The sequence below is a fragment of the Aquarana catesbeiana genome, linkage group LG10 (genome assembly GCF_042186555.1).
Source record: "Aquarana catesbeiana isolate 2022-GZ linkage group LG10, ASM4218655v1, whole genome shotgun sequence".
Taxonomy (NCBI): Eukaryota; Metazoa; Chordata; class Amphibia; order Anura; family Ranidae; genus Aquarana; species Aquarana catesbeiana.
The window spans coordinates 116,214,373-116,286,461 of NC_133333.1; the positions used below are offsets into that span (position 1 = coordinate 116,214,373).

The window sequence follows — 72,089 nt, forward strand, 5'->3', positions numbered from 1 at the left end:
AGGGCAGTAATTTTAGCAGTAGACCTCCTCTGTAAATCCAAAATGGTAACCTGTAAAGGCTTTTAAAAATGCATGTAGTTTGTCGCCGCTGCACGTTTCTGCACAATTTTAAAGCATGTTGTGTTTGGTATCCATGTACTCGGTTTAAGATCATCTTTATTTCATCAAACATTTGGGCAGTATAGTGTGTTTTAGTGCATTAAAATTTTGCGTTTGAAAAATCGCTGCGCAAATACTGGGTGAAAAAAAGAAAATGCAACACCCACCCTTTTAATCTGTAGGGCCTTTGCTTTAAAAAAAATATATAACGTTTGGGGTTCAAAGTAATTTTCTTGCAAAAAAATATTTTTTCATGTAAACAAAAAGTGTCAGAAAGGGCTTTGTCGTCAAGTGGTTTGAAGAGTGGGACATAAGCATCTAAATGTTGTGCATAAAATTCCAGGACAATTCAACCCCCCCCCCCAATTCACCTCCCTTTTTGGAAAGTAGACGTTATTTGCTGATAGGCATGTTGAGTCCATGGAATATTTTAGATTTTGACATAAGTTTCGGGAAAATTACAATTTTTTTTTTTTAACACAAAGTTGTCACTAAATTATATATTGTTCAAACATGGCATGGTTATATGTGGAATTACACCCCAAAATACATTCTGCTGCTTCTCCTGTGTACGGTGATACCACATGTGTGATACTTTTTGGGAGCCTAGCCGTGTACAGGACCACAAAAACCAATCACCGCCTTCAGGATTTCTAAAGGCGTACGCCTCACTACCTATCACAGTTACGGAGGCCCCCGAAATGTCCAGATAGCACAACCCCCCCCAAATGACCCCATGGTATTTGCTAAGAGACATGGTGAGCATTTTGCAGATCTCATTTATTTTTGAAAATGAAGAAAAGAAAAGAAAAATTATTTTTTTTCTTTTTTCAAAACTGTGACAAAAGGTGAGATCTGCAAAATACTCAACATGCCTCTCAGCAAATAGCTTGGGGTGTCTACTTTCCAAAATGGGGTGATTGGGGGGGGGGGGGTTGTGCTATCTGGGCATTTAATGGCCCCTGAAACTGTGATAGGCAGTGAGGAGTGAAATAAAAATGTACGCCCTTAGAAAGCCCGAAGGCAGCGGTTGGTTTTCGGGGTCCTGTACACGGTTAGAATGCCAAAAAGTCCCACATATGTGGTATCCCCATACTCAGGAGAAGCAGCAGAATGTATTTTGGGGTGCAATTCCACATATAACCATGCTGAGTTTGAACAATATATAATTTAGTGACAACGTTGTGTAAAGAAAAAAAAAAATGTTAATATTCCCGAAACTTGTGGCAAAATATAAAAAATATTCCATGGACACAACATGCCTCTCAGCAAATAGCTTGAAGTGTCTTCTGTCCAAAATGGGGTCATTTGGGGGGTTTTGTGCTATCTTGTCATTTCATGGCCTCCAAAACTATGATAGGTAGCGAGGAGTGAAATAAAAAATGTACACCCTTAGAAATCCTGAAGGCGGTGCTTGGTTTTCGGGGTCCTGTACTAGGCTAGGCTCCCAAAAATTCTCACACATGAGGTATCCCCATACTCGGGAGACGCAGCAGAATGTATTTTGTGTGAATAAAATATTCAATGGGCTCAACATGCCTCTCAGCAATTTCCTTGGGATGTCTACTTTCCAAAATGGGGTCATTTGGGGGGGGGGGGGTTGTACTGTCCTGCCATTTTAGCACCTCAAGAAATGAGATAGGTAGTCATAAACTAAAAGCTGCGTAAATTCCAGAAAATGTACCCTAGTTTGTAGACGCTACAACTTTTGCGCACACCGATAAATATACACTTATTGACTTTTTTTTTTACCAAAGACATGTGGCTGAATACATTTTGGCCTAAATGTATGACTAAAATTAAGTTTAATAATTTTTTTCTTTATAACAAAAAAGTAGAAAATATAATTTATCAAAATTTTCAGTCTTTTTCCGTTTATATTGCAAAAAAAAAAAAAAAAAAAAAATTGCAGGGGCAATCAAATACCATCAAAAGAAAGCTCTATTTGTGGGGAAAAAAAAAGACACAAATTTTGTTTGGGTACAACATTGCATGCGCAATTACCAGTTAAAGCAGGGCAGTGCCAAATTGTAAAAAGTGCTCCGGTCATTGAGCAGCCAAATCATCCGGGGCTGAAGTGGTTAAAGATTATTTCTGGTGAGTGGGGACCCAGGAGGGCACCACGGAGTGGCACTTATCCTCACAATCAGAAGTGGACATGTTACTTTGCACCATAGGACTTTATTCTATTTTTGATTGCACTTGATATGCTTTCACAGGCACTTTAAATATTATTGTTCACTAATTTACTTGCACATTTAAGAGCAGCACTGAGTTTAATCTTTTTGTAAAAAATTTATAAATTTATATATATATATATATATATATATATATATATATATATATATATATATATATATATATATATATATATATATATATATATATATATATACACATATATACATATATATACACACACACACACACACACACTAGATATATATACATACATACACACACAAATGTTTTGCCTTTATTTCTATTTTAAAACAGAATGGGTTATTTTACAAGGTGATAGTTTACAATCACTTTAAAGTGGAGTTCCACCCACTTTTACAACTCTTCAGCATCCCTCACTAAACTGTGCACTGCAAACGAATTGGATATTATTTTTTTTCTCAGCACCTACTGTATATTTGCTGTATTCATTTTTCACTTCCTCCTCCCTAGCCGTGGCTCATCGCATCATTTCCTGTTTGCAATGCCTTCTGGGAAGGGGCGGCAACTTCCTCTGACACTGCTGTTGCTATGGAAACCTGACCTGAAACCTATTACACTGCTTGTGCTGCACTTAGCATGTGCAAGATCTGCAAGGATGAGATCCAGGAAGAAATACAGTCTGGCTTCAGATGCCCACACTTAAGATGGCCACGGCCTGCTGTAAGTTTATAAAATAACAAACTGCTGCTATAAACAAACAAAACAGACCTTAGTTTACAGACTAACTTTACTAGAATACATTAAGCTTGTGTATTATATGGGTATTTTTATTTAAAAAGTATAATTTTGGCCGGACCACCACTTTAAGCTTCAAGAGAACAGGGAATAGAAGGGATGGGTGGGTATATTTTGGCACTCCCTCTCTCATACATGGTCTTGATAATTAGAAAGTTTATGAATGGAGGTGCAAAGAAGTGGGTATAGAACTCTCATATTCCACAAGAAATAGAGAACTGATAATATCAAAGAAAGAAAAAACACTGACTAGAAATGGATTTCTCCTCATTTAGGTAAATATGGCAACACAACACAAGAAGCATCGGTGTTCAAATTTTACAAGTTCAAATTGATATTTTATTGATAGCAAAAAACAAAACAAAAACCCTTTGTTAAACATGTAAAACTTGTTAAACATGTCCCAATTTTCCCCATTACTGCTATATCATATCATCAACCCTTCCAACTGCTCATACAATAGCATTTCTGATGACAAAGCACAGGGACAATATTCACTGCTGAGATACTACTACAACTGCAAAATTAGCTCTGAAGATTTCTTCCATCGCCTATGTGGTTTCTTTCATTCTTCTTGAAAATGTTCTCTCTGTAAAACTGCAGTTCCTTGATGCTCTCTATGATATCATCCAGAGCTCTGAAAAGTAAAAAAACAAAAAACAAAATCATTCAATGTAGAGCAAGGACAGGCAACCATTGAGAGGTGGAGATCTACCTAAACCACATAAAAAAAAAAAAAAAAAAATCACCAGGGTGTGTGCCATCATACCCCTTTTTTAAAATTTTTTTATTTAAAGAAATAAGGCAGAAGGAATACCTAAATAAATTTTTAAAATTGTTTCCTCCCTAACCTGTATAAAAACTGTACATTTACCTATTTTTTTTATCCGCTCCAGTCACCTGTTCTGTGCAAGGCTAGGTTCACACACATGCGGGTTGGAGGGGGAATATGTGCTAATCGCATGCTGCCCCCTATCTGCAGGCAGAAAACATTACTCTTTTGCAGACGGGTGGGGTAGCCATTAATTTTTAATGCCACTCACACATTGGTGAAGGACGCACGGTTGAGTGTTTGAAGATGTGGGAAAAAGATGTCAAATTTGTTTGGGTACAACATCACACGACTGCACAAATGTCAGTTAAAGCGACGCAGTGCCGTATCGCAAAATGACCTGGTCATTGAGCAGACAAATCTTTTGGTGCTGAAAAAAAAAAAAAAATAGAAAAAAAAAAAAAATAGAAAAAAAAAAAATAGGATTTTTAAAACAGCTTACCTGTAAAATCCTTTTCTTGGAGTACATCATAGGACACAGAGCCTCAAGTAATTACTTGATGGGTTATGGGCCTACCTTCAGGTGTTGACACTGGTATAACCAATACAGGATGTTGACTGACCTATATAACCCCCTCCTCCTTCCAGGAGTCCTCAGTTTTTGTAGCCAAGCAATATAAGTAATATACTTTCACCCCATAAAACAGTGGGGCGGGAGCTCTGTGTCCTATGATGTACTCCAAGAAAAGGATTTTACAGGTAAGCCGTTTTAAAAATCCTATTTTCTTTATCGTACATCATAGGACACAGGGCCTCAAGTAATTACTTGGTGGGATGTCCCGTAGCAATGCTACTTGAGGGGAGGGAGACACAACTCGTAGGGCACCCCCAAGACCTTGAGGAATTATACTGCTGCCTGCAGCACACTGCGCCCAAAGGCGATATCCTCATTCCATCTTACATCTACTTGATAAAACTTTGTAAATGTATGTACTGAAGACCAAAGTTGCGGCCTTGCAGATCTGAGACATGGAGGCCTGGTGACGCACTGCCCAAGAAGCACCAACCGCTCTGGTAGAGTGTGCCTTAACTTGAAAAGGGGGAATGTTTCCCCTTAAATCATAAGTTTGAATTATAACTTGCCGAATCCACTTAGCCACAGTGGATTTTGACGCTGCCTGTCCTTTCTTAGGACCCTCTGGCAGAATAAATAAGACATCAGTCTTACGAATCTGAGCAGTTTTCTTTAAATAGATCTTCACTGCTCTCACCACATCAAGACAATGTAGTGACTTTTCTTCCTTGGAAGATGGTTTTGGAAAAAACTATGGCAGGACAATATCTTCATTCAGATGAAAGCCTGAAACTAAATTCAAGCTCCAAGGGCTTAAGGGTGATTTAACTGGCGGATTAATCCGCATCACTCCTTGCATGAAATCCCGGACTAAAGAATGCGTAGCAAGTGGTCTTTGAAATAAAATTGATAAGGCTGAGACTTGGCCCTTAATAGTACTCAGGGCCAACTTCATCTCTACGCCTACTCGTAGAAAGGCAAGAATTCTGCCTTTAATATATCTCAGAGGGTGCCGAGCCTTGGATTCACACCCGGAAACATAAGCTTTCCAAACTCTATAATATATATAGCTCTAGAAGCTGGCTTCCTAGCATTAAAGTAGAAATAACTACCCTGGAAAGCTCACGTCTTTTCAGAATGTGGGTCTCAATAGCCAGGCCGTTAAATTTAACATTCGTAAAGTAGGATGGAATATCTGGCCTTAGTGGAAGGGACCACAGATCCTCCACTGCCATCTTTACGATCTCTGCATACCATGACCTTCTGGGCCATGCTGGTTCTGCCAGAATTACCGGTTTTCTTTCCAGCTTGATCCTGCAAAGAAGGCGAGGCAGTAACTGAATAGGGGGAAATGCATAGATCAGTGAAAGCTGATCCCACAGTATCACCAACGCATCTGTTCTGCATGCGAATATCACCAACGCATCTGTTCTGCATGCGAATGGATCCTTTGTTGTGGACACAAAGTTGACTAACTTTATGTTGCACTGGATGTTAGAAGATCTACATCCGGAGTCCCCCTTCCCGGAATGAAGACTGCCGATGGGCACGGAATATTTCTTTCTGCCCAAGTTAGAATATGGTTCACTTCTCTCTGCACTGAGAGATTCTTGGTGCCCCTTTTGGTGATTGATAAAGGCCACAGCCGTGGCATTGACGGATTGGATCCTGTCGGGACAATCCCTTAACCTGGAAGTCCAGGCTTTTAGAGCCAGACGCACTGCCCAAATCTCTAGGATGTTGATGGGCAAGGCTCTTTCGGTTCTTGAACATTGTCCTTGGACAGTTGTCTTCTCTGTCATTACCACTTTCCAGATAAGTGGTCTGAAGGATTTACCCTTTAGGACATTCTTTAGTAACCACCAATTGAGGCTTTGGGACACCCTTGGTGACAGCCGCATTGGCAAGTCCAAAGCTTGGATCGTTTTGTTCCAAGCAAATAGAATACTGTTTTGCAACAGTCTCGAATGGAACTGGGCAAAGGGAACTGCTTCGAATGAAGCCACCATCCTAACAACCTCATGCAAAAGGCGAATGGAGGGACCTCCTTTTGACCTGACCATCCGCACCAACTCTTATGGAGTTGTGGGGTTTTTTTTGGGCAAGAAGACCCTTTTTCTGGGCTGTATCTATGATCAGACCCAAATACTGCAGCCCTTTTTTAGCAATTTTAATGGAGACTTGACTAGGTTGAGAACGCAACCCAGACCTTTCCAGGTAACTGGTTGTAATGCGTACACCTTACTCCGAACAGCAATTGGTCTATTAGCAAATAGATCGTCTAGGTATGCAAAGACTGTTTAAACCCTGTGCCCTTGACCTGGCTACAGGTGGGGCTAGCACTTTTGTGAACACTTGAGGTGCTGTAGCTAGCCCGAAGAGCAAGGCTATAAACTGAAATGCTGCTGTTCTTCTTTGAACCGCAGAAACCTTTGGTGAGCGGGAAATATATGGCCATGCAGATATGCATCCCTGATGCCGATAGGCGCCAGAAGTCTTCCTCCTTGCAGGATAGAAACTACTGACTTGATCGACTCTATAGAAAGGAGCGGATCTTCAGGAACTCATTTAGATTCTTTTAGATCTAGAATGGATCTGTTGAATTTCTACGTGGCTCTGTACATGTACAGGAAACGCATGAAAAAGGCAGTGAAGGTTCCAAGGAACCTAAGAAAAAACAGAACTATCAGCTGACTCTACTAGAGGTAGCTTGAAAGAGGCACAAATCAGCTCTGTAAGAGGTTTGTACCAGCAATTTCTCAGATTGCGAAGCTGAAAAAAAGTTCAACTCTAGTTGTCTCCTCTGCAGAGGAGTACTCGGTTTGCCTTTCTTCCCGATTACCTAAGGGTAATCCCTTATCCTCTACCCACTGTTCCCTTGATAAAGGATCTCAGGTGGGGAAGGGGGATCTAACATGCTTCCCATCCTTGGATAGCGGATGCGATTAAAATCTCTAATTTTCCTTCTAGGCCCTGCAGGGTGGAGGAAAAACGCATTTTCAATCATGTATACAGGGGCTGAATATTTTCTCCTCTTAGGCTCAGTTCCACTATTGCAACCCCAAAGTTGCGTGATTTTACTGTGATCTTCTGCCGCTGAGAATATGTCGGGGCGCGATTTTGATGCGACAGGAAACAATGCCTGTGTATTCTAGAGGTCTATGGACCTCAAGTCGCATCAAAGTGGTACCAAAGTAGTGCAGAGACTACCTTGAAGTCGCACAGATCTGAACAGTACTCCTTGGAAATCATGTCCTAGAGTCTGATGGTGGAGGCCGTCACTGCTGCCTAGAGGCAGCTGCCCCTGCGCAGGGGAAGGAATCCGTTTAAGTGACTTGTCCAAGGTCACAAGGAGCCAACGTGAGGACGAGGTCCCGCGTCTTTCAGGAAGCCTCCCATGGCTACGCTGGCCATCAGAGTAGTTAACCTGTGAGGAGTGGCTCCTTCACTAGTGAACGCCGACATGTGGATCTGAACCCATGTCTGTCAGGAAGTCTCCCATGGCTGCACTGGCCCTCAGAGTACTTAACCTGTGAGCTTTTGTGGCTTCACTTTAAATAAAAGGACATTTATACCTTCTTTTGGACAAAAGAGCTTTACTGCTAAAAATAATTTGGATGTATTTCACCAAACCTTCCCAAATGAAAAGAGAAACTAGTCAGACACCCTTTTTTGCAAGATGCTTCGGCTGACCAACCCTTTTAACCACAGGGTCCTAAGCATGTGTTTTAGCACAAGCGCAAGGCGAGACGCCTGGTGGATAGGGTCTTTTATGGCATCTATGGCAAAACATAGCGCCATTGGTAGGAGGATTTTAACCAAAAAAAATGCAGACTCCTTATTTGTTGGATGGTTAAGCAATTCTGCATCTTTATTGATGCTGGAAATCGCAGCGTCTACTGCTGGTACTTTCCAACCTTTGTGAATTTTTCCTCCATGATAGAGAACTGGGAAACTCTTTGGAGGGAAAAAATGCTTATCCAGATGATCCCATTCAGCATAAATAAGTGCTGTAAAAGGGTTTTTTTTTTTTTTTTAAACCAAAGAAGGGACCTGGACTTTCAGCTTACTCTGTTAGGAGTAGTATAAAAAGTGGAATGAACCATCTCTGTAAGAGTTTGTACCATCAATCTGTCAGACTGTGGTTGCATAAGGTTCATCAACTGTTTCCTCCACAGAGGAAAATTTTGGCTTGTTTTTCCCCGTGATCACCTGAGGATAACACCTCATCCTGTGCCCACTCTCTTGGAAAAAGGGGGTTTGAGGTGGGGAAGGGGATCTAGCATGCTTCCTATCCTCTTGGATAGAGAATGCGATTAAAGCCGTTAATCTTCCTTCTAAGCCCAACAGGGCAGAGGAGAATGCATCTTCAGTCACATACACAGGGGCTGAAGTGTGAGAAGCAGTTGCACCACCAATTGCTTCCAATGACTCACCCTGGCTTGCCATGTCAGGTCTCTCAGGAGAGGATGATAGTGTGGAGGCATGACTGGAGTTCCCAGCACCTGGGGGTGGAATCCTTGGTACCTTTGTGGTACACTGGAAATCAAATGTGCTAAGCACAACAGCAGAGGCACTTTAACAAATTATGGTATTTGCTGAAAAATAGTTTTAGCAAAAGAAAACAATGTCACCATAAGGATCAGCCTTTGATGCTGAGTACCATAAAATTTCCTGTGCTGGAAATGCCTGTTTACACACCTTTACATGCCCAGCGCTCCGGTGTCTTAGTGTGACAGACTTCTGTCTTCAGCATATGAACTGAGAGCGTCTGTGTTAAACCTCAGGTGAGAAGCCGATTACACAAGTGTCAGCTGTTACCGCACCTCTCCAGGAGTAGAGGGGAGAGGGAGGGGAATTTTTATCAGCAGTGTTTGTTAGGCTCCTAGTTTTAAAGGAAGACTTCACTTTATACAAAAAAAATGCAAATGGCTGGTTTTGTATGTTCATAAACTACTGCTGTAACCCCTTTAGAGCCCTCAGAAGAGGAACACCATCGGTTCAATTAAGAACTCCCCTCTGGCTGCAGGGACCACACCTGCTGCTATAGCCAGACACAGAGCTGCTGAAAAAGGCATCGTACTAGGCAAGTGTAATATACTCCCTCAAGGGGAGACATTTTAAGGCATACAGTTATACATTTTATATATGTATTTTTTGGAGAAAAGGGCATAGGTGGACTTTTTACAGTTCCTAGGCTTCTCCCCTTACCTTATCCTCGCTGCAGGATACTGCTGATTTAACAGACAGATCCAACTTTCACCCATCATGGCGGGCAGCGTAGTTAAACCTTCAAAGACTGGGGCCCTTTTTAATAGGGGTTCCGCTCCTTTGGACCTGTATAGCACCCCTCAGGACCAACTTTAGGTAATATGAAAAACCAAAGAGAGTCCTGGTTCCTAGGGTCCAGCTCTCAAAGAGAAGCTTACAGGCAAAACCTCGTTCTTCAATGCGAGGCCCAGGTACCATCCTATGGCCTCAGTGGCGAGGATAGATCCGGTTGTGGAGGTTTTTTAAATCCAACCAACACCTTAGACACTGGCGAAAAAACTGAGGACACCTGGAAGGAGGAGGGGTTATATAGGGGAGTCAACTTCCTGTATTGGTTATACCAGTGTCAACACCTGAAGGTAGGCCCATAACCCACCAAGCAATTACTTGAGGCTCTGTGTCCTATGATGTACGATAAAGATAAAGGTAATTTCAGAAAAAAAAAAAAATTAAAAATTGGCATGCACTTCATTCACAACTTTTTTTTTTTTTTTTAATGTCTGGAGCGTAATTGGTCACCCCCACAAATCGAATGCAGTCAGGGTTCATCATGAAGTGAGAACAACTGGTACTACACACTGACTTGCTTGATTAGCTGCCTGCCCAGAGTTTAGGCCCAACTGGCTGGGTTAAGTTCTGGACAGTGGAAGTAAATATGTAGGGCAGCGTACAGGGGTCATTAGTACCTAGGGCAGCGTACAGGGGTCATTAGTACCTAGTTAGTAGTATGTAGAGCAGATTATAGGAGTCAGTAGAGATTTTTCTCCCATATGCAGAGCAGAGCTCTTCTTGTGTGCTTATCCCGCCTGCCTTCCTCACTCACCTGCCCCAGATGAGGTCAAATACAAGTGGCTGGAATGGGTGGGAGGAAGGCTGGCGGAAGCTGCGCAATACACTTAGGTATGTCGCTCCCTTGTGCCACTCTGCAAGTGGGGGAGGAGCACTCCAGGAGGGCAAGGCAAAGATGCAATTCTACCCATCACCTTCCAGCAATCAATGGGTTGCCGTACTAAACCTATGGAAAATAGATCATGCAAACAAGTACAAATCAAGACTAAGTTACTCTAGCACTTTTTGGTAGTGTTGAAGCTGGTCTGTCCCTTCCCACACTGACCACCACAGCAATGGCACAAAGATCAAAAAATATAGTCTGTGTTTAAGATTTTATTTATAAAAGTTCAAAACTCTACTTCTACCACAATTGCATGTACTTTGTGGTAAACTAAATACAGTCTTTAGATATATTCAAAGGTGGTTTGTCATCCTGCAGCTCAGCTTACCAATATCAGTATTTCCAAACCCTTTTCCAGGTCTGTTCACTCATCTGCATTCCATTTAATGTTAGTGAAATGTTATTTGCACCAGCATATCATTAGATAGACTAATTCCAAGTAAAGGCTTCTGCAATTCAACTGTGTAACACTCCTGTAAGGCATTGTGTTACATGGGTTTAATGCATTAACTCTTAAGGACCCCTTTACCTGTTCACTTCTGCTTTGAAGTACATGCAAGCATATCTCCCAACCCTGTAGACCTCAGATCAGTTTAAAAATGGGTCAGCTGGCTTGTGCTTTCTTTTAATACCAGTCTTATGGGAACATGGTACCATTATGCTGCAAATAACCTGGGACCAATCCTATTTAATTTATTCATAAATGATCTGGAGGATGGGATAAACGGATCAATCTCCATATTTGCGGACGATACTAAGCTAAGCAGTGCAATAACTTCTATGCAGGATGTGGAAACCTTGCAAGAAGATATAAACAAATTAATGGGGTGGGCAACTACATAGCAAACGAGGCTTAATGCTGAAAATCTTAAAATAATGCATTTGGGTGCTAAAAATATGAAAGCAATCTACTCACTAGGGGGAGAACCTCTAGGATGGAAAAGGACCTGGGGGTCCTAGTAGATGATAGGCTCAGCAATAGCATGCAATGCCAGGCTGCTGCTAACAAAGCAAACAGAATATTGGCATGCACTGACCACTTAAGGACCGGAAGGATTTGATCCCTTAATGACCAGGCCATTTTTTGCAATATGGCACTGCGTTGCTTTAACCGACAATTGCGCGGTCGTGCAACATTGCACCCAAACAAAATTGAGGTCCCTTTTTTCCCCACAAATAGAGCTTTCTTTTGGTAGTATTGATCACCTCTGCGTTTTTTTTTTGCACTATAAACAGAGCGTCAATTTGAAAAAAAAAAAAAAAAAAAAAGCAATATATTTACTTTTTGCTGTAATATCCCCCCAAAAAATATATATATATATATAAAAAAAAAAAAAAAAAAAAAAAAAATTCTTACTCAGTTTAGGCCGATATACATTTTATTTTCCCCAAAAATACCGAAATAAGCGTATATTGATTGGTTTGTGCAAAAGTTATAAGGTCTACAAAATAGGGAATAGATTTATGGCATTTTTATTATAATTTAAAAAATTTTTTTTACTGGTAATGGTGGTGATCTGCGATTTTTTAGCAGCACTGCGACAGACAGATCAGACACTTAACACTTTTTTTGGGATCATGGATCTTTATACAGCGATCAGAGCTAAAAATAGCCACAGATTATTGTATAAATGTCACCGGCAAGGAAGAGGTTAACACTAGGGGGTGATAAAGGGGTTAACGGTTACCTAGGGAGTGTTTCTAGCTGGAGGGGGGGGATGGGACTGCCTGTGGGAGGAGACCGATCTCTGTTCCTAAACAGTAGGAACAGGAGATCTGTATCCTCCCCTGACAGAATGGAGATCTGTCAGGGGAGGCCACGGGCATCACGGCCGCCGGCCACGTGCACTGGCATTGCAGTCGCGTGCCCCCTACAGCTCTTAAAGCAGCTGACGTACAGCTACGGCGATTAGCCCAGGGGAGCCAATCTGCCGCAGTACAACTGCGATGGCTGGTCCTTAACAGGTTAAAAAGGGGATTAACTTCAGAGATAAACGAGAATTCTCCCACTCTACAAGACTCTGGTCCGACTGCACCTGGAGTATGCCGTCCAGTTCTGAGCACCAGTCCTCAGGAAGGATGTGCTGGATCTGGAAAGGGTTGAGAGAAGGGCTACAAAGTTAATAAGGGACTGGAGGACCTCAGCTATGGAGAAAGACTGCAAGCATTGAACTTATTCTCTCTGGAGAAGAGACGCTTGAGAGGGGATATGATTTCAATGTATAAATACCATACTGGTGACCCAACAATAAGGATAAAATTTTCGCACAAGTGAATTTAATAAAACACGCGGCCATTCACTAAAAGTAGAAGAGAAGCGGTTTAACCTTAAACTGCATAGAGGGTTCTTTACTGTAAGAGCAGTAAGGATGTGGAATTCTCTTCCACAAGCAGTGGTTTCAGCGGGGAGCGTCGATAGTTTTTTTGAAGTTAAACGACCACAACATACAGGGATATATAATGTAATTTTTACATTAAAGCACACACACAGGTTGGATTTGATGGACCTGTGTCTTTTTTCAACCTCAACAACTATGTAACCTTTATTGGAGTTTACATAAATCCTAAGGGTACTTCAATTATGTTGTATTATTGCTTTAAATAGAGTAATATAGAGTCTAAGGGCCCCCTTTTTAAGTTTACTCCACTTTATGCTAAATCTATACAATCTTTACATGACAAATAATTCCCGAAACAATACTAAAGCACAGCAGCAGCCTGCCTATGGCTGGCTTTGTCTGACTGGACAGGAATCATCCCTTGTCAGATGACTCAAACACACACATATATATTTATATATTTCCTGGCCCATCCTCCCATCAGCACACAATGGGTTAACATCTCCTCTGGAGCCCCACAGTACCACCTGTATAGCTGAATAAAAGGCAGCTCCTCCCCAACTAAGACAGTTGTTCTTTTTTGGTCTGCTCCAGGCCACCTGTTGATTGCAGTTGGTAAGTAAGTTTTTTCTGAGAGAGGCTGTGAATGGTGTCACAGGGTGCAGGGACACAGGTAAAGGACTTACCTCAGATTCTGACTCTCCTGTCTGTCTCTGGATGTGCTGTCCTTGCTCCCTTGCTGTGCTGTGTACTACTGCGGGCTTGATAATCTGACTGTTTTTTTGTCTCAGACTTTAGGACCCCATACACACTATGTAACTTCATGTAGTGCAAGGGCCTGACTAACTGCATACAAATCGAGACTCTTGGGTTTGGCCTCTTGTTGTGTGGTTTTGGTGAATCTGAGGGAAGAAATCCAGAGAAGATAGTAAAGCATGTGTCCAGCTTAACTGTGTCTGATGTCTGCCTTTGGAAATGCTGCCTGAAGCTCACTTGATGCTTCTAAGATGAGTGGATGAAGGCAGAGGGTGCCATATTTTTTAGTGAGAGGTAATATGTTTTTCTCCATATATTTTGAGCAAATATGAGCTTTTCACACCTGTTAGTGGCACAGAAGATTAGCAAAGGTAGAAGGGGGTGACGTGGGACGACGTGGGACATGGTTCTTAAAAGAGTGCCTAAGGAGATTATGCAAATTAGGGGTTTTGCATTATTTTAGAATCAGAAACCCTGAACGCAAAATGCTCAAAAAAAACCCCAAAAAAAACATAAAACCTGCCAACAATCATCTTGTCCTGACCAGGACAATGACACCTAACAGGTTGTCACATTCATTAAAGTGGATGTAAACCCTCCATACACCCAGTGAAGTGAATGGCCTCAAATGATACACAGAGATGAACCAAATCTCCCTACATAAGTTTCTACATGTATATCTGCTGCTTCACATTTTTATACTGTTTAGAAAGTTCAGATCGTGTTAGGAAATGTTCTCTTCCTGTTTAACACAGAGTGTGGTGTTTGGGCTTACAGCCAACACAGCGTAAATCGCTGATTGGAGGAAAGGCGCACACACCCCCTCTCATCACGTTTTGTACAGGGCCAGCTCCCTGCTAATCTATTTATAGCAGCCTCCCTAGACAGAAATGTCAGGCGGCTTTTTTCTGATGTGTCCAGGAATTTGTCAGGAGTTATCAGGCTGATAACAGAAGAATGGGTCAGGAGAGAGCTACAGGACACTGAAGATTTATGTGCCAAGCTCAAATTTCATGTATTAGGCTATGTTTCCACTATTGCGTCCCCAAAGTCGCGCGAGAAGCAATGCTTATGTATTCTTGAGGTCTATGGACCTTACGTTGCATCAAAGTGGGACCAAAGTAGTGCAGGGACCACTTTGAGGTCGCTGCGTCTTGAAGTCGCACAGATATGAACGGTACTCATGAGAAACAGACTGAGGTGAAAAAATGTAGCGCTAAAACAAAACAAAAACCAAAATATGTGTATAGAAATAAAACTTCAGTGACCAGTGGATGGTATCCACTGCAACATGAAAAGAGCAAAACTCAAAGTAAAAGTCAGTCAAGTTCAATGACTCGTGAACATTGTCCACTGTGACATGGGTATGGGCGATATGAGTGATAAAGTCCCACAGTGCGGTAAAATATAAAATCCAATATGAGTGGAAAATCTTCTAATATGTGATTGATCAACATGGAAATCTTGAGGTAGAAATAGGTGAAATACTCTTACCAGAACGGGTGAATTCGAATGTCGGAGACACCGAATCAAACAGGCTTAGAGATCCAGTTGGATGGCTGTCCTGGAGGGAGATGAAAGTCCCGGATCTCAAAGGACCACTTCTTTTCAGCCATCCAACTGGATCTCTAAGCCTGTTTGATTCGGTGTCTCCGACATTCGAATTCACCCGTTCTGGTAAGAGTATTTCACCTATTTCTACCTCAAGATTTCCATGTTGATCAATCACATATTAGAAGATTTTCCACTCATATTGGATTTTATATTTTACCGCACTGTGGGACTTTATCACTCATATCGCCCATACCCATGTCACAGTGGACAATGTTCACGAGTCATTGAACTTGAGTTTTGCTCTTTTCATGACAGTGGATACCATCCACTGGTCACTGAAGTTTATTTATATACACACACACACATTTTGGTTTTTGTTTGTTTTAGCGCTACATTTTTTCTCCTCAGTCTGTTTTGAATATTTGTCACATTTGTGTGCAGCAGCTTTAATTTTTTCATACTGGGTTAGAGCAGTGTTACCACTGTTTCCACTTGGTACTCATTGGAAATCATGGGGTACGACTTGTCATGCGACTTTAAAGTCCCAAATCGCATGAAAAGTCGCACTAGTAGAAACCTAGCCTTAGGTTCACATCCACTTAAGCATGTGGTCTATACACTATGAAGGAGTTGTTTCCACTTACCCTGTGAAGGGTCAGGATCCAGGAAACTGGCATTTATGTCAGCATGATAGAGAATGCCTCACCTAGCTCACAATGCATTTTGGGCCTGCATGCAGTCTGCAGTGGCAGAGAAATGAAACTGCACAGGTTCCCTAACAAGGATGTGGTTGTGAAAAAATCTAAGCCCTATTAAGGCAGCTATTGTGGAAAGGATGCTACAGATATCCACACCACAAGCAACACCCATAATGATAGAGCGTAAAGTGCTCATTGATGAAGGATGACAGATACCTTGTTAGAAGACCAATTTACAGTAACAGGTTCTCTAAATTTTATCCATATATGATGGCTGCTGTATGTTTGTGCACTGCGCTTCCAGGGGTGGATGCTGCCCTCTAGTGTCTGGTGAAGCAAGTGTCTTTGCCTTTTTATAACTTGGTTGCCTTCAGAGATCCTATGGATGAGAAAGTGGACTTGTTCACACCAAATGCAGTCCAGTGCCTCTTTATTCTGCATCAAGAACGCATGGACAGTGTTTAACTTTGATTCCAGGTTACATAGTTCACACCAGTACAGCGCATTCTAGTACAGTCAACAAAAGTAGAATGTTGCATTGTTTCTGTATGGAACACATCTAGAAGCGGCAAGATGCATTCCTAATGCATCAAAACACTCATGCAGGAACACATCTGGAACACAAATTGTGGTGATCTGGCCATCAGGCTTTCACAGAATCTATACAGCGACAGATTTTGCCTGCCAATCAGCAAGATGTTAACCTTGATATATATTAACTTTAGATAAGGCATTACATTCAACACTGGAAGCTACAAGATTTGGCACAGTTTCTGGAAAGATTGGAACCTGGCAACTGACTTTTGGTTCATGCTTTTGATAGACCTAGTACAAGCACTGGCGCACCCAGTCGCTGCTATGAGAGCATTTTGGTTACACCACTGGAAGGCAGGTGGAACGTCTACACAAGCCTTTAACATCTCCTATAATGGGGGGGGGGGGTTATTGTTTGGCCAAACACCGAACAACGCAATTAAGCGAATGACAGGAGGAAAAAAGTCTGGCCACGGACTAGTAAGAGGATCTCGCCATCCTTCACTCAAGCCTACTAAACTTCAGAGGGTGCAGGAGGCCAAATCTTATAGGACAGGCTATAGATTTACAGTTTTAAGTCACCTCACAGTGGAGGTGTCTTAAAATTAATTTTAACATGTAATCAAGTCCAGAGTAAGCTACTAAGATGGCTGGAAGGTTTTTTTTGAAGGTGGGTCCAACCAGTCTCTTCCAGTTGGCCAGGGGGCCTGAATGAATGTTGACGATTGTAGCCTCCTTCCGGAGGGTTTGGACGACAGTGATCAAAGACCAGTGGGTCCAGAAGGCAGGTGGGCGTACAATGGAAAATTCCAAAGCTGACCACTGAATCCATTTAATCTATGTCCAACAGATCTCAGAAGAGAAGCTGTTGACAAGATTTTTATACTTTCTACAGGGCCATCATGCCAGTAATGCCGAAAACATGGAATCATCTGGGGGCCTTTCTCCCCAGTTTTTCTAGTACCTAAGGCAGGAGCCTTCTGGCCTGTTTTAGTTTGAAGAAATCAAATGTGTTTATATACGCCAATTGGTCGAGATGGTTCATGCAGACAGTCACAGGGACAGTTCAGCTGGAGGACCAGTTGGTATCAATCGATCGGCCGACTCATATTTCCATGTACTGATCAATGTCGAGCACCAGAGGCATGTGAGATTTTTCAGTGGCCAGATGTCAATTCCAGTTTAGGTGATTTTTACAGAATTGGCACAGTCCAAGGAATCTTTTTGAAAGATCTTGTTGGCAGTGGTGGTACCTTGGGCGAGGTGGCACAGGAGGGCGTTTCAATTTTGCTTTCTTTAGCCTATGAGCTGGGCTATATAGATCAGAAAATCTTTGTACCTAAACAAATTCAACAAGAACTGGAATTTTGGACATTGCCACTGTGCTTTTTTGGAGGCATGCCTCTCAACCCAGGAGATAGGATGATCCTGAAGCCAGATGTCAGTCTCTGGGGCTGGGGAATCTAAGATCTGAAGAAACAAGTGCAAGACCATTGGAGAGCGGTGAAGCGCAGACTCCCCAAATATCTTGAATGGAAAAAGAAGCCTTTTTTTAGCATTGCAAGCTTTTCAGGATCTTTGAGGGGGCCTGAGTAAGGTTGACAACAAGACAGTAGTAACCTACATTGCCTGACAAGGGGACATCAAGTCTCTTCTTGTTACATCTTGCAAATAAACCTTTTGTGGGGCAGAGAACCACTTAGTCAGGTAAAATTGGTCTTCTTGCCAAGGAAGCAAAATCAATTATTGATTCGGTTATGTCAATATTGGCCCTATGGGGCACTCCAGCAGTAGTTCTCAGGGAGACTTCACTGAACATGCAGCTTCTGATATTTGCAACAGGATACCAATGCAAAGACTCCGTCATACAAGGTGCAGGGTGCCATGGAATTTTCTGTCTGATTTTTGTCTCTGATCAAATTAATTCTTCTATGGCAAGGTCAGTAACAGCACCCCAATCCAATTGGACTACTTTTAATAGCCTTGCTATGGAATAGGCTACACCAGAGGTGCAGGGATTCTCATCTGATGTTGTTCAGATCCTGGTGACCAGAAGATCATCCATGAACGCTACATAGGAGGGGATATGAGAGAAGTTTGTTTTGTTTGCTCAGCAAAGCTTTCTCTCCTGTGTTCCTTGCTCTAGCCAATATCCTTGACATTTTACAGTCAGCAATAGGGGTTAGTCTGGCATACAACGCCATTTAAGGGATCTCTACTTTATTTTTTCACAGGCTGCAGATAGGTGCAAAGCAGTGACCTGATGCTTCTTCCAGATAACAATCTATATATGACCTTGAGGGAAATCCTTGTTCCTTCTGTGGGACTTAGGCTTGGATATGAGAGCACCCTTTGCTCCAACAGGTTTCATTTCCATTGAAGTACTGCATGGTAAAACTAGTTCTCCTGACAACTACTACTTCTGACAGAAGGATGTGGAAGATTGCAACACTTTCCAGCAAGGGCGCTTTGGTGACTTTTTCTTTTTTACCAGGGATAGGGATACCACGTCTATCCCCAAAGTTCAATTTTAAAAGTGGTATCCAGTTTCCAGGAAGACTGGGAAGTAGGGAAACTTGGTCAAAGGAGGGAAGTTTAAAAAAAAATCCTTTTAGCCATCAGGCCCTTAGGAGTCATCCACTCTTGGGTTACCAGGATGATTAAACTGGCATGCAGAAGTACGCTTTTCTGTGCTGAAATAATTGCAAGCCTATTTGACTAGAGGGGTGGCAGCCTTTGAGGCGGTTATGCCAGGATTGCTTGGAGGATATAGGTAAGGGCTAGATTGAAGGTCTGTTGCGGCCTTTCATTCAACCTTACAAATAAAATATGTGACCAGAGAGATCAATTCCTTCTGGTTTTAGCATCTTTTCTTTGGATGTTAGTGTCTCTCTTAATTGTTCTCTCCCACCCTAATATTAAGCTTTGGTATATCCCATTGTGTGCTGACGGGAGGATGGGCCGGGAAAACGGAAAATTGTTATCAAATACTTACCGTAATTTTCCTTTTCCTGACCCATCCTCACGCCAGCACAGGACTCCCTCCTTAGTGGCCCGTCGCAGGCTAAGTTATCGAACTGTCTTAGTTGGGGAGGAGCTGCCTTTTATTCAGCTATACGGGTGGTAATGTGGGGCTCCAGAGGAGATGTTAACCCATTGTGTGCTGACATATACATACATATATACACATCCATTATAGATTTGTCAGTACTACTTTTTTCCTATGGATTTATGCATCAAGGACAAGTGGATATCAGTTACACATTGAGCAAAAGGAGATTTTACATTTATTTATATGTATGGAAAGAATAACTAAATACATTGCTCTAAAAACGTTTTTTATTTATTTTTTAATACTTACCTATGTGAAGATGCTTTCTTGAATGCATGTTCATACTCCACAGGATACCAGCGTCTAAAAAAGTAAAAATAGATAAAATGAATTATATAGAACTTTTTTCTTTGAACATGGAAAAATGAATTAGAACTTCTGCCATTTTATTTTTGCCATCTGTGATAACACTGGGCGATTTCCTTGTTTTTTATTCCCAAGACACCAGGACAAGAAAGATGGCAAGGCTCCCTGGGACAAAAAAAGTTTCTACGCTTATTCCATTTTCAGGGCTGTCATTATCGCTACTCGTTACAAGTAGGTGCATTTTAACTGTCAGGAAACCTGGACATACTCTGGCTTTTTTTTTTTTTTTTTAAAGGAGCCATTTACATTACACAGTGTTTTAGTGATGCATTACGTTTGAATGCGTCCAAATGCAGGGGGGGGACCCAATATCCTAGCATTCCTGGAGGCAAGTACAGCAGGGAGCAGGGACTGAGGGGGTTGGGGAGATTGTACAGCGTTAGTTCACCTTTACAGGAGAAAAATGAAAGGGTGAACACTAAGCTTCTTCTGAGGCTGCATCACAATGAAGAGGCAAGCAAGAAATTATGGTAGGGAGAAAGGGAAAAAAACATTTTATTAATGTTATCTATTTTAGCAGAAGGGGTTCCTGGTGGTTTTAGAAAGGCTGGGATTTTGTTGTATTGTGAGCCCAGAGAACCGCTATAACTACTAAATCAAAGAAGGAATCCTCTAGATTTTACCTGCATAGTTCCTTTACAGTGCTCACATCGACGATCCTGTAATGCAAATGTCTCATAAACTGAGGCATATATTTGTTCAGAAATACTTTATCCACGTGCACTGAATTCCCTGAAGAGAGATTAAAAAATAAACAATTTAAATAACTGGGTAGATGAAGAGAGCCTTTTAGGTGACATAATACTGTTTACTCAAATATTAAGGTCAATTAACAAAGCTTTAACACAAGGTTAAATATCTTAAATTTGTAATTTTTAAATACCATGAGACTCAACATAAAATAACTGCCACTTTTTTGAAAATAAGTGTATTTATTGTGTGTGTGTCCCTGTGAAAATAAAGATGTGGACAAATCTAAGGAACGTTACGGTATATGACCATGGTCATTCCATTTTGAATGATAAAATGGCAGTGGGCTTTTGAACCTTCTTGGTAGCCGTAGCCTCTCACCACAAGGTACTTGGACCTATATTTATATTCACATATGTGAACATTTAGTGTCCTTTCTCTTTAATCTTGTTTTACTGTACTGCCCCAGTTCAAATGTTTTTGTCATGTTAACTTTCACATTTCAACAAATGCCCCCCCCAAAAAAAAAAAAAAAAAAAAATAACAAAAAAACAAAAAAACAAAAAAAAACACCTACCAGCTAGAGGACAGACACCAGGAGGTGTGTGCTGTCTGATAAAGGAGAGAAACTCGTACTCTGCTTGTGGTAAAGATATCTTACTGTCCCGCACTGCCTGAGTAAGGCCAGACTGTAATGAGAAGAAATGAAAAATAACATGATCTTTGATTTAAAAAACTGAGACTAAAATCACTTTAAACCATTTCAAATACTATTAATCCCTACAGAACATTGCAAAAATGTTAAAAGCACTGTTTTAAAACAATTAGATATCCTCTATATTCATCAAATCACTCTCATAAGTATGAAGTGGTTTATAACCAGTATGGCCAACATCATCCCACAAAGTTTATATGCAAGCAGGTGTTATATGCTCAAAAACAGGATTTCTGTAATCACTGTAAAACCTTTTTTTCTTCAGGTTATACTGCCACCTACAGGGCAGATTGGACACTGAAAAAAAAAAAAAAAAAAAAAAAAAAACAACTCCAAATCCAGGATAACCTCTTCTACTATCAGCATGCCTCAATTCTGTAGCAAAGCTGTGCCAAGAGCACAATCATTAACACAAAGGGGGTGGAGACCTGTGTCCCTCAATGAACTTCAGTAAAAATCTTTTACAGTGAGTACAAGAATTTTGACTTGCCTTTAACTTTCATATCTTGGGGTACAGTACATGACAGGCTGGATATTTATAGACCTTGAGCTGTAGGTTGGTACATTCAGGGGATTGGACACTGGCAACGCTTCGCTGGACACAACCCCTGGGCATAACCCTACCCCACTCCATGAGATATCAGTTATTTATTAGCAAGCAATGGAGTGCAACACAAAATTCCTCTTATTCTAATCATATAGTACAAGACACAGGCTGGGTATTCACAAACCCAGAGACGTCCCTAAGCAATGAATATGAAGGGTGAATAACAAGGCAAACAGAACTGTGCCAACAAGCCCAACAAACACAAGGGTCAATGGACTCAATTCAGAGTACTGCTGCAAGATCTTTGCGGCTGAAAGATGCTTAGGGACGTCTCTGGGTTTGTGAATACCCAGCCTGTGTCCGCAGAAGCTTGATTATCCACCTGGTAGAAGGTGGAGAAGGTTCCAACTGACCAGACGGCAGCCTTACAAACAGAGGCCTGGTGTCAGAATACCCAGGAAATTCCCACCGATCTGTTGGGAGTGAACAAGTAAGATTGCTAGAGGTGTCCTATCCTTTACAGTGTAAGCTCTTGAGATAAGCTGTCTTATCCACCTGGTAATAGTGGCTATTGAAGCCGATTGTCCTTTGCGGGGCCTTAAAAAAAAGGAGTTCCGCCTGCCCCTTTAAAAATGAAAAGTCAGCAGCTACACATACTGTAGCTGCTGACTTTTAACATTAGGACACTTACCTGTCCTGGAATCCAGCGATGTCGGCACATTGCTGGTAAGGGAACCCGGCAGTGTAGCCTTTCGGCTTCACGTCTGGGCCCCTACTGCGCATTGCGCAAAATGTGCTGCGCTCTCTCACTGGCCCGGCAGCGGAGGAGGAAGGGCGAGCTGCTGACATACTTCGTGCTGGCCTTTTCTCCCGGAAGTGGGGACAGGGTACCTGTAAAAAACAGGTACCTGCTCCTCCCTCAAGGTACCAAATGTGGCACCGGAGGAGGGAAGAATCAGATAAGCGGAAGTTCCACTTTTGGGTGGAACTCAGGAAGAAGTAGTTGCGGTTTTTAGAAGTTGCGGCTTTTAGATAAACTGATAGTTCTGACAACATCTAGACAACCTGGTAACCTATTTGGATGCTTAGGAGTATGGCACAGAGGAAAAGGACTTCATTAAATTGGTTAAAGGCAGAGGGGTTTTTTTTATATCTTAATGCATTAAAATAAAAAGCCTTTTGTGTGCAGCAGCACACATACCTATTTACCTGAGGTCCATCTAGAACCAGCAATGTTGCACGAGAGACTCAGCTGTCTGGGACTCCCCCTCCTCATTGGATGAGGCAGGAGCGTGGCACCATTGACTCCAGCTGCAGTCGGTGAACCAATGAGGAGAGAAATGGGGTGGGCCGGGGCTTTGTGTCTAAATGGAGGGGAGCTTTGGCTCCGCTCAGGTGCCCCCACAGCAAGCCGCTTGCTGTGGGGGCACTCAATAGGAGGGAGAGGCCAGCAGTGCTGAAGAGGGACCCGAAAAAAGAGTAGGATCAGGGTGCTCTGTGCAAAATCACTGCGCATAGAAGGTAAGTATGACATGTTTGTTATTTAACAGAACCCCTCCCAGACTTTAGTATAACTAAGTCTAGACACCACCTTGGGTAGAAAAGGCATGTCTGAAACATGATGGCCACTAACACGACCACTCTGCAGAAGGAGATCATTGAAAAAAAAAAAAAAAAAAAAAAGAAGAATTACCTGATGGGTTCTGCAAGGCAGAGAGAGTCAAATTTATATACCAAAGAAGCACAGGGTGCTGCAAGGGTGACCATTTCAAGAAAGACCATGAATAAAATATTTTACAAGAGAAACGGAAACCAGAGGTTTTGAAACAACGTGGACAAGGCCGAAACATTTCCATTAGGAGTATTTAAAGCGTAACTTCACCCAAAAGGGAAAGTTCCGCATTAGGGTTCCCCCCCCCCCATCCCCCCCCCCCCAACATTAGCAACTTTTTTTTGGAGTGGGGGAGGGAGCGCATACCTGGTTTTGACAGGTACTTGCTTCCGATCTGAGCGTAAGTTCTTCACCCCCCCCCTCCCCCACTGCAATCTTCTAGGACACATCACAGGTTATCTAATACACTCACACAACTATACATTCTATACAGGAATTACCTTACACCTAATTAAACTCTCTAACTTCATACACTCCTATAACATCTTATGTTCGAAATGCTCCAGTGTCATGGGAACCTTTTTCCCATCTACTCTGGACATGCCCAGCCATCCAGGGGTATTGGCAACAAATAATTTTATACTTATGTAATGCAATAGGCTTACCACTCACCCTGGACCCAACAATCTGCCTTCTGGCTCTACGGTGTGGCCTAGTGTTAGATATGTTTACCTCTATTTTTCTACTTGAAACCCTCTTTGCTGCTTCTAAGAAAACAGGCAGAACTTGAACCCAAGCCATAACAGCCCACTGATTAAGTAGAAAAGAAAAAAAAAAATAAAAAAAAAAATTCCACATTATTATGCGCGTTTAGCATATTTCATACTTATTAACCATTTAAGGACCAAGCCTCTTTCTGAGATTTGTTTACAAGTTAAAAACATTTTTTTTTTTTTTTTTGCTAGAAAATTACTTAGAACCCCCAAACATTGTAATTTTTTTTTCTAACACCCTAGAGCAGGAATATGCAATTAGCGGACCTCCAGCTGTTGCAGAACTACAAGTCCCATGAGGCATAGCAAGACTCTGACAGCCACAAACACCCAGAGGCAGAGGCATGATGGGGCTTGTAGTTTTGCAACAGCTGAAGGTCTGCTAATTGCATATCCCTGCCCTAGAGAATAAAATGGCGCTCGTTGCAATACTTTGTCACACCGTATTTTCGCAGTGTTTTTACAAGCGCACTTTTTTTTTGGAAAAAAACAAGTTAGACTTACCGGTAACTTGTTTTCCAGAAGTCTTTCAGGACAGAACCTGAGAGATAGTGACTCCTCCCACCAGACCATAGGAAACACCTTCTTCCTCCAGAACTTTAAAGGGAGGCACCTCCCTACCATACCTCAGTTGTAGAAGAGAACATCCGGCCCCGGCTGGAACACAAACACATACGTTAGTCACAGCATAGTATATTAAATACAATAGGGCGGGATGTTGCTGTCCTGAAAGACCTCTGGAAAACAAGTTACCGGTAAGTCTAACTTGGTTTTTCCCCAAGGCGTCTTTCAGGACAGCACCTGAGAGGATAACAGAGACTTACCCCCTTAGGGCCAGACAACTGCTTGCAGGACCTTTCTGCCAAACGCCTGATCACTAGCAGATGCGAGGTCCAGCCTGTAATGTTTCACGAACGTGTGAAAACTTGACCATGTCGCCGCCTTGCAAATTTGTTCAGGGGTGGCACCAGCTCTCTGCCCAAGTGGCCGCTAGTGCTCTGGTTGAGTGTGCACAAATTCCTGCTGGTGGAGACACACCTGCATGCGAATAAGCCTCTGAAATGGATAGTTTCAGCCACCTTGCTAAAGAAACCTTAGAAGCCTGGCAACCTTTCCTGTGGCCCGAAAATAGCACAAATAGTGAAGCTGAACGTCTAAAGAGCTTTGTTCTTTCCAAGTAACACAACAAAGTCCTCCTGACATCCAAAATGTGAAAACAAGTCTCCTTCTCCCCTGCTGGGTTAGGGCAGAAGGTTGGAAGTACAATGTCTTGAGCACGATTCTACACTGAAGCTACTTTTGGTAAGAATTTCTAGTCTGTCCTAAGTATAACCCTATCTGGAAAGATAGATAAATAAGCTTCCTTAATGCCTCAATTGATAAAGCGTTCTGCTCACTGATCCTGCGTGCAGAGACAATGGCAATCAGGAACACAGACTTAAAAGTGATAGGCGCCTCTTCCAAAGGCTCAAAGGGACTCTTTGTTAGAGACTGAAGGACTACCGACAGATCCCATTTAGGAAAAGACTTAAGCGGTGCTGGCCTAGATCTCGTAAGAGCTCTAAAAAATCTGATTACCAACAGATTCAAGGCCACACATTTTTCTAAGAACATTGCTAGTGCAGCAACCTGCACCTTCTGGGAACTAACTGCTAGCCCCTTGTCCGCTCCAACTTGTAAAAATTCTAGAATGGTAACAAGACTCCCTGAGTCCTGGGCAGATGAATTACACCATGTGTTATAAACCTTCCAGACCTTGAAATAAATGTCCCTAGTCACCTTTTTCCTACTTGATAATAGTGTTTGAAATCAACCGGTTGGAAAAACCCTTGCTTTTTAGGAGCTGCTCTTCAGATACCAAGCTGTGAGCACCAAAGTGGCTACCTCTGCATAATTTACGGCGCCTTGTAACAGTAAATGGTGCCTGAGGGGCAGATGCCAATAAGGCTTGACCGCCATCTTCAGAACAGTTGAAAACCAGGCCCTGGTCTGGGTGTGATTAGGATGACTGGTACCATTTCCTTCTGAATTTTCCTTAATATTAACGGAATTAACTGGACTGGGGGAAAGCGTAGCAAAGATGGAATTTCCATGGATTCGCCAAAGCATCTGTCCCTAGTGACCCGTCGTGATTAGGGCTGCAACTAACGATTATTTTCATAAAACGATTAGTTGGACGATTATTGTTTCGATTATTCGGTTAATAACCTTAAAAAAAAAAAGTGTGGTGTATAATTTAGTTAATGTGTAAGTTTTTAAAAAAAAAAAAGGTAATTTATTCTTAAATATCTCTATGCAGTGGTAAGTATAAATAACCAACTATATGGTTAGGGAGCAAAATATCGAATCCACTCTGAGCATAACAGACAGAAAAGATATAGTGTATATACTATTAGAGGAGATATACTGTATATACTATTAAAAGGGTGAATCTGGTAAATATCATCACTCAGTGATCAAATTTTATTAAAAACAATGTCTTCCTTCAAAAAAAAAATGTCATTTTAAGAACGTTCATTCTTTCATTCAGTGAATGTACAAAGATTTTTCGTCTGAATATTCTCATCTGAAAATTGATCCGTGTGGCCAGCATAAGGCTCAGTACACACCTGTGCAGTTTGCTTTTCATCTCTTTCTGCAGTGCTTTTTGCTGTGCGTTTTGATTTTTGTGCATGTGATTTTGCTGCGATTTGCGGTTTTGTATTTTTTCTGCCAATTTGTTGTTGGGCAGATTAAAAAACACAAAATTGCTGCAAAAACGACATCTTTTTCTGCAGCTTCTCTATTGAAGTACATTGAACCAAAAAAGCACCGTTTTGCGTGAACGTGTCCCATAGGAAACCATGTGAATGAACTGTAGTGCGTTTCTGCAAAAAGCACCAAAAAACACATAGATGTGAACCAGATCTAAGACGTTTAGTAACATAATGGGGTGAAAAAAACTAAAATGAGCCCTGTATAGAAAAAAAAAAAAAAGATAATCACTATTGTAAGGGGTTAATTTTTTTTTTTAGTGTAGAACTGTGAAAGTAATATTTACAGTAGCGATTTGCTCTTTGTACTATAAAGGGCTAATTTTAGGTTTTTTTAACCCCATTATGTTACTGGCCGATTAATCTATTATGAAAATAGTAATCGATGAATTTCATAATCGATTAGTTGTTTCAGCCCTAGTCGTGATTGTTTAGGGGGAAAAAAAAAAAAAAAAAAAAAAAACAACATTGAGGAACCAGGGCATTCTCCTTTGAGGCAAACAGGTCCACCTCTGGCAGCCCCCATTTTTCGGCAATCATAGCGAAAACCTCTGGGTTCAGAGACCATTATGCTTCCTAAATGGGGTTCCTGCTTAGGAAATCCGCCACCCTGTTCAGAGACCCCTTTAGGTGGACTGCTGATAGAGACAGCAAGTGTCCTTCTGCCCACCAAAGAATGTTTATGGCTAGTACCTGCAGCAACTTGCTCCTTGTACCGCCCTGCCTGTTTATATAAGCCACAGCCGTGGTATTGTCTGTTAGTATCTGAACATGCTGAGTTTAAAGATCCTGAGCAAATTACTTCAGAGCCAAGTCGATCGCCTTGAGCTCTCTCCAGTTTGAGGACATTGTTGCCTCTTTCCTGGACCAGTTTCCCTGAGTGAAACTCTTTCCTAGGTGGGCCCCCCAACCCCAGGAACTGGCATTGGTTGTCAGTCTTTTCTCGACCGTAAAAGCCCAGACTAACACCTCCGATAGGATATCCTGCCTCTTCCACCACCATAGTGACCTCTTCACCTGAGCTGTAATTTTTACCTCTGATTCTAAGGATTCCAAAATTGTGATCCCAAGATCTCAGAAGAAAGGCCTGCAGACGTCTGAAGTGTAGCCTTGCCCACTGAACAGCCGGTGTCTTGTCAAATAGAGTCCCCTATCATATAGTGTCCGCCCTGTACTGCGCAGGCGCAGTACGGAGGACAAACGAGACGCCGAAAGTCTCCGAAGTTTAACAGCTGATCATCAGCTGTACACGGCGCCTGCGCTTTTATTCTCACCCTATGTCCAGGTTCATTCCCTACTATCCAAGTGGACATAGAGTGAGAATAAATAGTTGCCGAGCGCAGCGAGGCCGTGCCAGAAGCGTGGCGAGCGAAGCGAGCCCGCGAGGGGCCCTCTTACACAGCCATCGCTAACAAGTGTCCGAGCGCCGTGTACAGCTGATGGTCAGCTGATCAATTTCGGAAACTTTCGGCATCTCCTTCTGCTCCGTACTGCACAAGCGCTGCGCCTGCGCAGTACGGAGCGGACACTATCCGATAGGAGGACAGTATATGTCAGAACACCGGCATTGATGAAGTCAGAACACCCAGAGCTGACATGACTCGTCTTACCGTCAGATACTGGTTGGTCTGCAGTAAAGACACTGTATCGTGAATTTTTTCCTTCTCTGAAGGAAGAAAGATCCTTTGATCTACAGAATTTATTACCCTAGAAACCGAATCTCCTGAGATGGGTCTAGGGAAGATTTTTGGAGATTTAGAATCCATCCGAGAGACTCCAGATGGCTGCATGCTCTGGCTAAATTGCTCTGCAATTCCTCTCTTGAGGGGGCGAAAAATAGCAGATCGTCTAAATAAGGAATTACTGCGATTCCTTGAAGACGAAGCGGAGCTAGGGCTTCTGCCATCACCTTGGTGAAAATTCGGGGTGCGGATGATAGCCTGAAGGGTAAGGCTCTGAATTGTAGATGATGAATCTTCCCTTCCATCCTCACCGCCAACCTGAGAAACCTCTGGGACTGGGACGAGATTGGAATATGCAGACATGCATCCTTTAAATCTAACTTGGGCACCTTATTCCACACCGCAGAGGGGTCCTCCTCAAAAGGAAAATGCCTTTTGTGGGCTTTGGGAAAAACAAAAAAAAAAAAAAAAAAAAAAAAAAAGGGTTTTCCCTCTGGATCCTGCCATTCCTTAGAAATGGCGTCAGAAATAACCGAATGGACCAGGAATGTTCGCCCCTTAGGTTCGTTTAACCATGCATACATGCGGTCATGAAGAGATAATTCCTTCTTTTCCTCACTTAAGCCAAGCGTAACATGAATAGCTTTAAGGAGCCCATCTACCTCTTCTAGGGATAGCTTAAATTTAGAGGGGGCCACCTCAGCCTCCTACTCCGAGTCTTTAACGGAAGGAGCAGAGGACTGCTCTTCCCTGGCTGAAGGGTCTTCAGGTAGAGCTTCCACCACGGGAATAGAAAGGGAACCCTGGGAAGATTCAGAAGTGGATGGCTGACTAGCAGCTGGATTAACTAAAGAGTCACGAAAAGTTTGAATCGTGGCATATAGTGCCTTCTTTACAGAGGCAACCAGGTCATCACAAACCAAAGCCGATTCCTCCTTGACTAAAGAAGTGATGCAAGCACTGCACAGGGTTTTTTTCCAATTCTCTCCCATTTTGGCCCTGCAAGAAGGACATCTCTTTTTTGGGACAGAGCTTGTAGCCTGTGAGAAAAAAAAAAAAAAAAAAGACAAAAAAGGGAAAAAAAAAAAAAAAAACAGGGGACCTTTTAGTGAGACCCAGTCTCTGCTTCACAGGGATCACCTCACAGGTGCACTAAGAAGAAAACCAGTCAACCTCTAGTGCCAGACAGGCCCCTTGCCACTAGGGGGTAGAAAAAAAAAAAAAAAAGATAGACCAAACCCCAGGTAAAGGATAAAGGCAGACTTTAAACCGCTGCTCCTACCTGAGCTTTGCTGGCACCTGTGCCTGTCCCCACCGTTGCAGACGCTGACTCCTCCATGTCTGGTGTGCAGCTTTCCACTCATGGCTTCACATGCCGCTTCAGGACTCCCATAGTGCCTCTGCACTGGACCGGAAGCGGAAGGTGCCAGCTCCTGTCCTCCCTCCTCCCCCCCCCCGTGTCCACGCCGGAAACTGACGCTTTCGCTGACCCACTCTATCATTTCTGGCGCGACCGCCGGCAAATATGGCGGCGCACGCGCGCCGCCCTTTCCTAGGACCGTGCGGGCCACCGGATCTTCGGCTCTCACCAAGCGCTAGGAGGGGAAGAGGAGCCAGATTGCTACCGCTGCTGATGCCTGGGTAGGCCGGGAGGACAGCGGGTCTCTAGTGGAGGAAAAAAGAGAAGGCAAAAAGAGAAGGAAGCCCTGTCTCTCAGGAGCACCCAAGAGAACTGACTCCCCTCCCAAAAGATGTTCCCTCCGGGCCGGAGGAAACACAAAAACTGAGGTATGGTAGGGAGGTGCCTCCCTTTAAAGTTCTGGAGGAAGAAGGTGTTTCCTATGGTCTGGTGGGAGGAGTCACTATCTCTCAGGTGCTGTCCTGAAAGACGCCTTGGGAAAAATACATTTTTTTTAATAAAAAAAAAAAAAAAAACACAACAGCAGGACCTCTTGAATATGAGATCTGGGGTCAAAAAGACCTCAGATCTCATATTTACACTAAAATGCAATTAAAAAAAAAAAAAAAATTAAAAAAATGGCTATGGGCAGAAGTGACGTTTTAACGTTGCTTCCGCCCTGCAATGGTATGGAGACGGGTGGGGGCCATCTTCCCCCACTCGTCTCCATACCCAGGAATGACAAGGATCTGTTTGCCCTCGCCGCTACCGACGGCTCCGGTAAGCGGCGGGGGGCGCCCCTCTCCCGCCACCGTGAAAAGTGATCTCACAGCACATCCGCCGCAGAGACCACTATTATCGGAAACCGGATCGCCGGTCGAAGAAGAGGATACCAGGGTTATGGCAGCTAGATGCTGCCATAACAAAGATAGCCCTCTTCAAAGTTAGGATGTATATCGGCGTGCGGTGACCTGGAAGTGGTTAAAAGGATAAGTACATTTTTTTAAAAAAATAAATAAAAATGCACATTTTTTGTAGGAAAAAAAAAAAAAAAATAGTGCATTATTTTTTTGTTGCAAGAGCCTGTAAAAGCATTGCACCAGCAATTAGTAGATCGCTGGTGCCATGCAAGTCTCCTACGGATGTGTTGGCTTTTCTGTTTACTCATATGATGCGGCGGCTGCAGCAGTGGGAACATGTTACATGTTCCACCCTAAAAATGGGTGGAGCATGTAACATGTTCCCAAAGCTGAACTTATGCTTTAACTTGTAGAAGCATCTTTTGTGTAGGCATCAAAAAGCCTTGAGACTGCTGCTGGGCCCCACCATCTTAGAGCTGTCACAGTATTACCCTCTTCCCCTGCCGGTACCTAGATAATAGTGTATGTAGGTGAAGTTATTTTCTTTCAAATATTCAAGATTACATAATTACGCACCCTATAGTTATAACCCTGAATCATGTTTGGACTTCACAGGCCAAGGCACTCCCCTAGAATTGTGTTCTGTAATTATTCTGTGCCTCAATCATATGAATCTTACCTTTCCATGATGTTCTTTGCACCATTCAGACATGCCATCCAGCATCTCATCAGGTTGCTTTATGATCAAGTTAGGACCCTGTAATTAACAGAAAGGTAAGCTACATTTAAAGTACTGTAATGTACATGCAAAGTCTAATGAATGACATAGTTTGCTAAAGCACTGTATGTTATAAATGATTCAAACACCACAAAACAATCTCCTGTGCTCGGGAGCCTGGTCAGCTGAGTAGGTGGTGCATGGGTGGTTCACTAGATTGCCTGAGTCCGCCCCCCTAGAACCACCCAGCAGGATATGATGTTTTTTGGGGAGTTCTCTGGAAGACGGAAATGACGTTGGCCGTGACCGGAAGTGGCGGGTGGAACGCAAACCCACCCGCACTTCCTGGTTGCGGCTGGGCACGATGTCGTTCGGGAGCTCTTTGTCTCCCAGAAGGCGGAAGTGACGGGTGGAACGCAAATCCACTTGCACTTCCTGGTTGCGGCTGGGCGTGCATGCCACACGGATTAGTGGTAACGCTAGGCGATCTCCACATGCAATTGATGGCATGGGAACGACTCAATTCAGCCCCCCAAACTTCCCGTCTCCTCCAAGCATCCTCTATTTTTTCACGGTGCATCCAGCAAATATACTGGAAAGGAAGATACATGGCCCGGAATATATCCAGTATGGTAGGTGCCATCTATGTATAATGTAATTAAGCTAATACCAACAAGCTCTAGCATGATATGGGGACATAAAGTGGCTTGCCATATGCGACGACAGCCCAGTGCAGGCTACAGTTCAATGTTGTACGTTGTGGCGGAAGCAGTGGCATGGCAGATGAATCCATGCGGAGAGAATTTTTGGTGTTTTGAGGAAGACAGCAGTGTGCAGTATGCATCATGTGATGGATGGACATGGTGGGCTGAGCCCACTCGGGTAGGTGTGGCAGGCTCTGGTGGGCGTTTACCCATACATGAGATTGTGGGTATATTAAGAGGATGCTCGAGGAAGTCATAATACCATTGCTGTGGCTCTGAAGAAGAGGGTTCTCCCTCGTAACGCGTAAGCCGTTTGCAATGCCATCTGGTTCCTCCAAATATCTGGCCCAGGTTGCAGGCTTCTAGAGATACTGCTCGTAATTGCTGGAGTATTGATAAGCCTCGTTTTAAAGCTAGTTTGCGAGTATAATTCTTGTTCTATTTTATAAATAATTTTTTTACTGTTGGTAATGCACGAGGTCGGTGCGCTCTCCTTTTCTTTTTGTATGTTATAAATGATTGCCTTATTAAAAGAGAATAAAATGGTTTATATCTTTTTGATCCTTTATTACATTCCACTGCTTAAAGACTCTACTGCAAGCACTTTGCAGCCACTTTCTGTCATGCATGCAAGCCAGCAATGACTGCATTGGTGACAATTGCAGACAAAGTGTGTTGGCATGGCCACTGGGAGTCACCATTGGAACAAAATGTGACAGAACAAAGCAAGAAGTGCCATTGCAAAATCACTAGGCATGATTTCCCAATGAATGTTGCAGAACTAAAAATATTTAAAATTATATTTTATAAACGCATGACCACATATAGGCTTAGAAACAGTGGTTCCCATCCGGGGGGGGGGGGGGGGGGGGGAGGTTGGTCGGGCCCCCCGGGGGTCAAATGACGATTTGCCAGGGGTCACCGAATCCTGGGCTTTTCCCAAATCCCACACCGCTCTCCCAGCCTTTTCATGGCTGCCCAGCAGGGCTGTCCCTGGAGCCTGTGGCCGCCCAGCTGGGAAGATCCTGGAGCCCAGGGCCGCCCACTCAGTCTCTTTGCATCCACCCATTCAGTTCACAGCATGGCTGGGGGGCAGAGACTAAAGGTCAGCTGACTGGTGAGGAATGTGAAGTGGGAGGGGCTGGAGGAGACCCTATCTCCTGATTTCAGCATAGGTGTCACTGCTGGGAGACACAGTGAGTAACACTACCTGTGATTATAGTTGCCATTAAAAGTCCCCACTACAGTTCTCAGATCAGCAGATGACATTGATCGAGAGCACCCAAGTTAGCTGATCAGAACTCCCCGCCAGCACTGCCACTCGTTCAACTCCCCCCACCAAGGAGTAAGAGAAGGAATAAAAATAGAGACTACATGGAAGGGAGAGGAAAAGAGGGGGAGGAAGAAAGAAAAGGGAGAGAAAGAATAAGAGAACAAGAACGACGGCTAGAGAGAGGGAAAGGGAAAAAAAAAAAAACAAGAAATTGGGATAGAAAGAAAGGAGAACAAAGAAAAAAAGAGTGGTACATCCTAAAATGTACCATAAGGGATTTTAATACTGTACGAGTGGAAGGGACTCAGAGCGCTAAATGTCCGTGGGTTAGGGGTGCAAATCACTCATCTTGCCTTGGGTGCCGATAACCCACGCTACGAAAATAATTTTACTGTTAGGGGTCCCCACAACTTGGGGAATTTTATCAAGGGCTCATGACACTAGAAAGGTTGAGAACCACTGGCCTAGATGATATTTTAGTGATTGAACTTATAAACTACTTTCATGAACTCCACGAAAATGTGACCCCCCCCCCCCATTTAGAAAAAGGTAACTTAAAGAGGGAGACCCGTGAAAAAAAAAAAAAAAAAAAAAAGTTAAAAGTCAGCAGCTACAAATACTGCAGCTGCTGACTTTTACAATAAGGACACTTACCTGTCCCAGGGTCCAGCAATGTCGGCAACCGAGACCGAATCGTCCCTCGGGTGCTGCCGCCGCCATTCTCTGTAAGGGAATCGGGAAGTGAAGCGCTGCGGCTTCACTTCCCGGTTCCCTACTACACATGTGCGAGTCGCGCTGCGCTTCCTAACTGATCCCTGCTGTCTCTGGGACCCGTGTGTGTTCCCAGCAGACAGCACGGTGGGGACGGGAGGGGGTGTAGACTCCCGTGGAAGTCTATGCTGGAAGTGGGTGCAAATACCTGTCTTAGGCAAGTATCTGCACCCCCTCCCCCCTGAAAGGTGCCAAATGTGACGCCGGAGGGGGGGAGGGCTCCGAAAAGCAGAGGTTCAATATTTGTGTGAACCTCCGCTTTAACCCCTTCCCGCCTAAGGGTAAAACAAATGTTAATGCCCAAGCACAATTTTGACACGTGTTCGTAAAACTGTACAAATCACCACAACTACTTTGTGTATCCAGGTGGATTATACCTTTTTTTTCCAGGACATATTGGGAGTTCATTTGGTGGAAGATGGTAATGGACAACTCCTGATTTTTTGTTTTTAACAAAGGAAAACTGGCCCAAAATATATATTTTTTACTATATTTGTTTAAATGTGGCTGTGTATTTTTTGTTAATACCATAACCTACCAAAGGACAACCCAAAATAAATTCTCCTGCTCCCAACGATCGCAGCAATGCCACATACACTACAGTGCCTTGTAAGTATTTATACCACTTAACATTTTCTACATTTTGTCATGTTACAACCAAACATGTAAAATGTATTTTATTGGGATTTTATGTGATTGACCAACACAAAGTGGTACATAATTGTGAAGTGAAAGGAAAAATGATAAAATGGTTTTCAAAATGTTTTACAAATTAATATCTGAAAAGTGTGGCATGCATTTGTATTCAGCCCCCCTGAGTCAATACTTTGTAGAACCACCTTTCACTGCAATTACAGCTGCAAGTCTTTTTGTGGATGTCTCTACCAGCTTTACATATCTAGAGTGACATTTTTTCCCATTCTTTCTTTGCAAAATAGCTCAAGCTCTGTCAGATTGGATGGAGAGCAACTGAACAGCAATTTTCAAGTCTTGCCACAGATTCTCTATTGGATTTAGGTCTGGACTTTAACTGGTCCATTCTAACACATGAATATGCTTTGATTTAAACCATTCCATTGTAGCTCTGGTTGTATGTTTAGGGTCATTTTCCTGCTGGAAGGTGAACTTCCACCCCAGTCTCAAGTCTTTTGCAAACTCTAAGGCCGCGTACACACGGGCGGACCTTTCCGACGGACCGAATCTGGCAGACAATCCGACCGTGTGTGGGCTCCATCGGATCTGTAGCGGACTTTTTCTGTCAAAAATCTGACGGACTTTAGATTTGAAACATGTTTCAAATCTTTCCGACGGACTCGAGCCCGGTAAAAAATTCCACTCGTCTGTATGCTAGTCCGACGGACAAAAACTGACGCTAGGGCAGCTATTGGCTACGAACTTCCTTATTTTAGTCCGGTTGTACGTCATCACGTACGAATCCGTCGGACTTTGGTGTGATTGTGTGTAAGCAAGTCCGTTGGGAAAGTCCATCGGAAGTCCGATGAATTGAGTTGAATAGACCGTCGGACCTGTCCTGTCGAAAAGTCCACCAGTGTGTACGCTGCATAATAGGTTTTCTTCTATTTGGCTCCATCCATTTTCCCCATCGACTGACCAGCTTCCCTGAGTCAGTCGATGGGGAAGAGGCCCCTGTTGATCTTTGCAGCTCCTTCAGAGTTACCATGGGCCTCTTGGCTGCTTCTGATTAATGCTCTCCTTTCCCAGCCTGTCAGTTTAGGTGGACGGGCATGTCATGGTAGGTTTGCAGTTGTACCATACTCTTTCCATTTTCAGATGATGGATTGAACAGTGCTCTGTAAATTGTTCAAGGCTTGTTTAAACTTCTCCACAACTTTTTCCCTGACCCGTCTGGTGTGTTCCTTGGCCTTCATGATGCTGTCTGTTCTCTAACAAACCTCCGAGGGCTTCACAGAACAGCTGTATTTATACTGAGATTAAATTACACACAGGTGGACTCTTTACTAATTAGGTGACTTCTGAAGGCAATTGGTTCCACTAGATTTTAGTTAGGGGTAACAGAGTAAAAGGAGGCTGAATACAAATGTACACCACACTTTTCACATATTTGTAAAACATTTTGAAAACCATTGATCATTTTCTTCCACTTCACAATTATGTGCCACTTTGTGTTGGTCTTTTACATAAAATCCCAATAAAATACATTTTCATTTCTTATCGTACATCACGGGACACAGAGCCATTAGTAGTTACTATGTGGGTTATAGGCCAACTTCAGGTGATGGACACTTGCACACCCTAAGACAAAAAGTCTACTCCCTATATAACCCCTCCCATCACTGGGAGGGTCAAAAGAGGACCTGGGGGAGGAAGCCCACAAAACAAAATACTAAAATCTCCTTATGAAGGGACGCCCCTGCTCGCTCGAGTGTGGGGGGGGGGGGGGGTTGGGGCAGAAGACTTCTGCAGTTTTCAAGGGTCTGGCAGGAACAATGTCGAGACAGATGGGTGGCAATATCTCAAGGTTACAAACTAGAGTTACGAGAGTTCCCGTCTCCTTGTTTTTTCAGATCAAATGTTCCCAGAGATCCAGTAAGAAAGAAGTCTCTCTTTCTAGCTTTCGATCATCTCTTGTCTCAAAGAGTGATATCGGTGGTCCCCTTGGAAGAGCGAGGATTAGAGTTTTAGTCAAACCTTTTCAAAGTATCAAAACCAAACGGGGATGTCAGACCTATCTTAGATCTCAAAGATCTAAACCGGTTTTTGAATATCCGCTCTTTTCGCATGGAGTCAATCCGATCAGTAGTCTCCATCCTACAAGGAGGAGAACTTCTGAGGTCAATCGTTTTCAAGGATGCTTATCTCCATGTGCCTATTTTTCCCGCTCACCAGAAATATCTATGCTTCGAGATAGAAAATCTTCATTTTCAGTTCGTAGCTCTGCCTTTCGGTCTAGCTACAACACCCCGAGTGTTTACAAAAGTCCTGGCTCCTCCTTTAGCCAGATTAAGGGCTCAAGGCATAACAACTCTGGCTTACTTAGACGATCTACTCTTGATAGATCAGTCAGTAGCCCACTTAAACCAAAGTTTGGTCACCTCAGTCAGCTACCTGGAATACCTAGGTTGGATTCTTAACCTAGAGAAGTCCTCCTTAAAACCATCAAGGAGATTGCAGTACTTGGGTCTGATCATAGATACAGCTCAGAAGAGGGTGTTCTTGCCCCAGGCAAGGATAAGTTCCATAAGGGAACGGATTCAGCTGGTCAAAGCAAAGAAGAATCCTTCTATTCGACTTTGCGTTAAATTGTTGGGAAAGATGGTGGCTTCATTCAAGGCCGTTCCTTATGCACAGTTTTATTCGAGACTGGTGCAAAACTGTATCCTGTCAACTTGGAACAAGATGGTCCAAGCTCTGGACTTCCCAATGCGTTTATCCCCCAAAGTGCATCAAAGCCTCAGTTGGTGGTTGATATCCAAGAATCTTCAAAAAAAGAAAATCCTTTCTATCAGTTACCTGGAAGGTGGTAACAAGAGATGCCAGCCTTCTGGGCTGGGGAGCAGTCCTGGAAGAAGCATCTGTCCAAGGGAAATGGTCCAAATCAGAAATGACCCCGGCCATCAATATTCTAGATTTGAGCAGCACGCCTGGCCCTGAAGGCCTGGATGCTCAGATTACGGAATTGTCCTGTCACAATCCAATCCGACAATGCCACAACAGTGGCCTATATCAATCACAAAGGAGGCATGAGAAGTCGTGTGGCCTAGAGAGGTGAATCATATCCCATCTTGGCCAGAAGACAACATTCCTTGTCTATCGGCAATCTTCATTCCAGGAATGGAGAATTGGCAGGGGGACTACTTGAGTCGCCAACAGTTGTTCCCGGGAGAGTGGTCTCTTCACCCCGACATCTTTCGGTCAATATGTCAAAGATGGGGAATTCCATACGTGGATCTGTTTGCGTCTAGGTTCAAACAAAAAGATAGACAACTTTGTGTCAAGGCCAAGGGATCCGATGGTATGCGGAACAGATGCCTTGGTTTTTCCGTGGGATCAGTTTTCACTGATCTATGCGTTCTCTCCTGTTCTGCTACTTCTGCGTCTTCTTCGCAGGATCAAGCAGGAAGGGAAGGAGGTGATTCTTGTGGCCCAGGAGATCTTGGTTTGAAGAGATCGTAAAAATGGTGGTAGGGGACCCATGGATCCTACCGCTACGGCCAGACCTTCTCTCGCAAGGTCCGGTATTCCAACCTACCTTACAAACGCTAAATTTAACGGTTTGGCTATTGAGACCCACATTCTGAAAGACCGTAGGCTGTCAGCTTCAGTAGTTTCTACTTTGGTTAATGCTAGGAAGCCGCCTCCAGAGTCATATACTATAGAATCTGGAAGGCATAAGTTTCCTGGTGTGAATCCAGGGGTTGGCACCCCAGGAAATATGTCATAGGTAGGATCCTTGAATTTCTATAGATGGGGTTAGAAATGAAGCTGGCTTTGAATACTATCAAAGGCCAGGTGTCGACTATCGGTGTTTTCTCAACGACCACTTGTTTCACACTCTCTGGTTCGTAGCTTTATTCAGGGGGTAACGCGGATTAATCTTCCAGTTAAGTCACCCTAAATCCTTGGGACTTAAATTTAGTCCTATCGGAATTACAGAAACAGCCTTTTGAACCAATACAAGATATTCCCTTGGTCCTCGACAACGAAATTAATTTTTTTGGTTGCCATATCTTCTGCAAGAAGAGTATCAGAGTTGGCCACTCTCTTTTGTAAAGAGCCATATTTGATTATTCATAAGGATAAGGTTGTATTATGGCCTCATCCTAATTTCCTACGGAAGGTAGCGTCAGGTTTTCATTTAAACCAGGATATTATACTTTTTCCAGAACCTCGTTCTGTGGAAGAAAGGTTACTACATTCTCTTGATGTGGTGAGAGCAGTCAAGGTCTATTTGAAGGCAACGCTCAGATTCGTAAAACAGATGTCTTGTTCATGTTGCCAGAAGGTCCTAAAAGAGGACAGGCAGCGTCAAAATCTACTATTTCTAAATGGATTCGTCAAGTGATTGTTCAAGCTTATGGTTTAAAAAGGAAAATTCCACCTTTTCATATTAAAGCACACTACACCAGAGCTGTTAGTACTTACTGGGCAGTGCATCACCAAGCCTCCATGGCTCAGATCTGCAAGGCTGCAACTTGGTCTTCAGTCCATACATTTACCAGATTCTATCAAGTAGATGTAAAACGTCATGAGGACATCGCCTTTGGGCGCAGTGTACTGCAGGCTGCAGTATAAGTCCTCTAGTCTTAGTGCCCTACTTTTGTTGGGTCTCCCTCCCTTAAGTTGGCATTGCTATGGGACATCCCACATAGTAACTACTATGGCTCTGTGTCCCGTGATGTACGATAAGAAAATAGGATTTTTAAAACAGCTTACATGTAAAATCCTTTTCCTTGAAGTACATCACGGGACACAGAGGTCCCTCCCTTCTTTGGTATACACATGTATTGCTTTGCTACAAAAACTGAGGTACTCCCAGTAATGAGAGGGGTTATATAGGGAGTGGACTTTTTGTCTTAGGGCGTGCCAGTGTCCATCACCTGAAGGTGGCCTATAACCCACATGGTAACTACTATGGCTCTGTGTGCCGTTATGTACTTCAAAGAAAAGGATTTTACAGGTAAGCCGTTTTAAAAATCCTATTTTTTGGTTGCAACATGAGAAAATGTGGAAATTTCAAGGAGTATGAATACTTTTTCAAGGCACTGTATATTACGAAAAGTATTGGGACGCCTACCTTTACACGCACATGAACTTTAATAGCAGCCCAGCCCTAGTCCGTAGGGTTCAATATTGAGTTGGCCCATCCTTTGCAGCTATAACAGCTTCAACTCTTCTGGGAAAGGCTGTCCACAAGGTTTAGGAGTGTGTCTATGGGAATGTTTGACCATTCTTCCAGAAGCAAATTTGTGAGGTAAGGCACTGATGTGGATGAGAAGGCCTGGCTCGCAGACCTCGCTTTAATTCATCCCAAAGGTGTTCTAACGGGTTGAGGTCAGGGCTCTGTGCAGGCCCGTCAAGTCCCTTCACCCCAAACTCACTCATCCATGCCTTTATAGACCCCGCTTTGTGCACTGGTCCAAATCATTTGGTGGAGGGGGGATTATGGTGTGGGGTTGTTTTTCAGGGGTTGGACTTGGCCCCTTAGTTCCAGTGAAGGGATCTCTTAAGGTGTCAGCATACCAAGACATTTTGGACAATTCCATGCTCCCAACTTTGTGGGAACAGTTTGGGGGATGGCCCCTTCCTGTTCCAAAATGACTCCAAAGCTGAATGTGCAAGATCTGATGCAGATGTCAACGATGGGCCGCCCTGATGATGTAAATTTTAAAATGGTAGTGTGGTGCAGAAGAGTATGGGTTGAACTGAACTATGGGATCTTGACAAACATTAAAAGTATAAGGGTCCTTTCACACGAGCGTTGTTGGTTTCATTCGTTCAGTCACGTTTTTTCAAAGAAAAAAAAAACCAGATCAGCTATATATCAGTTTTTTTTACATCCAGTACCAATGGAAAAACAGATGCAAAATGGACCGTTTGTTCGTTTACATCCGTTTCTCGTCCATCCCATTTTTTTAATATGGAAGAAAAATAGGGCTTTGATCCATTCCAAAAAAAAAAAAAAAAAAAGCGGATGTTGGTGGAAGGGGATGTAAATGGATATATGGATTTCCATTTTTCATCCGTCAACATATGGAAAAACAGACAAACGGAACTCCTGTGTGAAAAAGGGGCCTAAGACAAGTAGCTATTATGCTATATTTTTTTTAGCAGAAAACGTATTACCAAGAGCAGGTCATCCTCTTGCCTTCAGACAGTACATACAAGTCTATGATTTTATGGAGCTATAAGAAAACTTTTTCATAGGTCATGTCACTAATTGCAAAAATCATCACCAATGTTATATATAAAGCAACAGTATATAAAGAAACAAAACAGTATAAAGTCAGGGTTACACCCCCCTTTGTAATCCAGGCCAACCTTGGTGGTCACCAACACCAATACCTACCTCAGCAAGGATATTGAGCTCAGAATCTGTTATTATACAAGCCATCTCAATTATTTGGTCCTTTGTAATATCCAATCCAGTCATCTGTAGTACAAGTAAAATATGAAGTGTGTTAAAAAAATTATTGGGGATAGATATACACACACATAGTATATTAAAATGTCAAAATGAATATGCTAACTCAATCTGATATAAACAGGTTTAAAAAAAAAAATCATTAAATTCTTCTCCATATTGAAATTTAACTTTCAAATGAAATGCATTGTTTCCCCTAATGTTGTTAATCGCTGCGCAAATTGTTGGTGCTATATACTGTATTATAATAATAAAGAAGAACGGAGACTTTGCTTTATTAGTGTTTTGACACCTCTCCAAATCCATACTTGAAAAGTAGTAGTCGACCATCTTCTAATTACCCGATAAAAGAAAAATGTATGGTAGTTTAAGTTTGCTTCTCAAAGCCAAAACAACCACATATAAATGGCTAACTAAAGGTAAAAAGCCAATATTGCACTGAGGAGGCCTTGACTAGCCATACACCGTGTTCGTTTGCACTGCCTGCACAATAAACATTAGTGGTTTAGTGTGCCGGCAGCTCTCTGTTCTGGCTGCAGCCAGCAGTAGGGTAATATGCGTTTCTTTGCATCACATAGTTTCCCTTTTTTTGTGTCAATTTTATTTGAAGTGCACAAAGTGACACTTCATTCATGTCAGCAGCGTGGTGCGTTGTGCTACTGTACAGCAACATGATCCCTTCCTGTACAATGGAAAGAAAATGCAGCATGTCTGCATTTTATCCCGACTCAGTGCGCCTCCGGGCTGCGTTGCAGTGTGAACAGAACACAGAAAACAATTTTCTGTGTGTCCTAGCAGTGATCTTCATTTATCACGTGCGTTAAAATGCAGGTCACTGACAAAATGTGAACAGGGCCTTATTTCCTCTTGTTCAGCCCCACAATGCAATGTGTTTTGTGAACATGCAGTGAATATCCTGTCATTCATCCTCTCCTACATGTAAAGAAAGTGATGCATTCTTGGACAATGATAGTACAAGTTGTGTGAATGACTGGGGGGGGGTTTACATGAAGCAGTAGCCCAAGGGTATGGGATGCACACCATTATAGGCAACTAAAAAAATTGTTGGTGCTTCAATATGTCTGGCCCCTCCTCCTTCCCTCCAATGTCTTCTGGGAGACACACAGGTCCCAGAAGACAGCAGGGACCATTCAGAACGTGCAGCATGACTCACGCAGTAGGGAACCAGGAGTAAAGCCGAAAGTCTTCACTGCCTGGTTCCCTTACACAGGAATGGTGGCGGCAGCACCCGTGAGTTGATCCGAAGATTGGCTTTGGGTGCCAATATTGCGGGCTCTCTGGACAGGTAAGTGTCCATATATTAAAAGTCAACATCTACTGATAGGGGTGGGGCTGGTCACTGAGCTGCACTAATAGGGGTGGGGCTGGTCACTGAGCTGTACTAATAGTGTAGCAGCTACAGTATTTGTAGTATTTAATAGCTACATTTCATACACATTCCATTATGAATAGCAATAGGTATGATCATCACGGGGGTCATTTAAAAAAACAAGCTGGAACACTGCTTTAACTTCAGCATTAAAGTAGAAGTATAGGCAAAGCTTTTTTTTGGATAGAGTAAGGGAGGGTTATAACTAGGGAGGAATGCAAACATCCCTGTGACAGAAGTAGACAGCACAGGTACTCTTTATGGAGGGATCTGGGGTCTATAATACCCCAAACCCCTCCACTGCACTTAAAAGTATTCAACTGCATTTTTTAATACTTTCTATTTTTTAAAACTGGCACCTTTAGGATGCCAGTAATCCGGAAGTGATGTCATGACATCGCTTCCAGGTTACTAGATCCGAGACCCGAACAAAGCAGATCTGCTTTGTTCGGATCTTTGGCCAGGCAGCAGACTTGCCGGCTTGTCGCTCGGCCCTCCTGGAGCGGGATGTCCCCTCCCGTTGCTTGTAATAACAGCCGAGCATCGGTTGTCATTACAAGAAATCCGACAGTCTACTCTAAAGAATCGTACTGGGGCAATGCCTGCAGCTGCAAGCATCACCCTGGTACAACCCACTGAAGCAATATCGGTAACATCGATAAGGCCCCTTGCACACTGAAGGCATTATTTTTAGGCGTTAAAGGGCTAAAAATAGCACCTGTAAAGCGCCTCCCCTGCAGCCCCAGTGTGAAAGGCTGAGTGTCGTCACACTGGAACGGTGCGTTTGCAGGACGTTAGAAAAAGTCCTGTAAGCAGCATCTTTGGAGTGGTTTAGCAGTGGTGTATACACCGCGCCTCCACTGCCCATTGAAATGAATGGGCACTGCTGCCGAAGCACCTGCAAAGCGATTCAGCAGTGGCGCTTTTCGGGCACATTTAGCCCTCTCCTCGGCCGCTAATGGGGGGTAAAAGCGACCCGAAAAGTGCCGCTAAAACTAGAGGTGCTTTACTGCTAACGCAGCCCACTGGCAGTGTGAAAGGGCTCTTCGTTTGTAACCGATACTTTAAAAAAAGTGAATATCGCCCGCGCCGATAATCGGTCGACCCCAAGTTATAACCTGTCAGTTTTTTTTGTTGCCATCTGTGTCCCATTGGGGAGATTTGCCTTCACTTCCTATCCCAGCGCTACAATAGGATGTGAGGAATTCTCTCCAAAGTAAGGAAATCCTGGCGTGTCCCCATTGTAAGATTTCCTCTCTATTACTTTTCTGGGAACAACCCAAAATTTGGGATTTTCTTTTACTTTCAATGATAATGGTAAACATGATAAAAAGAAAGGGTGAGTCTCACAGGGGCACAGACAACAATAAAAACCTGACATGTTCCAATCCCTCTTTACTCTATCCAAAACTAAATACAAATGCTTTCTTTAGTTATACTTTAACTACCGTATATACTCGAGTATAAATCGATCAGAGTATAAGTCGAGGCCCTAATTTACCACAAAAAAAAAAAAAATGGGAAAAACTTAGTGACCCAAGTATAAGACGAGGGTGAGAAATGCACAGCTACTGTAAGTGGAAAAAGAGGGTCAACAATGCCCATTTGCAGCCTCACTGTGCCCATTTGCAGCCATAGGTCCCCCGAACTTCAAACTCGGTAGTTAAGGGTTCCTAGATGCCCCCTAGCTGCATCCAAAATTTGGGGTCTCTGAACCCAAAGGGTCCCGAAATGACATTGCTGCAGAAGGACACAATTTGGTGTACAAACTCAGTGGGACTAGCACCATAAAATATCCAAAGCTGGGGTTTCTAGCACCAAGTGTTCAGAAAATGTCAAGCACTTTTCTGCAGCAGAGAATGACATTTTCCGAACCGGCTTTGGGGCCCCGTATCTTGGGGCCACTTGGTGCTAGGAACCCCAGCTTTGGATATGTTATGGTACCAGTTCCACTGGATTTGCACACCAAATTTAGGGTTCCTAACACCAAGTGGCCCTGAGATACGGGGCCCCAAATTCGGTTCAGAAAACGTCAAGCACTTTTCTGCAGCAGAGAATGACATTTTCCGAACCAATTTTGGGGCCCCGTATCTCGGGGCCACTTGGTGCTAGGAACCCCAGGTTTGGATATGTTGTGGTACCAGTTCCACTGGGTTTTCACACCTGGGTTCCTAGCATAAAGTGGCCCTGAGATACAGGGCCCCAAAGTCAGTTCGGAAAATGAAATTTTTTGCTGCAGAAAAGTGCTTGACTCGAGTATAAGTCGAGTGGGGAACTTTCAGCACAAAAAAATGTGCTGAAAAACTCGACTTATACTCGAGTATATACGGTATTTCACTGCTGTCCAGTCTTTTTTGAGCCTCACAGGGCTGAACTATTTCTTCTATTGAGCCCAGGAGCTAGAGTGTTCCAAAATAGTGCTGCTGATTTTTGTATGCCTCATGATAGCTGCCCAAATTTTCAACAGATTTTATAAAATTAAAATCAAAATTACAAATCACAATCCCCAAAATTCTTATTAGCCACTTGCCGACTAGCCGCCATAATTATATTGCGGCAAGTCGGCTCTATTGCACGAATTGCCGTAAGTGTACGTCGCTTCGTGCATTAGATACAGTAGGCATGCGCCCGCGGCATAGAGCCAGAAAGGGAATCTGTCATCTGTAAACAGATTCCTGTTCTAACAGGGGAGCAGAGAGATTGTCTGTTCCTAGTGATCATGAACAGCGATCTCTCTGTGCTCCCAGTCAGTACACCCCCCCCCCCAGTTAGAAAAACCTCCCAGAGAACACACTTAACCCCTATACTTCTGGCCAATGAAATGAATGAACATCCAATTGTGTTACATGATTTCACATGTGCTTTTCTGCCAAAACTCAGCTGCCAGGAGGAGAGGAGTCTAGAAGAGTTAGCTTAATGTCCTGTATGCAAGAGGCCTAAGTGTGTTTGCTGAAGTGCAGAAAACACACTGCAATCCATTTACCATCATTTCCTAAGGGTCCTATTCACATCTATACAGTTTCCCTGCAGGTTGGTTTTTGGAAAGGTGCTGGGACTTTACATGCAGGACGATGTGTTTTTGGCTCCTGACTTCACCGGCAGTGCATCAAAAAATGCAGGAGAAAGTTTTGGTAGATTTGTTGCAAAAACACACCAAAGAAAAAAAAAAAAAAAAAAAGCATGAAAAGCACACACATAGGTGTGAACCTAGCCTAAGGCCAGCCATACACGGTTTGAAAATCTCAGCCAGTTCCTGATTCGAGACATTAATGAGCAGGCGAAATGCACTGAATACATCAATCAACTTGATTAAAACCAGCCTGCCGGATTCTCTTACGATTATTGCTAGCGGCTGCTATAGGTGGTTTGTGGTGATCAGTGTAGTAGTGATGTCGGCGGTGATCAGTATAGTAGTGATGTGCGTGGGGATCAGTGTACAGTAGTAGTAGTGGCAGCAATCAGGGTACAGTAGTGGTGGTGTACAGTAGCGGTGGAAATCAGGGTACAGTAGTGGTAGTGTAGAGTAGTAGCGGTGGAAATCAGGGTACAGTAGTGGTGGTGTACAGTAGCGGTGGAAATCAGGGTACAGTAGTGGTAGTGTAGAGTAGTAGCGGTGGAAATCAGGGTACAGTAGTAGCGGTGGAAATCAGTGTACAGTGGTGGTGTACAGTAGCGGCGGTGGAAATCAGTGTACAGTAACAGGGTGGATTTGATTTAAATCACTAATAAAAAGACTTGATTTAAATCATAATTTTTAAAGAGCAACTGAGTTCTCTGTCACGCAGGACCTGAACAGACGCTCCATGCAGTTCTATGAAGCAACAGATGTCCGCTGACATCCGATCCGTAAAAATCCATCCGTCTGGCGGATCGGATGAAAACAGACATTTTCATCTCTTCTCCCCATAGCGGAGAGCGTAGATCTCTCTGCACAGAGACGGGCCTGTCATCCGCCGGCTCAGCGGGGATCAATGAAGCGATCCCTGCTGAGCAAGCAGAGTCTGTAAAAACGGATCCGCATGTGTGAAAGGGGCCTAATGGGACGGCTGGTGATGCGGCAGTGACACAACAAGGTGAGGGATGTGGTGGCAGCAGGTGAGTGGATGCCCGCTAACAGACGCTGCCATGATGGATATGAAAAAACAGGTGCTCTTAAAATGTAAGGACTTATTCTTGCCCGTAGTTAGAATCTTTCATTTCATTTTTACTGCCTGGTACAGATGCATTTCTCTCCAATCACACAGTTTGTAGTGTACATAGATTTGCAAAGCATTGGGATAAAGGAACATTCCTGAACTTTGTTTTATCTCATGGTTACTGTGGCATTGTGTGAATGCATCAATGCAGTGCATGTTACCTCAGCTTGCAGAGCTTTGATTCATTGAATGAGTTTACCAAAAATGTAAATATTGCAGAATATATAGCCTCATGCTACATAACTAGGCTCCATTTCATGCTGAATAAACTAAATTATTAATGTATCTTAATTGCTTTCGGGCCAGCCGCCGCAGTTATGCTGTGGCAGGAGGGCTCCCCTGGGCGAGCCATTGTAGCTGTATGTCGGCCCTTTAAGATGCTGCAAGAGGCTCGCGCACCCACAGCGTGTCCCTGGAGCCGATGCAATGCCCGCCAGGCACAGGCGATCACTCAAGAACAACAAGAACCAAGAAGCACACAAATTCTGGTTCTTTTAGGGGAGAGGAGACAGATCGTGTGTTCATACCAAGTATAAACACCGATCGGTCTCCTCCCCTGGTCAGTCCCATCCCCCCACAGTTAGAACACACCTAGGGAACAGTTAACCCCTTGATCGCCCCCTAGTGTTATCCCCTTCCCTGCCAGTGACATTTATACAGTAATCAGCGACTATTTTTTTAGCTCTGAACACTGTATAAATGTCAATGATGCCAAAAAATGTGTCAAAAGTGTCCGATTTGTCCGCTACAATATCGCAGTCCCGCAAAAAAAAAAAAAAAACGCTGATCGCTGCCATTACTAGTAAAAAAATAAAAATAAATAAAAATGCCATAATTCTATCCCCTGTTTTGTAGACGCTATAACTTTTTGCGCAAACCAATCAATATATGCTTATTGCGATTTTTTTTTTACCACAAATATGTAGAAGAATACATATCGGCCTAAACTGAGGGAAAAAAAAAAAAAAAAATGTGGGATATTTATTATAGCAAAAAGTAAAAGATATTGTATTTTTCAAAATTGACGCTCTTGTTTATAGCGCAAAAAATAAAAACCGCAGGAGGTGAAAATACCACCAAAAGAAAGCTCTATTTGTGGGAAAAAAAAGCAAGTAAATTGTGTTTGGGTACAGCGTTGAATGACCGCGCAATTGTCAGTTAAAGCGACGCAGTGCCGCATCGCAAAAAAAATGGCCAGGAAGGGGGCAAATTCTTCCGGGGCTGAAGTGGTTAAGTAGAAACCTATCTTTGGATAGATTTTTACTCCAAAAGCATTTTATCAAACTAAATTTAAAAGAAAAAAAATCCAAATTTCTTTAAAAAAAAAAAAAGATTTTTATTCACCCTGTACAGTAGTAGTGGCGGCAGCAATCAGTGTACAGTAGTAGCAATGTCCATGGTGAATGGTGTGGCAGCAGTTGGGGGAGGGTTAGTGTAATAGTAGTTGGGGGGGGGGGGGTGATGATCAGTGTAGTAGTAGTGGGGGGGTGATGATCGGTGTAGTAGTAGTAGTAGTGGGGGGGTGATGATCGGTGTAGTAGTAGTGGGGGGGTGATGATCGGTGTAGTAGTAGTGGGGGGGTGATGATCGGTGTAGTAGTAGTGGGGGGGTGATGATCGGTGTAGTAGTAGTGGGGGGGTGATGATCGGTGTAGTAGTAGTGGGGGGGTGATGATCGGTGTAGTAGTAGTGGGGGGGTGATGATCGGTGTAGTAGTAGTGGGGGGGTGATGATCGGTGTAGTAGTAGTGGGGGGGTGATGATCGGTGTAGTAGTAGTGGGGGGGTGATGATCGGTGTAGTAGTAGTGGGGGGGTGATGATCGGTGTAGTAGTAGTGGGGGGGTGATGATCGGTGTAGTAGTAGTGGGGGGGTGATGATCGGTGTAGTAGTAGTGGGGGGGTGATGATCGGTGTAGTAGTAGTGGGGGGGTGATGATCGGTGTAGTAGTAGTGGGGGGGTGATGATCGGTGTAGTAGTAGTGGGGGGGTGATGATCGGTGTAGTAGTAGTGGGGGGGTGATGATCGGTGTAGTAGTAGTGGGGGGGTGATGATCGGTGTAGTAGTAGTGGGGGGGTGATGATCGGTGTAGTAGTAGTGGGGGGGTGATGATCAGTGTAGTAGTAATGGGGGGGTGATGATCAGTGTAGTAGTGGGGGGGGGGTGATGATCAGTGTAGTAGTTGGGGGGGGGGTGATGATCAGTGTAGTAGTTGGGGGGGGGGTGATGATCAGTGTAGTAGTAGTGGGGGGGGGTGATGATCAGTGTAGTAGTAGTGGGGGGGTGATGATCAGTGTAGTAGTAGGGGGGGGTGATGATCAGTGTAGTAGTGGGGGGGGGTGATGATCAGTGTAGTAGTTGGGGGGGGGGGTGATGATCAGTGTAGTAGTAGTGGGGGGGTGATGATCAGTGTAGTAGTAGGGGGGGGTGATGATCAGTGTAGTAGTTGGGGGGGGGGTGATGATCAGTGTAGTAGTTGGGGGGGGTGATGATCAGTGTAGTAGTTGGGGGGGGTGATGATCAGTGTAGTAGTTGGGGGGGGGTGATGATCAGTGTAGTAGTTGGGGGGGGTGATGATCAGTGTAGTAGTTGGGGGGGGTGATGATCAGTGTAGTAGTTAGGGGGGGGTGATGATCAGTGTAGTAGTTAGGGGGGGTGATGATCAGTGTAGTTAGGGGGGGGTGATGATCAGTGTAGTAGTTGGGGGGTGATGATCAGTGTAGTAGTTGGGGGGGGGGTGATGATCAGTGTAGTAGTTGGGGGGGGGGTGATGATCAGTGTAGTAGTTGGGGGGGGGGTGATGATCAGTGTAGTAGTTGGGGGGTGATGATCAGTGTAGTAGTTGGGGGGTGATGATCAGTGTAGTAGTTGGGGGGTGATGATCAGTGTAGTAGTTGGGGGGGGGGGTGATGATCAGTGTAGTAGTTGGGGGGTGATGATCAGTGTAGTAGTTGGGGGGGGGGGTGATGATCAGTGTAGTAGTTGGGGGGGGGGTGATGATCAGTGTAGTAGTTGGGGGGGGGGGGGGTGATGATCAGTGTAGTAGTTGGGGGGTGATGATCAGTGTAGTAGTTGGGGGGTGATGATCAGTGTAGTAGTTGGGGGGTGATGATCAGTGTAGTAGTTGGGGGGTGATGATCAGTGTAGTAGTTGGGGGGTGATGATCAGTGTAGTAGTTGGGGGGTGATGATCAGTGTAGTAGTTGGGGGGTGATGATCAGTGTAGTAGTTGGGGGGTGATGATCAGTGTAGTAGTTGGGGGGGGGTGATGATCAGTGTAGTAGTTGGGGGGGGGGGTGATGATCAGTGTAGTAGTTGGGGGGGGGGGTGATGATCAGTGTAGTAGTTGGGGGGTGATGATCAGTGTAGTAGTTAGGGGGGGGGTGATCAGATGACCAGCACGACACACACACACACACACCCCGGTCCAGGCTGGATCCATAGATCTACATAGGATCACCCAGACCCGGAGTTCAGATTTACTCCTCACAGACTGACAGCTGTCCCCGCTCACCTCCAGGTCCACCCACACCAGGCGCTGCTCCATGCTGTGTGACGCGGTCCTGCGCACTCTCACCCCTTGGTAATGGGAAGCCGCGCTCATCCAGCCATGAACTCTGCTCAGCGTCCTCCGACCACAGAGCGCCACGAGCATCACCAGCCCGGGAAGCCGCTCTTCTCAGCACATTGCCGTCTCCTCCATCCTATGAGCCGGCAATGCGCACGTTTCCCTGGACTAGAAATGTCTCCTCCGGCCCACCTTACCCACACAGCGCTAACTCACACAAACGTCGCCACGCCCCCTCCGCTTAGAGGAGACACCCGTATGGCTAACAGGCACGTGACAAGGGTTGGGAGGGCGGAGCCGCGATGGGTTGGGAGGGTGGAGCCGCGATGTGGGAGGGCGGAGCAATGGAATGCAGGCCGTGGGAGTGAGGGAGGAGTAGTGCTGTGTTGGACAGATTGATGTGTGCGCAGTGTGTCGTGTATAGAGTGACCGGGAGAGGGCGCGCTCCGTGCTGATTATCCTCGGGTTTAGTGGAGCGGGTGATGGAGAGGAGGATCAGCACATCAGATTGGGGGGGAGAAGATGAGTCCAAAATGAACTCCAATACTATATACAATATATATATCCCACCCAGTGTAACGTCATCTTTCTTTATAACAAAACGTATCACCAATAAATATGCAGACATTGTCTTCTGTACAGTGTAATCAGCGATCACATCATTACCGCAGAAGTAACGTTTCAGTACCTCTTAGGACCCTTCATCAGACATCAACAAAGGGGTCCTGTGAGGTTCGGAAGCAATATTTCTGCGGTAACGATTTGATCGCTGATTAAAGCTCTGGACTCGGTTTGGAGATCGGTGGTGTGCTGGTGACATTCATTGTGATTGTCTTCTGTTCCAGCCAATAGTCGCCGTAGCACCCCTTTACATACACAGCCATTTCTACAGGAACACGTGTGTTTGAAAGAGAATGCTAGAATCCTTTGCATAGCAGACTACAAAGCACACACTCCTGCTTGCCCATTTCCATCCGGGACTGTGTGCATCCACTGAAGTACAAAGCACCAGACAAGCCACGCCTCTGCCCCCTCCTCCCAGCTCCTGACATACAGCTGCAGGGGTCAATCAATCCCTAAGGCCCCTTTCACACGGGCGGTGGGGGCGTCGGCGGTAAAACAGCGCTATTTTTAGTGCTGCTTTACCGTCGTTTTTGCGGCGGTATTCGGCCGCTAGCAGTGCGGTTTTAACCCCCGCTGGCTGCCGAAAAAGGGTTAAAACCGCTCGCATAGCGCGGCTGTAGCCTCGGTATTGCCGCGGTATAGCCGCGCTGCCCCATTGATTTCAGTGGGCAGGAGCAGTGAATACACCGCTCCTTCACCGCTCCAAAGATGCGGTTTGCAGGAGTTTTTCTGCCAGCGCACCGCTTCACCGCTTCAGTGTGAAATCCCTCGGGCTTTCACACTGAAGAAACAGTAGAAGCAGTTTTAGGTCGGTTTGCAGGCGCTATTTTTAGCGCAATAACGCCTGCAAACCGCCCCAGTGTGAAAGGGGCCTAACAGTCACCTCTTCTATGCAAATTCCAACTTTTTGATACCTGTTCATTTTTATCCCCCCCCCAAAAAAAAGTGTTGCCTTTAGTTACCTTTTGTGAGGGGGGAGCTGGTACCTACTGTAGCTCTGACAGGTACCCGCTCCCATGTGCCATTGTAAGAAATAAGTATGGACATTTTGAAACCGATGGCAGCAATAGGGACATAGGACTGTTTTATAATAGCTGGTGAGTTCTTCAGACTTTATTGATTGCTTTTTTGGCATTGGAAATTTATAGACCTAACTGACCTCCATCTATGATCCCTCCCTATTATATGTCCTATTTAGACTTTACCTTTGAGAGCCATTGGTAATACAGTAATACCTTGGATTATGAGAATAATCCGTTCCAGAAGAATGCTTGTAATCCAAAGCACTCATATATCAAAGCGAGTTTCCCCCATAGCAATCAATGGAAACTCAGATAATTCGTTCCACAGTGACTGCTGGTGTATGCAGTACCGCATGTGGCCAGAGGTGCGGGGGCACTGATGTATGCAGTACCGCATGTGGCCAGAGGTGCGGGGGCACTGATGTATGCAGTACCGCATGTGGCCAGAGGTGTGGAAGCACTGATGTATGCAGTACCGCATGTGGCCAGAGGTGCGGGGCCACCGATGTATGCAGTACCGCATGTGGCCAGAGGTGCGGGGGCACCAATGTATGCAGTACCGCATGTGGCGAGAGATGCGGGGGCACCGATGTATGCAGTACCGCATGTGGCGAGAGGTGCAGGGCCACCCATGTATGCAGTACCGCATGTGGCCAGTGGTGCGGGGGCACCGATGTATGCAGTACCGCATGTGGCGAGAGGTGCAGGGCCACCCATGTATGCAGTACCGCATGTGGCCAGAGGTGCGGGGGCACCGATGTATGCAGTACCGCATGTGGCGAGAGGTGCGGGGCTACCCATGTATGCAGTACCGCATGTGGCCAGTGGTGCGGGGGCACCGATGTATGCAGTACCGCATGTGGCCAGAGGTGCGGGGGCACCGATGTATGCAGTACCGCATGTGGCCAGAGGTGCGGGGGCACCGATGTATGCAGTACCGCATGTGGCCAGAGGTGCGGGGCCACCGATGTATGCAGTACCGCATGTGGCCAGAGGTGCGGGGGCACCGATGTATGCAGTACCGCATGTGGCCAGAGGTGCGGGGCCACCCATGTATGCAGTACCGCATGTGGCCAGAGGTGCGGGGCCACCGATGTATGCAGTACCGCATGTGGCCAGAGGTGCGGGGCCACCCATGTATGCAGTACCGCATGTGGCCAGTGGTGCGGGGGCACCGATGTATGCAGTACCGCATGTGGCTAGAGGTGCGGGGGCACCGATGTATGCAGTACCGCATGTGGCCAGTGGTGCGGGGGCACCGATGTATGCAGTACCGCATGTGGCCAGAGGTGCGGGGGCACCGATGTATGCAGTACCGCATGTGGCCAGTGGTGCGGGGGCACCGATGTATGCAGTACCGCATGTGGCCAGAGGTGCGGGGGCACCGATGTATGCAGTACCGCATGTGGCCAGAGGTGCGGGGGCACCGATGTATGCAGTACTGCATGTGGCCAGAGGTGCGGGGGCACCGATGTATGCAGTACCGCATGTGGCCAGAGGTGCGGGGCCACCGATGTATGCAGTACCGCATGTGGCCAGAGGTGCGGGAGCACCGATGTATGCAGTACCGCATGTGGCCAGAGGTGCGGGGCCACCGATGTATGCAGTACCGCATGTGGCCAGAGGTGCGGGGGCACCGATGTATGCAGTACCGCATGTGGCCAGAGGTGCGGGGGCACCGATGTATGCAGTACCGCATGTGGCCAGAGGTGCGGGGCCACCGATGTATGCAGTACCGCATGTGGCCAGAGGTGCGGGGCCACCCATGTATGCAGTACCGCATGTGGCCAGTGGTGCGGGGGCACCGATGTATGCAGTACCGCATGTGGCTAGAGGTGCGGGGGCACCGATGTATGCAGTACCGCATGTGGCCAGTGGTGCGGGGGCACCGATGTATGCAGTACCGCATGTGGCCAGAGGTGCGGGGGCACCGATGTATGCAGTACCGCATGTGGCCAGAGGTGCGGGGGCACCGATGTATGCAGTACCGCATGTGGCCAGAGGTGCAGGGCCACCGATGTATGCAGTACCGCATGTGGCCAGAGGTGCGGGGGCACCGATGTATGCAGTACCGCATGTGGCCAGAGGTGCGGGGGCACCGATGTATGCAGTACCGCATGTGGCCAGAGGTGCGGGGCCACTGATGTATGCAGTACCGCATGTGGCCAGAGGTGCGGGGCCACCCATGTATCCAGTACCGCATGTGGCCAGTGGTGCGGGGGCACCGATGTATGCAGTACCGCATGTGGCCAGAGGTGCGGGGGCACCGATGTATGCAGTACCGCATGTGGCCAGTGGTGCGGGGGCACCGATGTATGCAGTACCGCATGTGGCCAGAGGTGCGGGGGCACCGATGTATGCAGTACCGCATGTGGCCAGAGGTGCGGGGGCACCGATGTATGCAGTACCGCATGTGGCCAGAGGTGCGGGGGCACCGATGTATGCAGTACCGCATGTGGCCAGAGGTGCGGGGCCACCGATGTATGCAGTACCGCATGTGGCCAGAGGTGCGGGGGCACCGATGTATGCAGTACCGCATGTGGCCAGAGGTGCGGGGCCACCGATGTATGCAGTACCGCATGTGGCCAGAGGTGCGGGGCCACCCATGTATGCAGTACCGCATGTGGCCAGTGGTGCGGGGGCACCGATGTATGCAGTACCGCATGTGGCCAGAGGTGCGGGGGCACCGATGTATGCAGTACCGCATGTGGCCAGTGGTGCGGGGGCACCGATGTATGCAGTACCGCATGTGGCCAGAGGTGCGGGGGCACCGATGTATGCAGTACCGCATGTGGCCAGAGGTGCGGGGGCACCGATGTATGCAGTACCGCATGTGGCCAGAGGTGCGGGGGCACCGATGTATGCAGTACCGCATGTGGCCAGAGGTGCGGGGGCACCGATGTATGCAGTACCGCATGTGGCCAGAGGTGCGGGGCCACCGATGTATGCAGTACCGCATGTGGCCAGAGGTGCGGGGGCACCGATGTATGCAGTACCGCATGTGGCCAGAGGTGCGGGGGCACCGATGTATGCAGTACCGCATGTGGCCAGAGGTGCGGGGCCACTGATGTATGCAGTACCGCATGTGGCCAGAGGTGCGGGGCCACCCATGTATCCAGTACCGCATGTGGCCAGTGGTGCGGGGGCACTGATGTATGCAGTACCGCATGTGGCCAGAGGTGCGGGGGCACCGATGTATGCAGTACCGCATGTGGCCAGTGGTGCGGGGGCACCGATGTATGCAGTACCGCATGTGGCCAGAGGTGCGGGGGCACCGATGTATGCAGTACCGCATGTGGCCAGAGGTGCGGGGGCACCGATGTATGCAGTACCGCATGTGGCCAGAGGTGCGGGGGCACCGATGTATGCAGTACCGCATGTGGCCAGAGGTGCGGGGCCACCGATGTATGCAGTACCGCATGTGGCCAGAGGTGCGGGGGCACCGATGTATGCAGTACCGCATGTGGCCAGAGGTGCAGGGGCACCGATGTATGCAGTACCGCATGTGGCCAGAGGTGCGGGGCCACCGATGTATGCAGTACCGCATGTGGCCAGAGGTGCGGGGCCACCCATGTATGCAGTACCGCATGTGGCCAGTGGTGCGGGGGCACCGATGTATGCAGTACCGCATGTGGCCAGAGGTGCGGGGGCACCGATGTATGCAGTACCGCATGTGGCCAGTGGTGCGGGGGCACCGATGTATGCAGTACCGCATGTGGCCAGAGGTGCGGGGGCACCGATGTATGCAGTACCGCATGTGGCCAGAGGTGCGGGGGCACCGATGTATGCAGTACCGCATGTGGCCAGAGGTGCGGGGGCGCCGGAGGCGCTCAGAGACACTCGCACCTCTGGCCAAATGCGGTACTGCACACCCCAGCGGCTTGAATCCCAATCGAGTCAGGATTAAAAAAATAGCTTGTATTGCGAAACGCTCATAAACCGCGTTACTTGCGATCCGAGGTTTCACTGTATATGGGAACACACCGATTAGAGAGACTAGTCGCTTCCTATTTGTCCTTTTAATCTAATGGATTAATATCTATTGGTAGTTATATATACATACTTTTCAGTAAATATATTTTTTTCCTGATAGAGTATTGTATAATAATAACATTTCTTTTCATAGACTAGTGGCTTGGCCAGCTATTCTGGTGTCCTTTGTGTTATGAATGTTTGATTTAGCTTCTTTCCTTTTGGAAATATTGGTTCACATTGACAACGCTCTGTAGTGGATGTCAATATGAATTGTTCCTAAAGGACTTTGTTCAACTATAAGAGTAATATGTATGTATGGTAAATAGAAATCTGTTTGATTACTTTAAGATTAACATCTGTGGCAGTTCGATAACTATACATTATATTTCTAGATTATGCTCACACATCCTCCTGAAGAAGACAACAGACATTTGAAACATGTTGAGTCTGCATGTGGACTGTTTAATTGATTTACAAAATCCCATATGTAGAACATACAGTATCTTACAAAAATGAGTACACCCCTCACATTTTTGTAAATATTTTATTATATCTTTTCATGTGACAACACTAAAGAGATGACACTTTGCTACAATGTAAAGTAGTGATGAGTGTACAGCTTGTATAACAGTGTAAATTTGCTGTCCCCTCAAAATAACATAACACACAGCCGTTAATGTCTAAACCGCTGGCAACAAAAGTGAGTACACCCCTAAGTGATGATGTCCAAATTGGGCCCAAAGTGTCAATATTTTGTGTGGCCACCATTATTTTCCAGCACTGCCTTAACCCTCTTGGGCATGGAGTTCACCAGAGCTTCACAGGTTGCCACTGGAGTCCTCTTCCACTCCTCCATGACATCACAAAGCCATTCCATCACCTTTACCCTCAGCTTCTTTAGCAAGGCTGTGGTCGTCTTGGAGGTGTTTGGGGTTGTTATGTTGGAATACTACCCTGCGGCCCAGTCTCTGAAGGGAGGGGATCATGCTCTGCTTCAGTATGTCACAGTACATTTTGGCACTCATGGTTCCCTCAATGAACTGTAGCTCCCCAGTGCTGGCAGCACTCATGATCGGACTTTCCACCAACAAAACCGTGGATTTTTTTCTGAAGGTTGTTGGCTCCAACTTGTCTTGCATACACAGGGTCACACAAATGTTGGCCAACAATCACGAACGTAGTGACGTACAAGACGTACGTGATATCTCCATTACGAACGCTAGTTTTACAAGACCGAGCGCTTCTGGCGCTAACAGTAACACACCTCCTGTGTACAGTGCCCCCACTCTGGATGAAGGAACACAGGAGGCACCGTTGGACCGCAGCATTTTCAGGCTGGGGGGAGGGGAATGTTAGATGTACTGGGAGATTTAGATACACTAAACAAACTGAAGCCAAACTTCAGCTATTATCTTATAAGCTATACATTTTAAGCACCCGTCAGTGGTAAATGGTTTGTCTCAACCCTCTAACTGATACATTTGCATAACAGAACAGCTCGTTCTGTTGAAGAACAACGGACTTAGGCCCGGTTCACATTGATGCGACAATCGATTCAACTTTGGAGCACTTGTCATATCAGAAGTCAGACCCCATTCAGTGCAATGGAACCGTTTTAATCAGTGCGACTTGAGTTGCTCCAACTTAGAAAAATGTTCCTGTACTATTGTTAAAGAAGTCGCATGCAAGTCAGTCATACTGAAGTCCTGCTGAGGTCTGACTTCACAGTTGTGTGGAAGTCACGGGCAGTGTGAATCCAGGCTTAATGATTGGACAACCAGGTGAAAATAGAGAAAAGAAAGCCTGAAAAAAAAAACTACTAATGCAGCTACCATATCTAAGAAGTGGTAAACTACAATATAATAAAAGTTTGCTTTTAGGTTGAATACTGCTTTAAAGTTTGTAATTTAAACATTTTTGGCGTGTTTGCCAAACACAACCACAAATATAACTGAAGCACTCTTCTACTCCTGATCAGATTATACTCTTTCTCCTATCAGGATAGCAACGTCTTCAGTACTTTTCACTGATCTGGAACAAGAATATACATAGGCAGACCAGACTCTATATTATCGCAGCATAGATTCCCTTTGAAAAGCAGAATTGTTTATTGTTTTCTATCTGTTTAGCATAAATGCAAATTGTATTTAGCTTTATTTAATTCAGCTGTATAGTCTGGAGCAGGATTTTTTTTTTTTTTTATTGTTAAGCCTCGTACACACGATCGGACTTTCTGACAACAAAACCATGGAATTTTGTTAGAAGGGTGTTGGCTCCAACTTGTCTTGCATACACACGGTCACACAAATGTTGGCCAACAATCACGAACGTAGTGATGTACAAGACGTACGTGATATCTCCATTACGAACGCTAGTTTTACAAGATCGAGCGCTTCTGGCTCGTCCTTGATTCCGAGCATGCGTGTTTGTACTTTGGACTTTTGTACACACACTTGGAAAGTTTGGCAACACACATTTGTTGGCGGAAAATTTGAGAGCATGCTAGCCAACATTTGTTGGTGGAAAGTCCGACAACAAATGTCCGATGGAGCATACAGTCGTACACACGGTCGGACTTACCACCAACAAGCTCACATCCAACATTTCCCGTCGGAAAATTTGATCGTGTGAACGCGGCATAACTTCAGCCAAAAGTTTTTCAGTTTTTGGATAGAATTCGGAAGGGATAGAAACTGTTTTTTTTACTGGTGTCTCCTGGGATGATTGCCCTTACCTCCTATCCTGGTGACCACTGTCACTACACTAGCATTGCTTAGCACTTGTAGAACAGGAACTTTTGGCTGTGAGGTGGGCTGATGACAGATATGATCAGGTGTATATTAAAACTGGACAGGGTTTTGTAACCTGTCTGATCATGATTTCCTCTAAAGCTGGTAGGCAGCTACATATAAAAGGTATCCATAAACATCAGAGTGGCCGATTCAGAAGTTTGTCACCTCAGGTCTATAAGAGCGATTTAAATAGACTCTGTCACGGTGCCCGTTATCTCTTTAAAACCTACCCCTGATTCACTTATACTTATCTTCCCTGGGCTTCTGCGCCACTCACTTGTGCTGTCAGAACCGTATGTGACCTCCAGTCACCAAAACTAAATATGGTCATATGATGCATGGATTGACATCATCAAGCCTGTGTAATCCCCAATGACATCCGGTACAAGGCTTACACAAGGTTAGGACTGCGAAGGAATGGAGCGGCTGGGGAGTGTGGGGAAAATGAGTAAAAATGGGCAGAGGGGCTAGGTTTTGAAGAAACTGTAGGGTTGATTTACTAAAGGAAATCCACTTTGCTCTCCAGTGCACTTGGAAGTGCAGTCACTGTAGATCGGAGGGGAAGCTCTGCTGATTTCTATCATCCAATCATGTACAAGCAAAAATGCTGTTTTCATTTTCCTTGCATCTCCCCCTCAGATCTACAGCGACTGCACTTCCAAGTGCACTTGTAGTGCAAAGTGGATTTGCCTTTAGTAAATAAACCCCTCTGCCACTTTGCAAGACAAAATGACAACTTTCCATCTATAAAATCTTCTGCCCTTGTTGTTTTAACTTTAGATAGTAAAACATTTTTTTTTCTGCCAGTAAATACCTTATATAGCCCACTTCCTGTTTCTTATCTGGTGATTAGCTTAGGCTTATGGCATCATGCACAGCTCTCGCGAGAGTTTGCCAGGAAGGGAGAGGGGATGAGTCATACGAGGGCCAATGAGAGCTGCAGAGCTGGAGGTGTGCCTCTGTGTAAATCCAGGAAGTGAACAGGCAGCAGCTTCAGCTGCCCACAGTTAAAATGGTTGCAGCCGTCCCCCTCTCACCGATCCATTTTCTCTTGCACATCCCTCCCATGCCAATCAGCCGTTACCAAAAAAAGTACTACTTCACCTGCTAAATGCTGCAAAGCAGCTGCTTCCAATTTACTGGAAGAGGGCGCAGGTACCGAACAGAGGGGAGTGAATGCGCAAGGCAGATGAGATCAGAGAAGCAGAGGAATGGATTACAACATGTAAAGGCAACAAGGATAAGCACAACGCCACACGGTCACTATGAACAGATCATTTTTCTGACCATACGCAGGTAACATCAAGCCTAGATGTGTCACTACTAAAGCTAGCGGACTAAACTTTGGGTCACCGCATCAACCTCGCCGATAGCTAAAACTAACCCTCCCTTTTAAACCGGAGCATAGACCGTGAGCATTACATGTTCACTTCTTGCAGAATGAGGCATCTACCTGGTGGTTGACAGTCCGGTGCAGGCCACGTGAGACCTCTATAAGCTCAAGGAGCGATCCTGTCCCCCCCCCCCCCCCCCCCACTTTCCCTACCCCTCCTTTTTTTTTTTCGTTCTCTTCTCCTCTATTTTTGCCATTGTGCAATGTTAAAAGGGTTACCCAGTTAATAGACCTGATAATAGGCACCCTAACCATATTGAGAGAGTTTGGCTTGGCAAAAGGATTGCGGCCAGTATCAGTCACTATAAGCTGTGAACGTGACAATGCTGGGCATCCCAGCTGGGGGCCTGGATGTAACCGGGGCTCAGGCGAAACACCGGAAGGGGTTAGTAGGAGGCCTTAGTTGCCCCCCTCTTTTGGTGTGGAGCTTGGGCTGTATACCATCCCAATGGCCCGAGACAAAGCAGGCAGCCGACTGGAGAGGGGGTTGCATGCCTGGACAGCCGCTGATTGGCTAACAGCCGAAATCCTGCACCTGCCACAGTTGGAAGATAGGAGCAATAGGGCCATACACCCTGTACAAAAGACGGACCCTCCTAATGTCGTAAATGCCTTTATTTCTACATGCTCCCATCCATATCGTTCCTAAGAAACGATAAAATGTTGGTCACTGTTGAACAGGTGTTATACCTGACTGTAAAGCTATGACTGAACTTAATAAACAAAGTTTACAAAAAAATAAAAAAAATAATGGTTGCAGCCAGACACAGTGGATGGAGATTCACAGTGTGTATATAATATATCTCTCTCTCTCATATATATATATATATATCTCTATATCTATCTCTCTCTCTCTCTCTCTCTCTCTCTCTCTCTCTCTCTCTCTCTCTATATATATATATATATATATATATATATATATATATACACACACACACACACACACACATACATACATATATACAAAGTGGTTGGAGGGAAGCTTCAGAATGGCAAAGATGTTTTTATTACACATTATGTGAGCAGACTGCAGTTCTTCTTTAATTTGAGTTCCACAGGCTGACTGAGAGAAATCACTTGATTCCCCCTATCATGCCTAACAATGTGGAGTGTAGATACAGTTCTTAATTTGTATCCTTTTTTTATAGTCATTATCTAATTAGCGTTAAAGCAGAACTGCATCTGCATGGAGTATTCAGAGCTCATGCCATAATGTGCATGTATGCACTGTTCTGCTACTGTGCCTTCCTCAAGTGATGCAAGGTCTACGCTCTCCCTTGTCATAGCATTGCCGCTATTTTCTGGTAATTTTCCAGATCAAGAGTTATCAATCTTCAGCCGTTGGTCAATCAATGATGATAAATCGCACAGGAACGCAGTCAGCATTCTTCAGAGCAGTGTGATTTTCAGCCCATTCAAATAAATGGGCTGAAATTACACTGGATTGCACCAAAAGTAGCGCATGCACTTTTCAAAATCACACTGCACTAAATCACATGGTACTGCAGTACCATGCGATCCAGCACAGGCAAACACACTGCATTTGCAATCTGCATTTAGGGAGTGATTAGGATTACAGCAGCAGATTGCACACCCAGTGTGTTTTGAACGTGATGCTAGAAACACACACACACACACACACACACACACACACACACACACACACACACACACACACACACACACACCACGAGTTTCCTGCATCATGCTCTGGTGTGAACAAGCCCTTCCAGTGCCTGCCCTTAACCTCCCTGGCGGTATGATTATGTCAGATTTTTGCATCTCAAAGCGGTACAATTATTTTGTATAGAAATATGGCGTTTTATATTGTAGGCCTGTAATTCTTAGCAATAATACACTTAAATCTGTCCACCAAGAGTCTAGTAGATATCCCGGGTATGATGAAGTTTGAAACACAAAATCATAAATGATAAAATAATAAATATAAATAATTATAAAAAATAATATAATAATAATAAAATTAATTTACCCACAATTCACTATCGCTCAATTCTGCAAGTGTTCTAATTTACTATCGCTGTTTTCTAGCTGGTCTAAGACCCCTTTTGACGTAAAGGGACACTTTTTGTTTGCTATGGACAATCTCCAGTTTCCAGGCAGAAAGAACAGTATATATATAATATAAAACTGTATGCAGGGCATTGGACAAAGCACTGGGGACAAAAGGGATGTGAAATAATTTCATACAGTAATGTAATCTGTAATATTACAGTGTACTGTATATATTATGATTTTTCACTTTTTTCGCAATGCTCACAGGGAACGGAGCTCGGCACAGAGAGGCTTCGGGAGGAGGACAGAACCCGCAGACACAGCGGGGGGACATCGCAGGATCCTGGGGACAAGGTAAGTATACCGCACCAGGATTCTGCAGTGCAATCCTGAGTGTGGCTCGGGGTTACCACTAATGGTGCTGAAATTTAACACCGAACCACACTCGGGAAAACCGCCAGGGAGGTTAAGATACTAAGATTGTACACTCTACTGCACATGCATGGCAGTCATTGTATGATTAAAAATTAATGGTAGCAGGGAGATTTACTATAACTGGTGCACACAGAATCTGGTGCAGCTGTGCATAGTTACCAGTTTATAACATTAGCTTGTTCAATTAACATACTAAAGGCTCGTGTTTTATTTATTTTTTTTTTAAATACCCAACATCTCTGAGCAGTGGTTTTGCACAGAGCAGCCTCGATCCTCCTCTTCTCCGGTCCCCCGCTGGCGATTTGGGCCCCACCCTCCTGCCAATTGCCTACAGTAAACCACTATGTGTCTCAATAAGACACACAAAGCTGGACTCGGCCCCACAACCACTTCCTCCTCACCGGCAGTGACTGACAGCAGCAGGAGCCAATTGCTCCTGCTGCTGTATCTGAGCCAATAAGGAGTGAGAGACCTGAGAAAGCCTCAGCCCTTGTGCACATTACTGGATTGAGATTAGGTATGTATTTAGGGGGACTGCACGCAGAAGGTTTTTTACCTTAACCACTTGACGACCGCCTCACGCCGATGTACGTCGGCAAGGTGGCACGGACAGGCAAAATCACGTACATGTACGTGATTTGCCTTCCTCGGGTGGGGGGTCCGATCGGTCCCCCCCCTGGTGCCCGAGGCGGTCGCCATTTCTTCCCGGGCGATGAGAGGTGAGGGGGTGGCCATCCATTGTTGGCCACCCCCTCCCGATCGCTCCCGGCGAATGAGAATGCTTCCTTTCCCTCTGCAATGTAAACAGAGGGAAAGGAAGTGATGTCATTTCTCCTCGAGCCGGTCTTTTTGTCGCCGCACCAAGGAGAGAAGACATCAAGTAAGGCCTCTTTCACACGGGGCAGATCAGTCATGATCCGCCCCGTGAACATCCGCTTGCTCAGCGGGGATAGCTCCGCCGATCCCCGCTGAGCAGGAAGATGACAGGTGCATCGCTGCACACTGTGCAGCGACGGACCTGTCAGAGCGCCGCTCTCCCCTATGGGGGGATCGGATGATGACGGTCCGTAGTGTCCGTCGTCATCCGATCCGATCCGAAAACGGAGGAAAAAGTAGGTTTTTCCTCCGTTACACTTTTCGGATCGGAGCGGGTCGGATGTCAGCGGACATGTCACCGCTGACATCCGACGCTCCATAGGGATGACTGTATGTCCGTTTTTCATCCGAAAACGGATGGATGAAAAACGGACATACGGATCATCCGTGTGAAAGAGGCCTAAGTCTGCACAACACTACACATCCAGTAGAACACGCCAGGCACACTTGTCACCCCCCATCACCCCCCGATCACCCCCCGATCACCCCCCTGTACCCCCTGTCACTCTGACACCAATAGCATTTTTTTTTTTTTTGCATTGGTGTCAGTTTGTGTCAGTTAAAAGTTTTAGGGCAGTTAGGTTAGCCCCCTTTAGATCCAGGGTACCCCCCTAACCCCCCCTAATAAAAGTTAACCCCTTGATTACCCCCCGTCACCAGTGTCGCTAAGCGATCGTTTTTCTGATCGCTGTATTAGTGACACAGGTGACGCTAGTTAGGGAGGTAAGTATATAGGTTCGCTGTCAGTGTTTTATAGCGACAGGGACCCCCATATACTACCTGCTAAAGGTTTTAACCCCCTGATTGCCCCCTAGTTAACCCTTTCACCAGCGATCACCGTATAAGTGTTACGGGTGACGCTGGTTAGATAGTTTGTTTTTTGTAGTTTATTACAGTTTATTATAGTTTATTATAGTTTTAGGGCACCCGCCGTTTATTACCCTATAAAGGTTTAACCCCCTAATTGCCCGGCGGCGATAGAAGTTAAGTTTTTAGGATCAGATAAGGTCTCCGTCGCCCCAGGCAGCGTCAGGTTAGCGCCAGTACCGCTAAAACCCACGCACGCAGCATACACCTCCCTTAGTGCTATAGTATCTGAGCGGATCGATATCTGATCCGATCAGATCCATACTCCCCAGCAGTTTAGGGTTCCCTGAAACGCATTGTTAGCGGGATCAGCCCAGATACCTGCTAGCACCTGCGTTTTGCTCCTCGGCCCAGCCCTGCCCAGCCCACCCAAGTGCAGTATCGATCGATAACTGACACTTACAAAACACTAAGCACACATAACTGCAGCGTTCACAGAGTCAGGCTTGATCCCTGCGATCGCTAACAGTTTTTTGGTAGCGTTTTGATACAGTCGCTGACAGTCAGGAGCTTTTTTGCCTGTGAGTCTCACTAGTGTACCCCTAAATTTAGAGCCCGAAATGTCAAATCGAAGGTACACTAGTGAAGAGGCCTACACGTTTCTGAGTATGACAGATAGTGAAGAGGAAGTCACTCATCTGTCAAGTTCAGGCTCAGAATACGAACCTGTAGAGGACAGCGGCTCCATGACAGATAGCTCTGACGACAGAGTTGTGGTCCCTGCTAAGGTCAGGCGTACCAGACCCCAATCTTCTTCTGTCCTTGAAGTGCAAGAACCGCAGGGCTCTCGTATGGAGCAGAGCAGTACTAGCGCCGCTACTCCTTCTGGTGAACTGGCAAGCACCAGCGGCCTAGTACACCCTGGTCGTACATCCAGCACTGCAGTATCACGTGGTGACGTGGCGAGTCCCATAAGTGCAGTTCAAGCTGGCGAGGTGGCAAGCACTAGTAGTGTCCCGCTGCCACCAAGAAGACAAAGACAGGCCCGTCGTGCCCATAGTGCCCTTCCTGCTGCATTGGCCAATCCGAATTGGGAACCCACCACTTCTGCAGCACCCGTACTTCCCCCTTTCACTGGCCAACCCGGAATTCAGGTGGAAACAGTTGACTTTACGCCACTGGATTTTTATTCACTGTTTTTCACCGAAGATCTCTATAGATCTATTGTGGACCAAAGCAATTTATACGCTGGTCAACACATCGCCGCTAATCCCCAGTCCTCCCTTGCCAGAGATTGGAGACCAATTACGGTCTCCGAATTTAAGACCTTTCTGGGCCTTTCCCTCCTCATGGGGTTGAATAAAAAGAGTAAGTTGCGGTCATATTGGTCCACTGACCCAATTTACCATTCACCCTTGTTCTCTGCTTCCATGGCCAGGGCACGATACGAGCAGATTTTGCGGTTCATGCACTTCAACGACAATGAACTCTGTCGTCCTCGTGGAGACCCTGCATACGATCGGCTCTACAAAATTCGGCCCCTCGTAAACCACTTCAACCAACGTTTCGCAGACTTGTTTACCCCCCATCAAGTTGTCTGCGTTGATGAGTCCCTGATTAAGTTTTCTGGCCGCTTGTCATTCAAACAGTACCTTCCCAGCAAGCGTGCCAGATACGGGGTCAAGATGTATAAGCTCTGTGACAGGGCCACAGGCTATACATGTAGATTTATGGTTTACGAGGGAAAAGATAGTCACGTAGAGCCGACAAACTGCCCTGACTACATAGGAAGCGCTGGCAAGATAGTGTGGGACTTGGTGTCACCCTTATTCGGAAAGGGGTACCACTTGTACGTGGACAATTATTATACGAGCGTGCCACTTTTTAGTCACTTGTTTGATCAGCAGATTGGAGCATGTGGCACCGTGCGACCTAATCGCCGGGGCTTTCCCCAGCGGCTTGTAGATTCCCGTCTTAGGCTGGGGGAGAGAGCCTGCTTGCAGTATAATAATTTGCTCGCTATGAAGTGGAGGGATAAGAAGAATGTTTTCGTTCTCACCTCCCTTCATGCAGACACGACGACCCAAATTCCTACGGCGACTGGTGTTGTGGAGAAACCCCTCTGTGTCCACGAATATAACCTTAATATGGGAGGGGTGGACCTCAACAACCAGTTGTTGGCGCCGTACCTAGTTGCCCGTAAGGCCAGACGCTGGTACAAAAAAGTGTCTGTATACTTATTTCAATTGGCTTTGCTGAATGCTCATGTGCTATACAGAGCTTCAGGACAGACTGGATCCTTCCTTAAATTCCAGGAAGAGATCGTCAGAGCCCTTCTGTTTCCAGACGGTGCTCTACCTCACCTTCCCCAACCAAATGCAGTAAGCCAGCTGCATGAGCGGCATTTTCTTTATGCCATCCCGAGTACCCCTACCCAACGAGCCCCCCAAAAAAGATGTCGTGTCTGCAGCAAGCGCGGATTTAGGCGTGACACCCGGTATTATTGTCCCTCCTGTCCTGGCAATCCTGGTCTTTGCATGGGTGAATGCTTTGAACGCTACCATACATTAGTTGAGTATTAGCGTAGGGTTCAGCACTGCATAGACTAGGCACACTAACACAGGGTCTCCCAAGATGCCATTGCATTTTGAGAGACCCAAACCTGGAACGAGTTACAAAAGTTAAAAGTTACTAAAAAAAAGTGTAAAAAAAAAAATAAAAAAAAAATAAAAACACAAAAAAATATATAAAATAAAAAAAACAAAAATAGTTGTTGTTTTATTGTTCTCTCTCTCTCTCTATTGTTCTTCTCTTTTTTACTCTATTCTATTCTGCAATGTTTTATTGTTATTATGTTTTACCATGTTTCCTTTTCAGATTTTTTATACTTTACCGTTTACGGTGTTTTGTTGGTAACCATTTTATTGTTTTCAGGTACGCCATTCAGTTGCAGCGCGGATTTATTTATCTTGACAGCAACAGCGTTTGCTCCCACGATATATAAAGCCGTGACTCCAGCGCTGTCGGAGGTGATTTCACCACCACAGTTACATACTTCAGCATATATGCCGAAGCGTGGGGGCAGCAGTGGGTGGAGGAGCAATTTGCTCCTGCCTTTTGCGGGAGGATGCCCCCATGCTTCGGCATATATATATTTTAGGCACAGGTTGCGTTAAATGTTTTATTTTTTACTATGTTTTTTTTTTTTTGTATTTGCTTTGCAGGTATGGTAAGTCTTACTGTTATACTGTAATGTTACTTTGTTTTATTGTTAACCATCATTTGCTTAGCAGGTACGCCATTCAGTTGCAGCGCGGATTTATTTATCTTGACAGCAACAGCGTTTGCTCCCACGATATATAAAGCCGTGACTCCAGCGCTGTCGGAGGTGATTTCACCACCACAGTTACATACTTCAGCATATATGCCGAAGCGTGGGGGCAGCAGTGGGTGGAGGAGCAATTTGCTCCTGCCTTTTGCGGGAGGATGCCCCCATGCTTCGGCATATATAAATGGTGCATGTATGCCCATCATTAGAAGTGGGTGGATGAAGAGAGGTATTCTAATGGTGGGCATACCCACCGATCAATATCTTTTTTTCGTTCAGCCCACAGGCTACATGAAAAAAAAGTTTACAATATATGCCTAACAAGGACCAGCAACGTACTGGTATGTTGCTGGACTTTGAGTGGTTATACCAGAATGATGCCTGCAGGTTTAGGCATCATCTTGGTATCATTCTTTTCAGCCAGCGGTCGGCTTTCATGTAAAAGCAATCCTAGCGGCTAATTAGCCTCTAGACTGCTTTTGCAAGCAGTGGGAGGGAATGTCCCCCCCCTCCCCCACCGTCTTCCATGTTTTTCTCTGGCTTTCCTGTCCCAACAGGGAACCTGAAAATGCAGCCGGTGATTCAGCCAGCTGACCATAGAGCTGATCAGAGACCAGAATAGCTCCAAACATCTCTATGGCCTAAGAAACCGGAAGCTACGAGCATTTCATGACTTAGATTTCGCCGAATGTAAACAGCGCCATTGGGAAATTGGGAAAGCATTTTATCACACCGATCTTGGTGTGGTCAGATGCTTTGAGGGCAGAGGAGAGATCTAGGGTCTAATAGAGCCCAATTTTTAAAAAAAAAAGGAGTACCTGTCACTACCTATTGCTATCATAGGGGATATTTACATTCCCTGAGATAACAATAACATTAATTAAAAAAAAATAAAAATGAAAGGAACAGTTTAAAAATAAGATAAAAAAGCAAAAAAATAATAAAGAAAAAAAAAAAAAAAAAAAGCACCCCTGTCCCCCCCTGCTCTCGCGCAAAGGCGAACGCAAGCGTCGGTCTGGCGTCAAATGTAAACAGCAATTGCACCATGCATGTGAGGTATCACCGCGAAGGACAGAATGAGGGCAGTAATTTTAGCAGTAGACCTCCTCTGTAAATCTAAAGTGGTAACCTGTAAAGGCTTTTAAAAATGTATTTATTTTGTCGCCGCTGCGCGTTTGTGCGCAATTTTAAAGCATGTCATGTTTGGTATCCATGTACTCGGCCTAAGATCATCTTTTTTATTTCATCAAACATTTGGGCAATATAGTGTGTTTTAGTGCATTAAAATTTAAAAGTGTGTTTTTTTCCCCAAAAAATGCGTTTGAAAAATCGCTGCGCAAATACTGTGTGAAAAAAAAATATGAAACACCCACCATTTTAATCTGTAGGGCATTTGCTTTAAAAAAAATATATAATGTTTGGGGGTTCAAAGTAATTTTCTTGCAAAAAAAAATTATTTTTTCATGTAATCAAAAAGTGTCAGAAAGGGCTTTGTCTTCAAGTGGTTAGAAGAGTGGGTGATGTGTGACATAAGCTTCTAAATGTTGTGCATAAAATGCCAGGACAGTTCAAACCCCCCCCAAATGACCCCATTTTGGAAAGTAGACACCCCAAGCTATTTGCTGAGAGGCATGTCGAGTCCATGGAATATTTTATATTGTGACACAAGTTGCGGGAAAGAGACAAATCTTTTTTTTTTTTTTTTTTGCACAAAGATGTCACTAAATGATATATTGCTCAAACATGCCATGGGAATATGTGAAATTACACCCCAAAATACATTCTGTTGCTTCTCCTGAGTATGGGGATACCACATGTGTGAGACTTTTTGGGAGCCTAGCCGTGCACGGGACCCCGAAAACCAAGCCCCGCCTTCAGGCTTTCTAAGGGCGTAAATTTTTGATTTCACTCTTCACTGCCTAGCACAGTTTCGGAGGCCATGGAATGCCCAGATGGCACAACCCCCCCCCCCCAAATGACCCCATTTTGGAAAATAGACACCCCAAGCTATTTGCTGAGAGGTATAGTGAGTATTTTGCAGACCTCACTTTTTGTCACAAACTTTCGAAAATTGAAAAAAGAAAAAAAAAAATACATTTTTCTTGTCTTTCTTCATTTTCAAAAACAAATGAGAGCTGCAAAATATTCACCATGCCTCTCAGCAAATAGCTTGGGGTGTCTACTTTCCAAAATGGGGTCATTTGGGGGGGGTTTGTGCCATCTTGGCATTTTATGGCCTTCAAAACTGTGATAGGTAGTGAGGAATGGAATCACAACTTAACGCCCTTAGAAATCCTGAAGCCGGTGCTTGGTTTTCGGGGCCCCGTATGCGGCTAGGCTCCCAAAAAGTCCCACACATGTGGTATCCCCGTACTCAGGAGAAGCAGCTAAATGTATTTTGGGGTGCAATTCCACATATGCCCATGGCCTGTGTGAGAAATATATCATTTAGTGACAACTTTGTGCAAAAAAAAAAATTGTCACTGTCCCGCAACTTGTGTCAAAAAAGAAAGTATTCCATGGACTCAACATGCCTCTCAGCAAATAGCTTGGGGTGTCTACTTTCCAAAATGGGGTCATTTGAGGGGGTTTTGTGCCATCTGGGCATTTTATGGCCTTCAAAACTGTGATAGGTAGTGAGGAATGAAATCAAAAATTTATGCCCTTAGAAATCCTGAAGGCGGTGATTGGTTTTCGGGGCCCCGTACGCGGCTAGGCTCCCAAAAAGTCCCACACATGTGGTATTCCCATACTCAGGAGAAGCAGCTGAATGTATTTTGGGGTGCAATTCCACATAGGCCCATGGCCTGTGTGAGCAATATATCATTTAGTGACAACTTTTTGTAAATATTTTTTTTTTTTTTGTCATTATTCAATCACTTGGGACAAGAAAAATATATATTCAATGGGTTCAACATGCCTCTCAGCAATTTCCTTGGGGTGTCTACTTTCCAAAATGGGGTCATTGGGGGGGGGTTTGTACTGCCCTGCCATTTTAGCACCTCAAGAAATGACATAGGCAGTCATAAACTAAAAGCTGTGTAAATTCCAGAAAATGTACCCTAGTTTGTAGACGCTATAACTTTTGCGCAAACCAATAAATATACTCTTATTGACATTTTTTTTACCAAAGACATGTGGCCGAATAAATTTTGGCCTAAATGTATGACTAAAATTGAGTTTATTGGATTTTTTTTATAACAAAAAGTAGAAAATATCATTTTTTTTCAAAATTTTCGGTCTTTTTCCGTTTATAGCGCAAAAAATAAAAACGGCAGAGGTGATCAAATGCCATCAAAAGAAAGCTCTATTTGTGGGAAGAAAAGGACGCAAATTTCGTTTGGGTACAGCATTGCATGACCGCGCAATTAAAAGTTAAAGCGACGCAGTGCCAAATTGGAAAAAGACCTCTGGTCCTTAGGCAGCATAATGGTCCGGGGCTCAAGTGGTTAAGGCATAGAATGCAGTGAGGTAAAAAACCTTTTGTCTTTAGAACCACTTTAAGCTTTGACAATAAAGCCTAGAAGCTGATTGGTAACCATTGACAGCTGCACCAGTTTTAGTAAATCTCCCCCAAAGAGTCTCTTCTAGCCTAAAACGCTACTGGCTAATCTCTTTTTCTACTTTATGTCTAGTTCTGCTTTAACAGTTAACACTTAATATGTTCCAAACAAGGTATTTTATTACATTTAGGCCTCTTTCACACGGATGATCCGTATGTCCGTTTTTCATCCATCCGTTTTCGGATGAAAAACGGACATACAGTCATCCCTATGGAGCGTCGGATGTCAGCGGTGACATGTCCGCTGACATCCGACCCGCTCCGATCCGAAAAGTGTAACGGAGGAAAAACCTACTTTTTCCTCCGTTTTCGGATCGGATCGGATGACGACGGACACTACGGACCGTCATCATCCGATCCCCCCATAGGGGAGAGCGGCGCTCTGACAGGTCCGTCGCTGCACAGTGTGCAGCGATGCACCTGTCATCTTCCTGCTCAGCGGGGATCGGCGGAGCTATCCCCGCTGAGCAAGCGGATGTTCACGGGGCGGATCATGACTGATCTGCC

At 44.9% G+C, this 72,089-nt stretch overlaps 1 protein-coding gene across 2 annotated transcripts; it reads right to left on the reverse strand.

Annotated features, from left to right (window-relative positions):
• Positions 1-3,367: 3,367 nt before the first annotated feature.
• Positions 3,368-51,025, reverse strand: REXO2 (RNA exonuclease 2). 2 transcript variants are annotated; one of them, XM_073602512.1, is made up of 7 exons: positions 50,609-51,025; positions 41,531-41,614; positions 31,696-31,773; positions 21,253-21,364; positions 20,609-20,717; positions 19,869-19,922; positions 3,368-3,694 (listed from the first exon to the last, which is right to left on the reverse strand). In XM_073602512.1, the coding sequence occupies exons 1-7, from the start codon at positions 50,840-50,842 to the stop codon at positions 3,583-3,585; spliced, it is 783 nt and encodes a 260-aa protein (XP_073458613.1). In that variant the 5' UTR covers positions 50,843-51,025; the 3' UTR covers positions 3,368-3,582. The 2 variants fall into 2 exon arrangements, with proteins under 2 accessions (XP_073458613.1, XP_073458614.1); XM_073602513.1 differs by having other exon boundaries at positions 50,702-51,023.
• Positions 51,026-72,089: the final 21,064 nt, after the last annotated feature.

What these genes read in the sequence shown, in the direction of transcription:
- REXO2 (XM_073602512.1), bottom strand. Translation starts at nt 50,842, where the DNA reads ATGCTCGTGGCGCTCTGTGGTCGGAGGACGCTGAGCAGAGTTCATGGC. An exon ending in AGCTCAATATCCTTGCTGAG is followed by an intron (nt 31,774 to 41,530) that starts GTAGGTATTGGT and finishes TGTTAATTACAG; the next exon opens with GGTCCTAACTTGATCATAAA. An exon ending in GCAAAGAACATCATGGAAAG is followed by an intron (nt 21,365 to 31,695) that starts GTAAGATTCATA and finishes TTCTCATTACAG; the next exon opens with TCTGGCCTTACTCAGGCAGT.